The 72089-nt window shown below is 37.5% G+C and overlaps 2 protein-coding genes and 1 pseudogene across 2 annotated transcripts in view; 2 read left to right on the plus strand and 1 right to left on the minus strand.

Annotated features, from left to right (window-relative positions):
- LOC111897707 (uncharacterized) overlaps positions 1 to 440 on the minus strand; it is an 11505-nt gene extending 11065 nt beyond the window's left edge. The window contains exon 1 of the mRNA XM_023893656.1: positions 314 to 440. Coding sequence (XP_023749424.1) covers positions 314 to 440 — 127 coding nt within the window. The remainder of the gene's footprint in view (positions 1 to 313) is intronic.
- Positions 441 to 13642: 13202 nt separating this feature from the next.
- LOC111897772 (probable CoA ligase CCL7) lies at positions 13643 to 17525 on the plus strand. Its single transcript, XM_023893725.3, has 6 exons — positions 13643 to 14973; positions 15164 to 15499; positions 15615 to 15682; positions 15768 to 15870; positions 15939 to 16700; positions 17139 to 17525. The coding sequence occupies exons 1-5, from the start codon at positions 13840 to 13842 to the stop codon at positions 16050 to 16052; spliced, it is 1755 nt and encodes a 584-aa protein (XP_023749493.2). The 5' UTR covers positions 13643 to 13839; the 3' UTR covers positions 16053 to 16700; positions 17139 to 17525.
- Positions 17526 to 38023: 20498 nt separating this feature from the next.
- LOC111897794 (probable CoA ligase CCL7) lies at positions 38024 to 40344 on the plus strand (annotated as a pseudogene).
- Positions 40345 to 72089: the final 31745 nt, after the last annotated feature.

Here is a 72089-nt window from a genome sequence, read left to right on the forward strand (position 1 = left end):
AAGAGATTTAAAGAGATGTAGATCACTAGTGTAAATAATTGTAAGTTCTGTTTATGCTTATGTTTCTGTATTAACGATGACATCCCAAACGTTTTAAAATGAAATAAATACGTTTCTTCGAAAATGTTTTAATAACGTATTTACCATGTTTTTCTGGGAACAAATTCCGCAACATTTTTATAAAATGAAGTACTCTGATTTTTATAAAGCATAAACAAACCGGTCTTTTCTGGCCGTGATTTTGGGGATGTCACACATAAAAACTCATCTATGGAGATCTAGAAAGAAATGCATCAAGATATAAACTTTATACCTTCAAAAGATGCACAAAGTGAGGAAGTTTCTAGATCCATAAGCTTGAAAGCAACACCACTTTCTTCAATAGTCTTCTTCTTCAACAAGAGAGCACCAAAATCACTACTAAGCCTCAAAATCTTCATACAGAAGGCTTAGGCTCGAGATTAGGGTTTGCAAGGAGTGGAGGCAGATAAGAAATATCCAAGGGAGGCATTGTAATGACCCAATTTTCACGTCCAAAAATTTCATTTTTGATTAAGTGATTTGCAAAACATTTGTAACAAAATATCATCCGATCATATCATTTAATAAAAACATGTCTCGTCTCTGAAAATCAAATCGTAAAACATAATAATGTCAGAGTACAAATCCCAGAATAACTCATAGTGCGGAAAACAAAGAGTGTGTGTATGATGTGCCACTACCGCGCCAGCTCCTTCCCCTTCGCTGAAGAGGTACCTGGAACCAAAACTGTAAGCACGAAGCTTAGTGAGTTCCCCTATCGTACCACAACCCATACAATCACATAGCATACATACTGCCAGGCAATTCTGGGGTGCCCGACCTTACCCGGTACGACCATTATGGGGTGCCGACCTACCCATGCGGCCATTCTGGGGTGCCGTCCTACCCATGTCAAGCCATTCTGGGGTGCTGACCTACCCGTCGGTCCTAACAACCGACCCTCAGGGACTATTCCACCCCTTACTGCTACTATCACATATTTCATAACATAAACATACTATCAGACATATCTGGGGTGTCCGAACTACCCTTCGGTCCTAACAACCGAACTTGGGGACTATTCCCCTCCTACTATTGCTATCACATATAACATATCATGCCAACATATAAACATATCCTCACATATTATCAGACATATCTGGGTGTCTGATCTACCCTTCGGTCCTAACAACCGAACTCTACTACTATCATATATAACATATCATGCCAGCATATAACATATCAGGTAGTATCAAACCTAGATGATATCACAAAGACAATCATCCAACATACAACTCCTACTGGTGGGCCGACATTGTGGTCGTAGACCCACCGTTACTGAAAGGTAACTCACCTCGTAGTAGCTGCTGATCTGTACGGGAATCCTCTGACTGCTACCACTGCTGCTCCTGAAATCCTCCGGCTATAATTCCCACAAAACACTTAATCATACACTACTACCTGCTCTTAGGGTAAAATGACCATTTTACCCCTGACCAAATCAAAGTCAAAGTCAACTTCTATTTGACCTGACTCGCCGAGTTGGCTCGCTAACTCGTCGAGTCCCTATCCTTCCATTTGTCCTTATACGCGTCTCTACTCGTCGAGTTAGGCGATGACTTAACGAGTTTTCCTTCTAAATGAACATCGACTGAATCTTTATCCGACTCGCCGAGTTGTATGAACAACTCGTCGAGTTCATCTTCAACTGATACACAGGTCCTGTCCTTGACTCGCCGAGTTGTATGAACAACTCGTCGAGTTCATCTTCATCCTTAAGAAGATTGCCTTGGACTCGCCGAGTCTGCTCATGCACTCGCCAAGTCCCATGAACTTCCAGAATAATGGCTTAGTCTAGAACGTTGGGTCACTCCCGGGAGTCTGCTTATGACCCTCAACTGATATGGGACAGAAGCCTAGGACTCGCCTAGTCCAAGAATGGACTCGTCGAGTTGGTCACATCCACTCACTAAATCTTCGATTTCTGATGTACAACCCTCGATCAAAAGATAGATCTATGCTTCTACAATCGATCTAGCACGTAAAGTTACAACCTTTACGTGTTTGCATGGGACTTTGAGCTCAAAAGGTCCTTAAACAAGCTCTTTCAATGCATAGGGCCTTCTTTGAGTGCAAGAGCCACTCCTTTCTGCCTGGTAACCCCTCTAAGGATCTAGATCCGAAACATCAACTCCAAACCATGCTTGCAATCATGGTTGGTGACCAAAATGGCTTAGAAAAGCCCTAAAACTCCAAAAAATGGGATCTAACAAATGAACTAACAAGGTATAGAGTTTATACCTTCTGAAGACTACAAATGATGCCCAAAATCGGATCCTTCTAGCCTCCTCTTGATCCTTCAAGCTTTTCCTTCCTTCCTTGGTTCACAAAAGCACCAAAATCACTCCAAATGCCTTAGATTGCTTTAATAACGGCTAGGGTTTGCTATGGGGGTCTTATGGGAGCAAATGGGACGAAGGAGGCCGAGTTAAGGTGTTTAAATAGGGTGCAAACCCTCGGATTAGGGTTTTTGTCCAAACAGGGCCTACTCGCCGAGTCCGGGACCCGACTCGTCGAGTCCACAGCTTAAACCCCGCGTCTCATCCCGCTTCTACTCGGCGAGTTGGTCCTTCAACTCGTCGAGTCCAAGGCCAAAAATGAAAAAATATTAATAAAAGAATATGTACTAAGAACCAGATGCTATAGGAATAACGTGGATTAAATAGGGAGAAAAACCTTAAATTTAAGGTTTAGGAGCTGAGCTAGTATGTCGTGCGTACCATATGTACGACCCACGTACTAGCATGAGTCCCGCGTTTCCATGTCTTGAACATGTACGCTGCGAGTACCTCACGTACGCCCAACGTACGGTCTGAAGTTTAAGATTTTTAACATAAAGGGCCAAATATGAAAACTTTAATTAGGCGAAGGGCTAAAATGAAAATACCTAAAAATCGGACATTACAAGAAGGTAGTGCAAAAATATGTAGCCTGTATTTTGCTCTTCAAAATATCATTTAGCATGCAATGCTGAGTTAAATTTCTTACCTTTTCATCAAATTGTTTTCCAAAGAAATTTAGTTGAACATTAATCACCATACAAAGCAGTTCAACTTTATAGGGATCCATATGTTCCAAAAAACAAGGGATGGATTCGGACTTGAAGGAGTATTTTCTAGAAAATATCTGAAAGACTTTACTGGAAAAACATAAGTTGGATCTGTCAATCACTTCTATGTATTTGAGGCTTCTGAAATGGGATTGTAATCTTCCAAAACTAGTTTTAGATCGGTGAATTCGTGCTTAACACCTCTACATATTCTATTTTTTCGTTTCCACGTCCAATTCATGCTTCAATTACATGAGTATCGAAAACCAAGCAATTTTCAACCACTCTAACAAGATAAAGTCTTGAAAATTTTTTCTTAAAAGAAGGTTCCCTAAGCCACACATCTTTCCTAACCATAGTTCTCTCTACATATCTTGTTTTTCTTGTGAATAAGTTTTTGAGATCGACCCTAAATTCCTCCATGTCATCGGCAATTTTAAAAATTTTAAGCAAAACACGGGGATTGAATTTTTAGTCATTAAGCAATTATAATGACCATTAAATGTTTGGAAGTTTGATACCAAAAAATAAATGTTTTTCCAACATTGATTTCATGACCACGTGTAATCCTTCCATTACGATAATAAACATGAAAATAGATAATGCACATTAGGAGACCTAATTACAAGGGCCAAAGCACCCATTGATTTGAGAATACCACTAATCCAAACTCTTAATTTAGACCGGAAGCCCATTTCAAGTAATATATTAGACCAAAAAAATACCCCATAACAATGAATTAAAAGCTTTATAGATAATTGGAAAATGTCATGAAAAACTTAACTTTATAAGTTTTCGTCGGTTTTATCCAAAAGTCATATTTTAATTCCATTAATGCCTAAGATTTGTATTTTTTTTTCTTTTCAATTTACACTTTTTGTAAATTTATCAGGTAACACCGGAAATTTCTACCAACTTAAAGACTTTATTGAACTATAAAATCAAACTTAAGGCTTTTATATATTTTTACCAAACGTAATGGTATTAATAACCATACGGTAATATTGAAAAATAAAAGTTGCAAACATCCGGTTTTAATGAACCTAAAATCCGCAAAAGAATAAAATCGACAAAAACTTGCAAACTTAAGATTTTTATGTCATTATCTCCAACTTTAAACAACACTATTTTTTCATTGGCGTTTTGGCCCAAAAGTATATTTCATTGATTACAGACGACCTGTCTAAAATATTCGGCCCTTCTACATAAGCCGTTTGTTCATGAAAACCATGAATGATATCGTTTTTAAGACGAACTGAGAGAAGTTTCAAGAGTACCTTGGTGAAACATAAAATCAAAACTAATTGGATGAAAATCCGAGATTTAAGTTTATACAAAAAGTTAAGATTCATTAATTTCCAATGTTTTAAGTTTAAGACCAAACCGACCCGACCTGAACCTGAATAAATCGAAAAACGAATAAGGATAATTGCATGAACCGAAAACCGAACCGATTAACCAATACGGGTTCGGTTCTGTTCGGGTATTAATCAGTTTGGTTCGGTTATTACCTGAATAACATGTACACGATCATTAAAGACCTAGTATAACTGAAAAAAAAAAACCAAATAAACTGTATTAGGATTCTATAATCCGAATAACAGAATAAAAATATGCTTTAATACATCAACATAAAACATTCAAAGACTAATATAACACAATAACATATTGAAAGAATAGCGTTTACATAATAGATTAACATAATGAGAATTAATTTCTTATTTGAGTTTCTTGAGTTGGAGTTTAATTTTCCAAGAGGAATATATATACACTTATTCTATATATATATATATATATATATATATATATATATATATATATATGTGTGTGTGTGTGTGTGTGTGTGTGTGTGAATATAACCTATTCTGTTGGTCCGGTACACTAAAGCGTTTAAACGACAGATCCGAAATAAGTACCCAGATTCATTCCCTTATTTTCGACATTTTTTCTTCTTGATTGAACCCTCATATATATATATATATATATATATATATATATATATATATATTGGTAGGTTCAAATGTTTTTCACATCTATTGTGTGCTAGAATGCACTAATAAGAATTTAGTAAAAATTATATGTATATTAAATGATATCCATACTTATAATTCATTTCTATGGAAACTAATTAAATCCATCATTAATGTTAACAATAATATTCTTTCATAATGAATTCGTATCTATAAGATTGAGAGTGTATTCTAGTAGAATATACTCTTCTTCTTCATATTCTATACAACTTTATTGTACTTTAAGAAAGTGAGTAGTGAAACAGAAAATGAAAGCATACATAAAAACCTAAATGTCAATTAATTCTGAAAAAATATTATTGTTGACATTATTGACAGATTTAATTAGTTTGTATAAAAAGAAAATTATAATTATGGATATCATTTAATATACATACAATTATGGAAATAATTTAATATCTATCTTAGTTTAATTAAATAATTATTTAATTTTACTAAATTCCTATTGGTGTATTCTAGCACATAATAAATATAAGAAACATATTAACCTAGCCCTATATATATATATATATATATATATATAGGTGGGTTCAATTGAGAAAATAAAAAAGGTTGAGAATGGGGGAATCATTCTCAGCCACTCATTTAATCTAAGCATAAAAAGACACGGTGGCAAACTTATAAATATGTTAATAACCTTCAATCTCAAATACGTAACTATAGAGAATTCGATAACAGTTCGTTCATCATCAAAATTTCTCCTCCAACCTTCAACAATCATCCAGATTTCTTCAACTAAACCATCATTAATGTCATCCAGTGTTAATCAATCATCGATATTCGTGGCTGGGAGGTTCACCGTTCAAGACAGATTCGCAACCCAAATTCATCAATTTCATCGATTCTTTGTTGAATACTTCGAATGTTCGTAGATTGCAATCATTTGTTAAAGTTCTTAACAGATTTGGAACTGGAATTTCCTAGATTCGCAAACGAAATCAGTTGGAATCGTAATTTCTTTGCTGTTCATGAAATTGGAATCGGAGTTCTGGACTCACAATCACAGTCGACATTGAAGGACTCAGAATCGGTACTTACAGGTTCCCAATCGGATTTTCGGAAATCAAAATCAAAATGAGAAATCGATCAGACATAGGATGTCGCATCTGAAGTCGAAATCGGAAGTATATGATGATTTGGAATTGATAACTTGATGTTTTTAACATTTTTAAAATAGTTAACTTATATGCACTCTAACTGTTTGATGAAATGCATAAACTAAATTACCACGTTATATTCACATATGAATATGTTTTCTCACCTGAATCAGTATATGATTATTAAAAACACAAAACAAATATGTAAGTCTGTATGTTATTCATATGTGAATAACATATAAAAATTATATATATTTTACAAAATACCTTCTAATATTCATAAGTGAATATATTCACAAGTGAATATACCTTGTAATATTCATATGTGATATACTATGTAAAACTACGTAATATTCACATATGAAATATCATTTAATATTCATAAGTGAATATACCATTTAATATTCACAAGTAAATATACTATACTAATATTCACAAGTGAATACATTGTCCAATATTTAAATATGAATATACTTTGTTTATTATATGCTATATTCATATATGAATGATACTTAAATTGTAAAAAAAAAATCATACTTTTTATTCATAAGTGAATAACGAATGTACTGTAATAAACCTGATGCATTTTTATTCACTTAAGAATAACGATAGCTGAAAATATAAAAAAATAATTTTTTTATTTTAACTTAAAACTATATCAATATGGATGTCTATTTGTAGAGAATAAAAAATCATGAATTTTCATATATTTAAAATCATTTTTTTGATAAAAATAGCTTCTAAAAATTAAAAAAAAAAAACAAAAAAAACTATGTTTTTGTATATTAAAGTAATGATTAGCATAGTTTAAGTAAATATGTTTTGTTGGAAAACAAATGTCTATTCATTTCCCATTTCCGCTGGTACGACGAAGACTTTTGCGGCAAAAATAAATGAGTGGCTAAGAATAATTCCCCGATTCTCAACCTTTTTTTTTTTCAATTGAACCCTCTCTCTCTCTCTCTCTCTATATATATATATATATATATATATATATATATATATATATATATATATATATATATATATATATATATATATATATAATGAAAGCATATATATACCTAAAGAAAAACAAAGAACTAGTTATATATGTGAAGTGTATGTAATGGTTGGTTAAAAAAAAGAAATTGAGTAATCTAACCCTTATAAATGATCTATTTTATAAAAATGATCCCAAGATTTTTTTTAGGTAACAAAATATTCCAGAACACATTGTTCTACAGAGGTCTCCGGAATTCCGGAGTACGATTCCGGACCATGGTGTTGGAATACATTTTACTTGTTTTTTTTCATGTAACATTTGGTTTTTCTTTTACTATAAGTTTTGGTTTTATATAATGTATAAGTTTTGTATTTATAAAATATATAAGTTTTGGTTATATAAAATGTAAAATGAAATTAAAATCAACAAACAACTAATAAATCATAAACTAAATAAAGGGATGTGTCTGTAGGTCATATTATAAGTACAATGTTTGAATTATCTTTGTCCTTGTAACCTAAAATTTGCTGCTAGTCATTTTCTATAACCCATACCCATGAACCGGTTTTACTCTCTATATAAATCGATTTTCCGGTGATCAACGCCTCCAGGAACCAACACAAAAACACCCCACAATCTTTTTGTCGTCAATCTATTATGGTACGTGTAGGGCCTTTTTGAGGGTCATCATAAAGCTCTCAAGTTGGATTAAATAAAATGGTTCGGTACCCCAGTATTTAACTCCTAGTAGCAGTCTGTAGATGCAGTCTCTCATACCTATAAACCAATCCTCATTTTCCGAACAACAGCCGCTCTTTCGATGACTTGTCGTATATAGTCATTTTAAATGTATTCAAATCCAAAGAACTTAAAAACCAATGAGCACGTGGTATATTGATTGGGATGTAATGCTTCAAAAAAGGTTACAAATAATTAATTAGTATATAAATACTCAGGTAATGTAATCCAAACAAAATTATACTGTATCACAGTCTTCCCAAGCTGGGTAAACGGATCCGTCAACCATGTCACTCTAGTCAAATGTATTAGTGTTGAAATCTGACAGCACAACCATCCACCGAGCATCATCCGCTCTATGCTTTAGCAGCAATGAAATCTACATCATGATGTGTTGGAAATATTTTTTTTTGTAGTAAAGTAAGTATTGTTATTAGAAGCGCAGTATGTAATGAGCATATAATTATATTACTTACATCACATAACAACCATCCTCCATTACTATCCGCATATAACCGTGTCCAAAACTCAACCGTAGCGAAACCGGTCAAATAACGGTGACTAAGCAACAACAAACCATCACGTTCTTTATATACACTATGTACTGTAGGCTTTAAAAGATTGTCCAACGGTGCTGGTTGTTGTCGTATAACACTTTTCCGCTTCGTTTGTATCCAAGAGGACATATACCATATGGACATAACTTTTTGGCTCTTAGAACGCCTAAGAGGTGTTGGCAACAGTGTTTTGTATTCATCCCGCATAATCTCTTTTACATCTGGGCGATTGAATACATGAAGACGGCTGCTCAGGGTCGTTATTCAGCGGTTGTTCGATAATATGTACTTTTAAACGATGCAAAAACATAACGACCATTAACGATAAAATAATTAATAATCTACCTCCACCACCTTGGAGGTAACAACATCATCTCTGAGAGCCTTATTGTTAAGTTTTAGAACCATGGATAAAGTAGTGTCATGCTCTACTAAACGCTCATCATATGACATCAACTGCTCACGACATTCACCAAGCTCATTTTTCAATTGATGGACCTCATTTTGCATAGGGTTGTTCACTATTTGGATAAAACTGAATTGTTCAATTAGACAATTTGGATTGAACTATTTGGTTTCAGATATGTGGATTTTTGGATTGGTTCTCAACAAAACCGAATTATCATTTTGGATTTCAGATTAGTTTTGGATTCTAAAATAAGAACCAAATAGTCCAAAAAACTGAATAACAATTTATTATTTATTTATTTATTTATTTATTTTTAATATATATCTATATCTATTTATTAATTTGTATTTTCAAATAGATTAACAACGTTTCACCTAATAATAAAATATTAATATCATTTTCTCTCGAAAGTTTTGTACCTATAAAATATTAAACTATAGTATATTTTTTTAGTTGTTTATAAATTTTAGACCATAATTAAATGATTTGTTTTTGTTTACGTTATAAAGTTGACTAATATTCTAATTATATGTGGTTTTCAAATGTTCCAGTTTTTGAAAACCGAGTTATAAAAACCAATCCAACCGAATTGTAATTTGGTTAGATCAAATCGGATTTGAATTTGGTTTGGACTATTTGGATCAATGTTTTGAAAATTGTAATCAATTTGGATTCAGTTGATTGGATTGGATCGAACCGATCCATCCACACGAACACCCATAATTTTGCAAGTCACTAATAATTCAGTCATTATCAGTTGATGGGTCAGTGGTCGGGGGTGATAGTGGTGACGGGTGAGATGGATCATCTATCTAAGCCTTCTTATGTTGAGGCTTGTGGGTAGGAGAGTTTTTGTATGATGGTGTTAGGGAAGGTGCCATGTGAACTTTAGTGTCGGGAAAAACAGGGCGATCAATCCAAGCCAAGGTAACTATCCACCATTTAGCACGCATCTCAGCTTCTGTCGGCTCCAACTTTTGTACGAGTCTATTATCCTTCCAACAAAATTATAAAATTATAAATAAACATACATTATAAAAAAATTAATAACTAAGTAACCATATGTGCCGATTTGTAAAAACTAGTTGCAGTGATCACATTCTGCTGTCGGGTACCTAACAAACTGCTCACCGAAAAAGTCTCAAGAATCCATATCTGAATGTTAGCAAACAAATAAAGAATTATTTGAATGTTAGCAAACAAAAATAAATAATAAAATTTTCATCATATACTTACCTTAAAAGCATATAAAAACCCGTAGGGTGTATGTCATTTTTTGAGGTTGTTTCTCTTTCGGTTCGTCTGAATGTGTAATGTTTGTCAACCTTATTGAATACAGTAACTAGCTGTTTGTCCAATTGATCCCAAATTATCATCCCCCATGGATATCTACCATATAAAAAATTAATTAACAATTAAATTTCTAAAAAAAATGTTAGTAACAATAAGTAACTATAATCAGTAATTATAAAAAGAACGACCTTATACTTGTTGAATTCATCAATGTTAGATAGCAAAACAAAATATTCTTCTATAACAGGTTGTTTAGGCAACCGCCCATTGAAACATTTCTCTAACAGGAATAGGTATAGAAGACATACATGAACTGTATCCTCGTCCGATAACTCATTAAGTGAATGTTTAAACATCGTCATAACATTGTCTAATTTGACCAAGACATTCCTCGAGACCATAGGAAAGGCACAGGAACGAAAGGCGGCGTCAGATGTAGAAGCAGAAAAATAGTCACCACACCGGAAACCGATGATGAGACAAAATTCTTTGTTCCCAAAAGACAACTTGTTACTCCCAATTTGAAAACCCATTTTTTCTACTTGGCTTCGGGGGTCGGTGAAAACTTCATGGAAAAAGATGTAATGTAGAATCAAAGGATCCCCATCTACATTAGGAATGTCTAACCACCTCCCAAGACATATATTTTGGATATTTCTCGCATTTGAGTATGTGTCAGAATGCCACAAGAATTTCCCTGCTAATTTTGGGTTTACAAGAGAGTGTAATGAATGCATCAAAAACCATATCGTGCTACACCAAATGAAAATGGTGTTACACTTCATTTCAAAACAAAAACTGACCAATATTCTGGAGCAGTTCATCGTGTTCAAGATGAGTTCGTCATGTTTTGGAACAGTTCCTCGCATTCCGGAGGCTTCCAGAATGAATTTTTAAGATCCGGAATACTACCTTTCGATGTAAATTAATAATACCCAAACATTTAAACTACTTTTTAGTTGAGTATATAATAATGACATCTTTAATTTAAACTCCAAAACATTTTCAGTTCATTCCGGATGTGTTCTACGCATTCCAGAACAATAATTGTAGATGGTTAAGGATCTTATACAAACAAGAAAACTAGGTTTTTGAAGTGAAGGATGTACCTGTAAAATAACGGGGTCATAGTGCCCTTCTTCCATGTCGGAGTTGTATAACGAAGATCGGAGTTGCGTGTCGGAGATCTAAATCATGATCGGGGTCGTGTGTCGGAGTCGAATTGGAAAGTTGGAGCAATATCCGAAATGAAGGCGAGGGTCCAGATTTTTTCAATTTGTATTCCGAAATGTGAATTTCAAATTCCCGATCCGGAACATGGTCAGATAGTCCGGAATGAGAATTTCGGAAGAACTGTAATGGGCTGGCTCACCCAAAAATTAGTTCGAAACATGTTTTGGAGTGCTCCATTTCGGAATAAATGGTCATTTTTTTAATCTTAATTTTAATAAATGGGTTATATTAATAAAAAAAAACACCCAAAAAATATTAGATTACTCAATTTACCTAAACAAAATTATTTGTTTGGAACCCTAGCGACAGTCATGATCAGTGGGGTCGAAATTAATGGTCTATCTTTCTATTCTAATTTAAATAAAGACATCCATAATTACTATTATACTATACAAGCAAAAAGAAAAACGTTCAATTACAAGCTAAAATTGTGTTTTGAAAGAATCTTTATACTCTCGCTAGAATCACAAAAGAATTACAAATTTAACATACCATAACCTACCGAATTCATGTTCATCACATAACTTATTTTCAAACGATTCATAAATTCACAAACTTAACAAAGTTATAAACAATTCAATAAAAAAATCACATAATCTATGATAAACGAATATACAATTACAAATATCACAAATTAACAATTTAAAATTTAAATAATTGACAACATCCCTTTATTTAATTATATATTAACATTATCAGCTAATGTGAAGAATAGCCACTAGTAGAGGCTGCTAATGTAAAGAATAGCCAGAGGCTTTGACTCTTATAAATTGGATGTCCCGAATTTTATTTCGTACATAAAGGAATACTATTAACTTGATAATATAAATTTCTAACTAACTGACCGTTTAAAAAAAAGATTAAAATTATCAACCACTATTCGGATAAAAAATTAATCTGACATTATAGAAAATTAAAATTACATTAGAGGATGCGGTATGGGCAAAAAACGAGAAGCAACCGGGTGATGTGGCACCCTCAACGGCATCGTGGCGGGGGGAACACCATTTCATCCTTGGTGTTATGATGGTGTTACAGATGAGGTGACACTAATTTGGTGTTATATCCGGTTGCCCACACCCAATACTTTTATAGATTCGTTGTCACTAATTTTGTTTTGCCAGAGAAGGAAAAGATGAGAGGGATATATAAATATATGCCTAAACATCAATTGCATGCATGTTAAATTTTAGATGGAAACGAAAAAGGAGACTTAGGGCGTATATGACAAACTAGTTGGTATGGAATTTGGAAACCGAAGAACCTTAAGTTGGATATTGTAGTTTAGTTTTAAAATTACATAAACCCAAAAAGCTAAAAGTAGGGATGGCAAAAAAACCCGAACCCGACGGGGAAACCCGAAACCGGATCATTTCGGGTCGGGTAACGGGTCGTTATCGGGTTTTTTATCGGGTTCGGGGCAGGGAGTGGGTTATCCTCGCCCCGACCCGCCCCGCCCCGATTATATATATATATATATATAATATGTTCAAAAATTTTTGCTGTTAATTGTACGTGTTAAAATATAAAATACTTATCGTGGACAAATTTTTTAGTTATTAACAATCTGGTGTTAATGATCATTTTTATGTGTTTTGAGGTATTAAAAAAAACTTAAATCAAATAATTTTTAATATAACGTCCAATTTATTTTATTAAAGTGATGCATCATGTTTTTAATTTAAAAGAGTTGCTAGAACATATATATTTTATAAGACATTGGGGTACCCTAAAAGTGAATAAAGATTTCGTTATCAATTGTTTTAAACCCGATAAGATACCCGAAACCCGACGGGGAAACCCGAAACCCAATGGGGCGCCCCGATAAGAAGCCCGAAAGTTATCGGGGCGGGTTTGGGAATCCATGCCCTACCCCGAACCCGCCCCGTTGCCGTTCCTAGCTAAAAGCTGTTATAATTAAGCAACTTGAGTAGTTGTGGATTAGAATTTTTTTTTTTAATAAAATCTAAAAACTTAATTATATCATCGAACGATATGTTTTTCGATTTTTTTTTTCTTAAAACTAAAAGTTAAAATCACTTAAGTATTTAACCAAAATTTTTAAATAGAATTCTTACGGTACATAAAGCATTGAGGTCCAGTACTGTAGGACTAGAACATAGTAAAACCGGAGATAATTTGATTAAAAAAAATAAAAAATATAACCATATTATTAAATGGACTCCAATTTTTTGGTATAAACTAGAGTTTGAAACTGGTTTGGCACGAGACACGATTTACCTAAGATAAATTAATATCGTAGTGGTGCACGATTTATCTCAACATTGGGGAATATATGAATAATTGAATATATGTGTTTATAATAAAAAGATCAAGAACGAAGCTATTGACTACAAGTAATACTGTATGAGCAAAACAAAAACCTCAATAAATGATCAAGATGTCGCGTATTTGGAGCCATCTGGGGGAAGTTCCTTATACGTTTTAACCTCTAACACTTGCGCAGTTATAGAGATCATTAGAGAGAAGAGACACACAGAGTCGATGGAGAAATCCGGTTATGGCAACGACGGAATATTCCGTTCCCTCCGGCAACCGCTAGTCAGCCCAGCGGACCCCAACACAACAATGATTCCCTTTCTCTTCCGCAACGTTTCATCTTACCCAAACAAACCTGCCTTATACGACGCCGACTCCGGTGACACCCTCACTTTCACCCAGTTCAAAACCACCGTCGCCAAGCTCTCTCACGCCTTAAACAACCACCTTGGTATCACCAAGAACGATGTCGTTCTCATATTTGCCCCCAGTTCAATCCAATACCCTATCTGCTCATACTCAATCATCGCTCTTGGCGCCATTGTCACCACCGTCAATCCTGAATATACCATCAGAGAGTTATCCAAACAAGTTGAAGACTCTAAACCCAAACTCATCATCACCGTTCAAGAACTGTACCAAAAAGTTGAAAACTTCGGACTCCCGGTTGTGTTTTTAGGATCAAAAAGTTCAAGAAACGGGTGTTTTTCATATAAAGATTTGATTTCAAAATATGGGTCAGTCTCAGAACTACCTAAAGTTTCGATTCGTGGAGATGATACTGCGGCCTTATTGTACTCTTCTGGGACAACCGGTGTTAGTAAGGGTGTATTTTTGAGCCACAAGAACTTCATCGCAACTTCACAGATGATGACTTCGGATCAAAGATCAATGGGGGAGAAAGATTATGTACACTTATGTTTCTTGCCCATGTTTCATATTTTTGGATTTGCGGTTATACTATATGCTCAATTACAAGAAGGGAATACGGTTGTATCAATAGGAAAGTTTAGTTTTGAAGCGGTTTTAAAGAACATACAGAAATATAGAGTTACACATTTATGGGCTGTTCCACCAGTTATACTTGCTTTAACTAAACAAGATGTAGTTAAGAAGTTTGACTTGTCGTCATTGAAGCTAATCATTTCGGGTGCTGCACCATTGGGTAAAGAACTGATAGACGAGTGTGCCAAAAAGTTCCCACATGTTTTGGTTCTTCAGGTAAACTTCAATTGCATTTGAGATAATAAATTGAATACGAAGTTACAGTTATGGTCCCTGTTGTTTCTATTCTTATCATGTTTAGAAAAAAATTAATTCATTCTTGTATAAATTTCTCTAAATATAATTGTCTTTTTTATAGTTTTTGTCGATTTCAGTGAAGTTCTAATTACAACATTCCATGCAACAGGGATATGGTATGACTGAAACGACAGCATCCACCTCACTCGGTAGTCCAATTATGGGCCATCAACACTCTGGTTCAACTGGGACGCTTTTACCTGGAATCGAAGCTCAAATAGTTTGTGTAGATACCAATAAACCTCTTCCTCCGAATCAAACTGGTGAAATATGGGTTCGAGGAGCTTGCATGATGCGAGGCTATCTCAATAAACCTGACGCCACGAAGCTTACGATCGATAAAAATGGTTTCGTACATACTGGTGATCTCGGATATTTTGATGATGAAGGTCAATTATTCGTGGTTGATAGACTTAAGGAACTCATTAAATATAAAGGGTTTCAGGTAAAACATGTTTTAACCATGCATATCTTGTAAAGATCCTGTTTTGATATATTCTTTATAATATTTTCTTGCATGCATGGCCAAAATAGTCTTTAATCTTTACGTGCATGCTCAGGTTGCACCAGCAGAGCTTGAAGCACTTTTGCTTTCGCATTCTGAAATACTAGATGCTGCAGTAATCCCGTAAGTCAAAAAGGCAATATTTCACGAATCTTGATATTCATTTAGGGTATGTATGATTGTATGAACACTTTATCGTCTTTATTAGGTTTCCAGATGCTGAAGCTGGTGAAATCCCTATTGCGTTTGTGGTGCAGTCATCAAACAGCTGTTTGTCCGAAGAAGATGTCAAGAGATTCATCAATGAGCAGGTAAAGATTTGTATTTTCACGTGGGGTTTTTCAAGAAAAGATAAAACTCATCGGAATATAATTGATAGGTTGCACCTTATAAACGGTTGAGGCGAGTGATATTTGTGAACAACATTCCCAAATCGGCTTCCGGGAAATTACTCAGGCGTTTACTTGTTGAACAATTTCGATCCAGGATGTAACAGATTTCATATATATGAATTTGGAAGTTCTTGTGATATTGTTTTCAATTTAAAAAAACTGTTGATGTGGTGTAAAAAGAAGACTTGTACTATTTTATTTAGATATTGTCGAAATGAATCGTTAATAAAACATATTGGATTAAAAATTCTACCAATAAGAGTTCTTAGTAGTTTACTCAATCACTTTGTAAAAAGTTTTATGTAATAGACAAAGGGTGTGCTACTATATGTAGTTATGTATTTCCATAAATAGTCAAATAATGGGAATATATTCTACTAGCTCATATATAAAGCAATTAGGGAACATATAAAATTAAATTGTTTGATTAGATGCCGATTGGGTCCGGTCAAAGGTTTTTGTCTGACTCGGTCCAGTCAGATTGTTTGTTTTGCATTTGATCCGGTCCATATCTCTGACTTGGTCCGCTAATAGTTGCTGATTAAGTCCGTAAAAAAAAAGAGCTGACCGAGTAAAATCATTTGTTTGCCCTTCTCCTCCCAAAATATGCGTAATCCTTCGCAGCTCTTCTTCCCCGTCGCCAAAGAACGAACGCAAGGACAGCTAGCTCCACCGCTTCCTCCTCAAACTCCGGCCTCCTCCTCCAGCATCGTCCTCCATCGCAATCGTCGTCTCCGGCCTCCTTCACCGTTAGTTTCTTCTCTAATCCCCTCTCTATCTCTGCAACACGATTTTTGATTCACAATAGATTTCCAGTTATGGGATACCTTGTATTGCTTCTGTAAAGAACTTCATTTTGGTTGATTCTAGAAAATAATAATCAAATCGATTAGCTTGATTTTGGAAATTAATTTGAAGATTTAATTGTGTTTCTGTGTCGTTCTGGAAAAAAAAATCAAATCGACTAGTTTGATTTTGATCAAGAAGCAATATATTAAAGATATAATAACCTTTTGGATTGAAATAATCGAATTTGTGGTGTGACTCTTTGACATTGAAAATTATTTGATTGATGATTGACGAGTTGTTTAGTAAAGAATTAAAGGAAATTATGAAGCATTTATTTTCAGGTGTTCCAAAGTTAATGATATTTTTTATTCTAAATAGCTCTAAATGTTTGAAATCAGATGCAAGACGATGTGGTTATGATTTACAATAGTAAATGGAAGCATTAATTGAGTTTAAAGTCAAAGAAGTTTGGATGGTCAAAATTGGAGTTCCATCCTTAACAATCAATCGGGAAGTTAGTAAAGGAAATTCAAAGGCGTTCAAAATCGATATGTTTTATTGTATATGGATTATGAGCTTTATTGTATATGGATTATGAAGTATGGGGTTGATGATAATAGCTTGAGAAAGAATGGGAAGAAGGAAAAAAGAACAATTTTGTACATACGGAATATGTGTGTAGATTTTCAAATTTATACCTTAAAATGTTGTGTATTATATCGATACTTTTGGATTTTATATGCTATTTTATTTAAGGGTAATATAGTTAATTTTTTTTTACTGTAGGTTGAATGTTTTTATGAAGAAATGTTGTTTGAGGGTAATATAGTCATTTTGCACAATCAGTCAAATGTAAAATCAAACAACAAGTTTCAGTCAGAACTTCTAACTCAGTCAGCGTCTAACTCAGTCAGTTCTTACCCAGTTAGCAGCTATCAAACGACCCCTTAAACAAATTAAGCCTTACCAAGCAAGACCGGTTTGGACAACATTGATAGGTTTTATAGTAGTGTGCTATTTACCAATATTTGAGATTTAAAGTGAAGCTTAAAATCAATTAAGGGCACATATAAAATTAACTTAAACAAAGCCTTACCAAGCAAAACCGGTTTGAACAACATTGATAGCTTTTATAGTTGTGTGCTATTTACCAATAATTGAGATTTAAAGTCAAGCTTAAAATTAAATAATCCAACGCTTTTACCCATTCGGCCATTCTCCAAAACACCAACAAATCCCAGAGGACATGTAATTTTTTCAATCCAAAACCAAACTTTATTTCATTTAACAAAATGACCATCAAATCCAAAAATTGAATTTTGGAACTTATATGATATATAATTTGCATTTCTTATTTCATTTGCAACTTTTTAAGAGTTTTATCTATCTCTTAAATATGATATGTTTAGTAAGACATGGTTTGGTACATGAGACTGAAAAAAACAAAACAAAATTGTTTTGGATAGCATTTTGGCATGGACGAGACTAGAATAAGATTAGACTTTGATTAAGTTAAATGTGACTACTTTGTTGGATTTTAGTCGGGAAAATGACTCTGGAGGGTAATTAACTTTTGCGTTTGTACTCATTTGGTCCTTTTTTTGTATTCAATATATCATCGAACTTGTTGTTGGTGTTTACCATAGCCTTTTTGACTGACTTTTGACCTGTGATAGCCGGTCAAAGGGTTATGGTGAACACAAACAACAAGTTTGATGGTATATTTAATACAAAAAAGGGACCAAATGAGAACAAACGCAACAGTTGGTTACCCTCCTGATTCATTTTCTCTTTACTCATTTACAGCAAATCCCACGTCATCTCCTACTGAAATTAATGACTATGAGATTCATTATTGCTTCTCTTCAAAACATAACTCATGAAAGGACATTATTCATGCATGTACAACTTTGTAAATGCACTTGAATATTTATTAGGGGAATCTTGACTAAGCAGACGCATTTCATGACTGCATTTACATTTGCAATCAAATGCTTTATCGTATCATGGATTCTAGACAAATCTACAAACGAGTGGAATCACAAGTGCTGTGATTTTTGAGTTTACTTAGTTTTAAGATCGAACTCATGAGATAAGATACAACATCAATATGTACAATATCATGCTGCTTTTGTAGACACATCACCATAATATTGTACATATTGATGTTGTATCTTATCCCATGAGTTTGATCTTAAAGCTAAGTAAACTCAAAAATCACAGCACTTGTGAATCCACTCGTTTGTAGACTTGTCTAGAATCCATGATACAATAAATCATTTGATTGAAAATGTAACTAAATCATTACCCTCAAAAGTCATTTTCCCATTTTAGTCCCGTACAAAATGGTGGAACAAAATGGAACTAAATATATTTCAGAAAAAAAAAATAACCTTCTTCTCTCTTGCCCTTGCCCTCTCATTAACATCTTTCATCTCCATTCTTTTTTCTAATGGAAGCATAACTTTGAATTCCTAATACACTTTTCTTCCGTTCATTTTATCTTCCCCAACCATGTTTTTTTCTCTTTTTATTTATTTATTTATTATTATTTTTTTGTGTTCCAAAACCACATTTGTCTCACTTTTTATAATGACGATAGCAATCCCATCTAATTACCTTCCATTTCTATTATTGTGCTGAACAACCAATTTTACCTTTCTTATTCTCAACTTGTTCCACACTTTTATTTGCCGTCAACACCATTATTATTACTACAATTAAGTTTTTTCGATTTCACATATTAGCTATTTACTTTTTTCTTTACACAATATCTAACAACAACCAACATAGAAAATATATATTTTATAAACTATGTTTTGTTATAATTCCATCGATTTTCCATTTAGCTTTTCTATAACTTTATAACTCAAATATTATGAATCATGTACTTGAATTTATTTATGAAGACACCTTAATAATTTAATGGATCAATATTTTGTGCTTATGAATTGCGATGTTGACACACACACACACATATATATATATATATATATATATATATATATATATATATATATATATATATATATATATATATATATATATATTACAGAAGAAATGTATATATCCTTTAGGCGGTATGGTCATGTTAACATCATGTTCTATACCGTTCCACTGCTACCAAACACTTTACAAATAACCAATCTAGTCCAGTCCATTTGAGTTCCATCCAGTTAAGTCCAACATTGTTCCGTCCAATCCCAGTCCAACATTGTTTTGAACCCAGATCTTCAGGCCAAGGAGGATATGACATGATGGGTTTTCAATATTACTTCAATGGACTTGTATAATTTCACATAACTAACTTATGGGCATATGAAATCATAGAAAATTCTATGTTTTATCTCATAATAGCAACATACTTTGAAACTTCTAAATAACCTTAGCTAAAATCGAAATTCACAAATGTTTAAACCACATACCGTATTGCTATTATCACAAATACTAATGTACTTTGAAGAACGCTTCTTTGAATGCTAGCTCCAATAATGTGGAAGCCTCTAATGAATCACACCAAAACCTTAGGAGAACCGTAGGATCGAAATAAAAGAGGGGAGAAAGTGTAACATCCCCATCTGGCACGTATAACAATATTGTCCGCTTTGGGCCACTCGGCACGAGGACTTCCCAAGGGGTCACCCATCCTGGTACTACTCCCGCCCGAGCACGCTTAACTACAGAGTTCTTATGGGATCTGCTACCCTCACGACTTTAAAACGCGTTGTGATAGGGAAGGTATCCAGACCCCTTATAAGGAATGCTTAGTTCGCCTTCCCAGCCGATGTGAGATCAGAGCTAACCCACTTTCACCCCCCATTATAGGGTTCGGCGTCCCCGTCGAACACATCGACCCATGCCCTGACTCTGATACCATTTAAAACACCCCCCTCTGGCACGTATCACAATATTTTCCGCTTTGGGCCACTCGGCACGAGGGCTTCCCAGGGGGTCACCCATCCTGGTACTACTCCCGCCCGAGCACGCTTAACTGCAAAGTTCTTATGGGATCTGCTACCCTCACGGCTTTAAAACGCATTGTGATAGGGAAGGTATCCAGACCCCTTATAAGGAATGCTTAGTTCTCCTTCCTAGCCGACGTGGGATCAGATCTAACCCACTTTCACCCCTCATTATATCTGAAAGTGGGTTAGATCTGATCCCACATCGGCTGGGAAGGAGAACTAAGAATTTCTTATAAGGGGTGTAGATACCTTCCCTATCACAAAGCGTTTTAAAGCCGTGAGGGCAGCAGATCCCATAAGAACTCTGCAGTTAAACGTGCTCAGGCGGGAGTAGTACCAGGATGGGTGACCCCCTGGGAAGTCCTCGTGCCAAGTGGCCCAAAGCGGAAAATATTGTGATACGTGCCAGAGGGGGATGTTACAAATGGTATCAAAGCCAGGGCACGGGTCGATGTGTTCGACGGGGACGTCGAACCCTATAATGGGGGGTGAAAGTGGGTTAGATATGATCCCACATTGGCTGGGAAGGAGAACTAAGCATTTCTTATAAGGGGTGTGGATACCTTCCCTATCACAAAGGGATTTTGAAATTTTTTATGTTTGTGCTTGGTTCTTGGGTCTTATGGAGGCTGCACTGCCTTCTATTTATAGGCACGAAATTTGGATTCGCGCGACACAAGGATCTTCCCATTTTCGACATTCTTTGGATGCTTATTTTTTAGCCTAACAATCAATCTAACTATAAATGTAACGACATATTTGATTCTTATTATCGCATAAATCAAATGTTACAATATTAATCTGTTACATTTATTTTCCTACTATCTCCTAACTGTGGTAAGTGACGGATTCCTCTCGGTTGTCACATTCTCCCCCATTTAGGAAATTCCGTCCTGAAATTTTATCTTATCGTTAGGCTTCCTTCGAACAAGTGAGAGTACTTGTCCTTCATTTGGTCCTCTGGTTCCCATGTGTAATATGGTCCTCGGTTAGAGTTCTATCATACCTTAATAATGGGAATCGAACTCTGCTTGAGTCATTTGATCTCTTTGTCCATGATTTCGACTGGATCTTCGACGAAGTTCAGTTTAGGGTTAATTTGAATTTAATCAAGTGGAATGGTAAGCGCATCGTCGAAAAGGAAATTTTTAAGATTAGACACATGGAAGACATCATGCACGTTATTCAACTCTGGGGTAACTTAAGTTGATAGGTAACTGGACCTCTCATGTCGAGGATTTCGAATGGTCCTATGTACCTCGGATTCAGATTACCCTACTTTCTGAATCTTATAACTCCTTTCCTAGGAGATACCTTGAGCATCACCCTATCTCCCACTTGGAACTCTAGGGGTTTGCGCCTTATATCAATGTAGCTCTTCTGATGGTCACGCGTTATCTTCTTGCGCTCTCGTATCTGCACTATCTTTTCAGTCGTCTCATGGATAATCTCTAGGCTTATTTGTAAAGTACCCCGTACGAATTTATTATCTATTTAGGTATCGCCAACTTCTGTCAAACAAATAGGAGATCGACATTTTGGCCATATAAAGCCTCAAACGGTGTTGCTTTAATGCTCGTGTGATAGCTATTATTGTGTCAGAACTCAACTAGAGGAAGGCAAGTATCTCATGCACTTCCGAAATCTTTTATACATGCCCTAAGCATGTCTTCCATTATTTGAGTGGTCCTCTCACTTTCGCCATCGGTTTGAGGATTGTAGATTGTACTCATATCCAGGCGAGTACCAAAGGACTTTTGCAAAATTTTCCAGAAACGGGAGGTAAACTTTCTATCTCTGTTAAATATAATAAATGGGGTTACCCCCATGCAATCTGGAGATATCTCTAAGGTACGTCTTGGCCAGCTTCTCCATCTTATCCATCTCTTTTATTGGTATGAAGTGAGCAGACTTTGTTAATATATCGACAACTACCCAAATTATGTCGTACCCTGTAGTAGTCTTTGGCAATTTGGTAACAAAGTGCATTGCAATCAGCTCCCACTTCCACTCAGGAATCTCTGGTTGTTGCAACAATCCTAAGGGTCGTTGATGTTCTGCCTTGACCTTAGAACATCTTAGGCATTTATCTACATAGGTTGCTATTTCAACATTCATGTTTGGTGACCAATAAAGAGCTTTTAGATCTAGATGCCTCTTATCTGCTCAAGGATGGATGGAATATCTAGTCCTATAGGCCTCATTTAAAACTAGTTCTTTGACCTCTCGAAATTTCGGAACCTATATTCGGTTCATGAAATATCTCATTCCATCATCCTTTATCTGTAGTTGTCTTTCCATTCCTCTGAGGCCTTCTTCTTTAACGTTTTCTTCTGTTAAAGCCTTGAGTTGAGCACTTCTAATATGCGAGATTGGGTTAGACTGAATATTCATCGCAAGTGCTTTGACTCTACGAGGTTTAACTCGTTTTTTTATGGCTCAAGGCGTTATCTACAATGTTAGCCTTGCCTAGATGATAACAAATCTCACAATCATAGTCTTTTAGCAACTTTAACCATCTCCTTTGTGTCTTGTTGAGCTCTTTCTGATCAAAGTTGTGCTGCAGACTCTTGTGGTCCGTGTAAACTATACATTTTTTTCCGTAAAGGTAATGATACCAAATATTTAGGGAAAAAACTACCACTCCCAACTTTAAGTCGTATAGTTGTTCGCATGCACCTTGAGTTGTCATGAGGCGTAGGCTATGAGCTTTTCCTTTTGCATTAATAAACAACCCAACCCGTGATTCGAAGCATCACAATATACTATGAAGTCATCAGTACCTTTTAGAAGGGATAGTATCGGTGCGCTACACAACATTTCCTTTGGACATTGGAAAGTTGTTTCCTATTGGTCTTCCCAAATGAATTTTACTTCTTTTTTGGATAATGTTGTGAGTGGTTTGGCTATACGAGAAAAAATTTCTATGAATCTTTGATAATAGCGTGCTAGTCATAAGAATTGACAAACCTCTGTTGGGGTTGTGGGTAGTTCCCAATTCTTTACTGCTTCAATCTTGGAAGGGTCGACATGAATACCACTGTTGCTTACCACATGTCTTAGAAAGTGCACTTCTCTTATCCAAAATTTTCACTTAGATATTTTTTCATACAAATTTTCTTTTCTAAAAAGCACTAGGATCACCCGGAGATGTTGCCCATACTCTTCCTTGGTTTGTGAGTATAACATAATATCTTTGATGAATACAATCATGAATTTGTCTAAGTAGGGCATGCACACTCAATTCATGAGATCCATAAAAACAGATGGGGCATTGGTCAATCTGAAGGGCATGACCAAAAAATCATAATTTTCCTATCGTGTTCTTAAAGTATTCTTCGTAATGTCCTCCTCCATTACTCGAAGTTGATGATATCCAGATATCAGAACGATCTTAGAGAAATAAATAGACCCTTGCAGTTGATTAAAGAGATCGTCTATTCGGGGAAGTAGATACATGTTCTTAATGGTCAACTTATTTAGCTCTCTATAGTCCATGTGCATCCAGAAAGATCCGTCCTTCTTCTTGACAAATAAAACGGGTGCTCCCCAATACGAGAAGCTTGGTCTAATAAAACCCTTATTAAGAATTTATTGTAGTTGGTCGGACAGTTCCTGCATCTCCGATGGTGCAAATCTATAAAGAGACATTGATACTGGGGTGACTCCTGGAACTAGATATCTCCTAAACTCTACTTGTCGAGCTGGCGGCAGACCTGGTAGATCTTCAAGAAATACATCAGGGTAATCATACACCTGAGGTACTTCGTCGATCTTTTTGATCTTATTGTCTTTCCTATCAACAATATGAGCTAAGAAGGCATAATACTTTTTCTGCAAGTATTTCCTGGCCTTCATGCAAGAAATTATCCTAAGATTTTTATGGGGTTTATCACCGTAAACGATTAAGGGTTCTCCATTTGGTAGGGGTAGACGTAATGCTTTCAGAAAGTGTAAGACTTCGATTTGGTTAGGGGAGAACCAAACCATACCGATGATGGTGTTGAAACTTCCAATGACCATAGGCATGAGGTCAACGAGAAAAGCATGATTATCTAATGTTAAGTTACAGTTCCTAAATATTTCTTGGGTACTACTGACTTGGTCGTTAGCCATTTCTACTCTATGGGCTACCCTAAGTTTACTAGATGAGTGGGTTAATAATTTCCTAAATTCGAGAGTAATATAGATTCTATCGACGCCGGTATCAAAAAGTATATTTTCATATAAATTATTGATTAGGAACATACCCATAACTACAGTCGGATCTTGGATTAATTCTTTGGCTCCTATCACAAATACTCTACTCCTAGAATTACCTCCTTGTCCCTTCAGTTTTGGACAATCCTTCCTGATGTGTACAACTTCCTTACACTCATAGAATGCTCAACCTTCTATTGTTGTGGTTCCTCGATTGGTTGGGGTTTTGCATATGTTTGCAAGATGACCTTTCTTGCTGCAGTTGGTGAAAATCCAACATGCTCCATTGTAAGGAAACCCATGCTCATTGCATCTTGGGCTACTTTTAGCGGTAGTCCCTGCCGAGGTTGTCGTAAACATCGATTCCCGTTTTTTTATTTTGGTTGCCTAGCCTTCCCTTTGGATTCATTTCTAAACTTCCTATTTCTACTCTCCGCCTTCATAAATTTAGCCTTCCGTACCATCGTACCACGAAGAATCTCTTGATTTGTCAGATTAAAGGCTAGTCTCTTAGTGTCGTCGAAGGTGATTGGATTTGAGGCAGAGACTAAACCTTGGATAGGTTGAGGAAAACCCCAAATATACCTCTCTATCTTCTTATATTACAAGGTGACCATCCTAGGATATAAGGTAGCAAGGTCATTCAAAACAGCTTATATAAGTGGCAATGTCAAGAGATCATCGTGTCTCCATCCTGGGTTCTGCACTACCTTCTACTTATAGGCACGGAATTTGGGTGCGTATGTCGCAAGGATCTTGCACATCATGCATGATCACCTTGTCTCCATCCTGAGAAGTCCACGTGTCACTTCCCCAATTGGCCACGTCACTCGCAATTTACTCGAATCCGGTGTTAGGTGCACGATGGGCAGAGGGACACACATCGCGCACATGAAATGATTTTGTAAAAATCATAACTTCTGAGTGTGAGCTTTGATCTAAGACCACTTTATATCTATGTGACAATCTCAAAGAGTACTACAACTCTCCTTTAGGTTGCTTTAGCTAGTTATGACTTTCATTTTTGTGCCTAATGGGGGTAAAAATAAATGATTTTACAAAAATCATATCTCCCTTATACGGATCCCGTTTTCGGTATTCTTTGTCCTAAATTTTTTATCTTAAGGAGTACCACGAATCTCTTCTTTTTACTTTTAGTCAAAACTCAACCAATCTCTAAGTACTACTTCGACATAATTAATTTTAATTACGCGGTTGATTTTTATTTTTATAAAATATATAACTCTCATTTCCAGTCGGATTTTTAGGAATCTTATATCCTTGGGATCACATTAACGAATACTTTCCAAATACATTAAGCAACTTAGAAGATGATACATTTTTTTGGAAACTTACTTTTGAGCCTAGTAGTCGATTTAACTATAAATGTAACAACATATTTGATTCTTATTATCTCATAAATCAAATTTTACAATATTAAGCTATTACATTTATTTTCCTACTCTCTCCTAACAGTGGTTGGTGACAGACTCTTCTCATTTGTCACATAATTAAAATGGGAACACACTAGTGGGGCAAAGGGTAACAACCTAGATATAGGTGTGTATCCTATCCACATTATATGATGACCTAGTGGGTTGGAAGATAGCTATAGGATAAGAGCTTAAGCTAGAACCGACGCTGAGTGAGTTTTCTAGACAACCACTTGGGGCATGGTCCATGGTTTCCAGGACTGGAGTAGTGTCTACGATTGATGGAATGTCTGCCCGAACACCACATGTGAATGCAACAACAATTGGGGACAATGTTACGGGTGAGAGTCGTGCCTCACTTAGTGCATTAGGTCATATTGGTCATGTTAGTAGCGAACGAGATACTTACCTTAGGGTTATTGATGAACATAGAGTCCTATTAATAGGAAATATTTTAATAAAAATTACAATGGTGATTAAGAGGAGAGTAATTGTTAATGATGAAAATGATGATTAATATTATCTTATAATATTATAGCGGTGTACGAAGTAATAACTAGTTACAAAGATGAATAATGAAGTGTAACTAAAAGTAAAGGCTCTAAACAAGAATAACAATTTAACATTATTATGATGATTATATGATGTATCTGATGCCATACTGTGTGAGTGTTTGCATGTATGTTTATATGATGCTTTCTTTGACCCATTTGGGATATGTGTGTTCCATAACACTATACTTATGATTAGCTCACTTAGCATTTGCTGATATTTGTTTCTTTGCTTGTTGTTTGTCTTGCATTGGTACATGTAGCATAGTATGATGGCTTGGTGAGGATGGGGACTCTTGGATAGTTATGGTTATTCTGTTTTTAGTAATGATACCATTTTGGTCATGTCGTGGAGCTTCATTACACTTGATTTTTGAGAACTTGTTTTGAGTTGGTTTTTGAACTTTTATTTTGATAGATTTGTTTTGATAGTAAACTAATGTTGGTGATGTTTTCATAATATTTAAACAAGACTTCCGCTAACGGATTATGTAAAATGATGTTTTAAAAAAAAATAGGGTGAAAAATCACGGTGTTGCAGTAAAATATTGAAGGATTAGAAGTAGTTTTTAATGGTGTTGAGAATTTATATATCCAATTGTAAACTAAAAATTCGTGAGAACGAGTTGTCATTTGATTCTATGGATAGTAACATGGGCTCGTAATCCATGATCAAATTATCTTCTTCATGTTTCAGTCTTATCCATTAGACATATTTAGACATGAATGATTTCTAAGTCCTTTTCTTATTTTGGAAACAAATAGGTTATCAAAACAAGTCTCAGAATAAGCCTTCTTATTCTCGTTGGCATTTGGGGATGGATTAGGTGTATCACCACTAATCTCCTTTCACACATAGATAATTGGTTATCTTCTTTATGATACTTCTATTTAGGATAGTGAATATAGGAGCATTTGAAGTTGAAGGTGAAGTTTCTATGATTTGCCATGTTAGTCCCACAAGGCCTTGTTAAATGCCATTTTTTGCATCTTATAGGGTAGTTTTATAATCATTTTAGCATCGTATTTTGTACATTTGCATTTTATTTATTTAAATAATGTTCAGCTCATGTATTTTGTTAGAATTCTCATACTTCTCATGTTTTTATGTCAATTCCAGATAGTTCGAGTGGAGCAGTGCTTTGGGAGCAGTTAGATGCGCGTTTGGAGCTTAAAATGGAGCTTGGGACTTATGAAGGATTATGAGGAATGTTTGGAAGATGATTTAGTCAAGAAACATTCGATTGAATTGATCACATGAAGATAGAATCTGCAATCTAAAGTTAAAGGATGTTGCTGGCAGCTTTGACCCCCTGTCAGTATTTTGACCATATCTCGAGAACCGTAACTCCGATTGACGCGATTCAAAATGATCTGAAAAGTAGACGGAATTTTGGATGTTTAAGGAACAACATGCAATCACAGGTTGCCTTCATGCGATCGCATGGGGTCCTTTTGCGATCGTAGGTTGGGTCGCAACTTGTCTTCGAGGTTCTTTTGTGCCCAAAATTCATCCGTGAGTGAAAACTCAATACCTGCAATTGCAGGTTATGTACATGCGATCGCAGGATGGCCAAAAATTGTCAAAATAGCATCCTACTTCATTAAAAAGGCATGAGACGCGTTTTCTTCAAAACCTGCGATCGCAGGTGCGCCGTTTTTGCTGCTGGACGTATAAATAGACCATGATAGCATCCATGTAACCTAAGTTGGTGATTCAAGAGGTACCAGACGACGAAAATACGATTTTGGGGTTGTTTCTTCTCTGATTTCATCAAGTTCTAAAGATATGAAGACTGTGGATCATCTTCTTCAAGTAGATTAGTAAGATTAGTTGTTTGATGTCTCTTTTCATCTATTGTCATCAGATTTTAGCCATGTCTAGGTAAACCCTAGTGTTCTGTTTTGCAAAGACGACTACTTTTCATGTGATTGATCATTAGATCTGGTTTTTGATTTGTGTTTCTATCTAGATTCTTCAGTTTTGTTCTTAATGAATGTTTGATTTTAATTCTTGTTAGCCTGATCATCTAGCTAGGGTTTTATCATTCCATTTAATCAGTTAATAGAATCCGTAATTGTTGTTGTCAACTGGTAATAAGTAGCAAGTAATAAATTGGTTCCATGTTTGGCATTTGACTTTATTATAAACTGTAAAAATCATATCTTTACGCTTCCGAGCCTGTGAGAAGTATTGGATGTTGCTGGGAATTTTACATAGATTATAATGCAACTTTTCTGATTTAATTAAGAGCTTATTTAATTGAACAGTAAAAAGTTAGGGTTAATTGAAGAGCTTGTTTTGATTAACTAATTTAGGTAAAAGAGAATTTACTAGAGCTTGTTAGTTTTTTTCTCAGTACCAGCTTAGATAGAACGCATCTTAAAGAACCAGATTTGGGTTAGTTACATGATTAGGAAAGTCGCAGCAAAGTTGAAATCGTTTTTAATATTGATTTTCATTTGGTTTAATATCACTGCAGTTTTAGTTTTTAGTTTTTAGTTAGAACCCCCTTCTATAATTTCTGTTTTGACTAGATGTGCCTGATGCAAAAAGGCATTGACTTTTAGGCTGTGTCCCTGAGGATTCGACCCTGCTTTCCTGTGCTATATTTTTAGTGCAACCAGCAGTGATAAATTTATTTGTTTAATACGTGCGCGACAGAGTGTTAACAGTATCTACATGCCATGCAACTCCTTAACGGACATTTCCAAGTTATTCATATCAACCTTAGAATGAACTATTATATCGATAGAGTGTTAACAAATTGGCGCCGTTGCCGGTGACACGGTACTGCTAATTGTTTTGTGCCAAAAATTTACGTACAGATAATCTAGTCTTCAGGCATGGTCGAGCCAACGACCTTAAAAAAGGGAGGCTTTCCGGGAGGCAACCCGATAAGTAGTTTTTGGTTTTTATGATTTCAATAAAGAGATGGTCGCAGTTCCAAGCAAGCTTGGGGAAATCAGAGGATCTTCAAAGTCGCTGAAATTCAGATTTTTCGCCACATTGTTGTCAAAATCAGATTTCTACCAGCTTATCAGATACATTCTTTCCTAGCTGTAATCCTTTTGCTCTTATATTCTTTATTGAGCTGTTCATTCCTCTCTAAGCATTGAGGACAATGCATCGTTTTAAGCTTGGGTAGGGGATTAGTGTAAAAATTTGCATTTTTGTTTAAAATTTTAATTTTTCCGTTTTTTTAGTTAATTGTTTTCATAATTTTCTTTTTGGATTTTATTTTCTGCATTGCATTTGCATATAAAAAATTCAAAAATAAATCCAAAAAATCTTTCATTTTTCTGCATTAATAAATAAGAGAACAAAAAAAACCCAAAATATTTTTATTTCTAGTTAGTTTTTATTTTCTGCATATAAAAAATCAAATTAAAAAGATCTTTAAAATATTTTACATGAGATGAGGATATTTTTTACATTCAATAGCTCATTAATGATGAAGTGTGATAGTTACCGAAAATAACAGTCTCAGTACAATCAATTTAAGAATTATCTTTTCAAGTGCTTTAAATGTTTTCAATATGAACCAACATAAGAGTCAGATAATTTTTACAATGAAAGTGTGAGATGGTAAAACGAACAGTGTTTTAAAAATAATTTCCTTGAATGCCTTAAAAAGAACCTAGATTGGATAACTCTTATCATTCCTTGAGGTACTGAACACTATAGTTTTTGCGCCTTTTGAAGTTAGGAGGGAACTCTTGTTATACCAACAATTTATTATCATTTTTGAAGTATTGAAGATATGGTGGGCCTCAAAGTAAAATCCGCGCCCAGTCAATATATATATATATATATATATATATATATATATATATATGTATGTTAGAAATGGTATATCAAGCAACTTGAAGAAATCTTCAAATCAAAGTCAAATCCAAGATAAGTTCAAGTTGAAATCAAGAAGCAAGCAAGTTAAATCTAAAGAGTTGATCAAGACAAAGAAGATGTGTGGTATAATGAGATTGATCCCTCGATAGCAGAATCATAGGGGTAAGGTTGGATTTTCTGTCCATAATGGAGCTTACCACGTTTACTAGACGAGTTCGTAAAAAGGGAGGGGTTAGTCAAGCTAAGTTTTATAAACGAATTTTCGTGAAATGATTTTTAAAAACACACTGTTTTCACAAATTTAATTCGACGTAAAAATTATTTGCTCAAGCTTGGTTTGACCTAATTAAATATAATTATGAATCGTTAATATAACGTATTGAGACTGTTATCTAGGTAGTGATTTCATCGGAGCTTTCTCGTTGTGAAATCTGATCACGTGACAAAAAAGAGTGACGTAATTTAGTTTAAGTTTTCTTTTTTATTTTATTTTAAATTCTTTTTAGGTTATCTACATCTTTCCATTTGTTTATAATGTTTTATCTTTTTCTAACTTGAGGGCAAGTAAAGTTTAAGTTTAGGGCGATTTGTTAGATGCCAATTTTTGCATTTTATAGGGTAGTTTTTATTATCATTTTAGCATCATATTTTGTACATTTGCATTTTATTTATTTAAATAATGTTAAGCTCATGTATTTTGTTAGAATTCTCGTACTGCTCATGTTTTTATGTCAATTCCAAATAGTTCGAGTGAAGCAGTGTTTTGGGAGCAGTTGGATGCACGTTTGGAGCTTAAAATGGAGCTTTGGACTTATGAAGGATTATGAGGAATGCTTGGAAGATGCTTTGGACAAGAAACATTCGATTGAATTGATCACACGAAGATAGATTCTGCAATCTAAAGTTAAAGGATGTTGCTGGTAGCTTTGACCACCTGTCAGTATTTTGACCCTATCTCGAGAACCGTAACTACGACTGACGCGATTCAAAATGATCTGAAAAGTAGACACAATTTCGGACGTCTTAGGCACAACATGTGATCGAATGTGGCCTTCATGCGATCGCATGGGGACCTTTTGCGATCGCAGGTTGGGTCGCAACTTGTCTTCGAGGATCTTTTGTGCCCAAAATTCATCCGGGAGTGAAAACTCAATACCTGCGATCGCAGGTTGGCCAAAAACTATCAAAATAGCATCCTACTTTATTAAAAAGGCACGAGACGTGTTTTCTTCAAAACCTGCGATCGCAGGTTGTGACATGCGATCGCTGGTGTGCTGTTTTTGCTGTTGGACGTATACATAGACCGTGATAGCATCCTTGTAACCTAAGTTGGCGATTCCAGAGGTACCAGACGATGAAAATAAGATTTTGGAGGCGTTTCTTCTCTGATTTCATCAATTTCTGAGGATCTGAAGACGGTGGACCATCTCCTTCAAGTAGATTAGTAAGATTAGTTGTTTGATGTCTCTTTTCATCTGTTGTCATCAGATTTTAGCCATGTCTAGGTAAACCCTAGTGTTCTGTTTTGCAAAGACGACTACTTTTCATGTGATTGATCATTAGATCTGGTTTTTGATTTGTGTTTCTATCTAGATTCTTCAGTTTTGTTCTTAATGAATGTTTGATTTTAATTCTTGTTAGCCTGATCATCTAGCTAGGGTTTTATCATTCCATTTAATCAGTTAATAGAATCCGTAATTGTTGTTGTCAACTGGTAATAAGTAGCAAGTAATAAATTGGTTCCATGTTTGGCATTTGACTTTATTATAAACTGTAAAAATCATATCTTTACGCTTCCGAGCCTGTGAGAAGTATTGGATGTTGCTGGGAATTTTACATAGATTATAATGCAACTTTTCTGATTTAATTAAGAGCTTATTTAATTGAACAGTAAAAAGTTAGGGTTAATTGAAGAGCTTGTTTTGATTAACTAATTTAGGTAAAAGAGAATTTACTAGAGCTTGTTAGTTTTTTTCTCAGTACCAGCTTAGATAGAACGCATCTTAAAGAATCAGATTTGGGTTAGTTACATGATTAGGAAAGTCGTAGCAAAGTTGAAATCGTTTTTAATATTGATTTTCATTTGGTTTAATATCACTGCAGTTTTAGTTTTTAGTTTTTAGTTAGAACCCCCTTCTATAATTTCTGTTTTGACTAGATGTGCCTGATGCAAAAAGGCATTGACTTTTAGGCTGTGTCCCTGAGGATTCGACCCTGCTTTCCTGTGCTATATTTTTAGTGCAACCAGCAGTGATAAATTTATTTGTTTAATACGTGCGCGACAGAGTGTTAACAGTATCTACATGCCATGCAACTCCTTAACGGACATTTCCAAGTTATTCATATCAACCTTAGAATGAACTATTATATCAACACGTTAGCTAGTTGATATCTATATTCAACTCGTAACTAATTGAAATTTCATTTCACTTCAATATGTTTATTTGATAACTGTTCTTAACAGTTTTGGAATGCAGTGGTTAAAGGAGCTTTAAGAAGTGCTTTATCTAAGACATGAATTTTCTATTCGTAAATGATAACTATTCCCAAATTACGAATTTGGACTAGATTAATCATCATATCGGCTAATCCTATAAGAGGTTTTATAGCAGTATATTTTAGTTGATTATCATATAGACATTATTCAATAACAATTCCTTTCTTGTTTATTTTATTAATCTTTTAAATAATTTATTCAACCCTAATTTATTATTTACTAAGGCTAGGATCCATATATAGATTTTCGATGTGTACGATGTCGTAAACACACCACAAAGTTATTTAGGTAGATAATGCACTTTGTCGATTTGAATCTCCATGAAATTCCTAGACCGTTTGAGATTCATTAAACTATTTAATGACATGTTAATCTTATATTTTTACATCCTCTATTTGTGCATGGGATACCGAGGTCTCAGAAATATACGACATGATCTTTCTATTCGTAAATGATAAATATTCCCAAACTACGAGTTTTGACTATATTGATCATCATATCAGCTAATCCTTTAAGAGGTTTTATAGCAGTAGATTTTAGTTAATTATCATATAAACATTATTCAATATTAATTCATTTCTTGTTTGTTTTATTAATCTTTTAAATAAATTTTTGAACCCTAATATATTATTTATTAAGGCTAGGATCTATATTTGGATTTGCGATCTGTAAGATGTCGTAAACACCAAATACACCACAAAGTTATTTACATAGGCAACACACTTTGCCGATTTCAATCTCCATGAAACTCCTAGACCGTTTAAGATTCATTAAAACTATTTAATGGCATGTTAATGTCAGATTTGCACATCCTCTATTTGTGCATAGGATACCGAGGTCTCACAAATAAAATGGTGAACCAATCATTCAAACATATGTGACCCCTTGATTATGTTATGGTTCTCTAATTGACGTGCCGATTACTGACACACACCCCGCCACCAAACTACAATCGCAAGTGCCACATCATCTTCTTCTTATATCTCAAATTTATTTGCCGGTTAATCACACACGCTCCACAAATAGAAAATAAGAAATAATATACGTTTTTCATAGGTTAGAAAATATTCACATCCCTAATATAACTAAGATGAGAATTTTGTTTTAGTAATTTATACATTATACTTTTAACGAGACATTGTATTATCAAACCCTTTCGGCTAACGACAATCAACCATGCAAAGAAGCGGTGAGTAAAAATGACACTCATTCAATGATCATTTTATTGGTCGTTCCCATGTACCTTATTTATATCATGGTCTCATTAATGAGGCTTACTCTTGATTTGATTAACAATGTATTATCAAACACGTGAGGACACATGTTGTACGATTGTTATACATATAGTAATGGAATTATATATAAAAATTTAAACCCGTTTAAATTTATATTCCTTTTATTTAAATATTGTAATTTAATTATCTCATTAGATAATATTTGAAGATAAATATTCCAATTTTAAGTTTAAGTTTAAATAATATTCAAATTTTAATTAATTAAGTATTAAATTCAAAGCTTATTAAGTAATAATTCATATTAATCTAAAATGCAGATATTTAGATTTAAACAACTATTTTAAGCAAGAGGGAATTGTCCAAAATTCAAAAAAAATATTTAGATTTACGTTCCTTGTTGCAAAAGTTAGTAAACTTGTCAACCAACTTAGGGTTTCAAAACCAGTTGAGTCAAAATGTAGAAACATGTCACGCCCTAAAGGAGGCGCGATGCGCCTATCGACTCACATGTTTCTTTTCAGTTTCGATTTTAGCTTTAGTGTTATGTTTATTAAAGCCAAGCCTTGGGCATAAAGAATAAAAATAACCACATAAATGAAATTATAAAAACTTCTCACCCTTAAACTCTAAAATTGAAAACACCTAGATACATATAATATTTTCAATTCAAATCTTCCTAATCAAGCAGTGCATATAACAAAACATATAGGCTCTGATACCACTGATGAGTTTTCTATGCAACAATATACTCTATATAGATAACAGAAGCAATCAAAATTTACCAAAGTGTACATGCACCCTAGAATCTAGGTTTTACTAGTTATAGCAGTCTACTTTTAAAACTACTGATTAATACTACAAAGAGAGATATGATTACTAACCTTCAAGCAATATTGAATTTTCTTCTTGAATCCTTGTAGATCTTGAAAACCTTTGAAACTTCTGAAAGTCTAGCACCCAATGTAGAATGCCTCTAAAGGACCACACCCAAAAGTCTAAACATTGAAAATCAAGGAAAGAGAAGAAGTGACTTGCAAATTTTGAAATCCGAGAATAGAAGAGTGTTAGGGGAGAAATTAATGAAGGCCATGGGGGTTTATTTATACTTGAACAAACTTGAAGAAAAAACAGATATGAATTGATTAAATTATTAAATTTACTCCTAATTCAAATCTTTGCCTTATCAGCAATATGACTTCTTCCACAGTTAGTTGACTTGTAGAGTGAGCTTTTGTTTATTTGATCTTATATGGATATTTCCAAACTTTTCTTTGGCTTAGGGATGTACCAACTCGTATATATTAGGGAGGTAACACTGTTCTTTGCAAATGGTTCACGTGTGTGGGTCGGTTGAGGATATAGTGGTTGGTAGAGGTCATTTCTTTAGAAACATCAAGTGGAGACTTGCTTCTTTATCTATTCAATTTGGTGGTTTAGGGATATACTCAACAATAGATTCTTCCTTATATGCTTTAGTGGCCTTACGGGCCTTAGTGTTCTAAGACCACATCTTACAAATACAATGACATATGAGGTATTGATTATGATTATGTTTGTACGTTGGCGTGTCTTTATGATACATTTTTTGAGATTTAACTTTAGCAGTTTTGATAACAAGGACACAACCCCTAAAGCATAACGCACTTGGTGAGTGACTTTTTAGTAATATTGTTCATCACATGGAATTGCATGTCAACATGACTATTAGGCAGTAAGTAGTTTTTGAGTGTTTTTAGTAGTACATGCTCGTGATTTCTTTTGGAGATCCTTGTAGATAGTTTAGGAAAACATATGTCAAAAATAGAGTAATGTAAAAAATTAAGTATCTCATTATGATTATGTTATCTCTCGTTGATGAGATGACTTCTTTGTCGTAGTGCATGTTTTGGGCTCTTTTAGGGAGCATGCAGTATATTGTAGACATTTCATAGGTTTAGAGATGCACAAAACCCGAATCCGATCCGGTTTCACTTACGTCACCAAGAATCCAATCCGGTCAAAATCCGATCCGAATCCGGTCAAAATCCGATCCGATTCTAATCCGCTTTAAACCAATTTTAGTGGGTTTTAAGTGGATTTTGGAGCGGATTTGGATTCGATTTTTAGCAAATCCGGTTTACGATCCGGTATCAAATCCGATTTGAAATGTATGATTAGGATCCGACTGAAAATCCAGTTTTGAATCCGATCCGATCCGGTTTGGTCAAAACCGGTTTTGACCCAATCCGGTTTTGAATAGTGAAACCGATTTTTGTGTGCATCTCTACATAGGTTCCAAGTACCTACACAATATGCTTAGGGACGTTCTATTTAATATGTTTAGATATGTCGTGGTTTTCGCTAACAACGAAGCACTAATGAAGTTCTTGATTGACCCCTTGAAGGAAGATAAACACTTACATCCACATGTATTTTGGTTTTTTGATGATAAGACGTAAAAATATGTTTTGGATCTAACAAGGGTTTCCTACCATCATCGGCTTCAGCGGTGGGGGTTCCATTACGGGAAAAGTTGTTTTGAAAGCTATCTCATGCAAAAGTGACAAAATACATAAGAACATGTATGGATAATCAACATTTATTTATATCATTGGCATTTGATACTTTTGTTTTCTTTGTAGCAAATGTGTGAGTTCTTCTGTATAGTCTAAAGTGTCATGCATATTGATATTATGATCCCAAGATTTATGAATATAGATTAAAAAAAAATAGCAATCTAGAAGAATCTATTGCAAAATTTGTTGTTGCTTTGCCTTATGTCGTCTTCATGTTATTTTATCATATCTTTTAGTGCAAAATTATGTATACAAAGTAGTTGGAAATTAGGGTTTGTACTTTGTATGTCTCAAGTGAAAGGGTATTAAGAACATCTACAATGGTGTCATTCAATGGATGAAACTTTACCATTATGAGATGTCACATTAGTATACAATGGATTTGGAGTTCAATAGCCGTTAAACTTTTCAATGGAAAAAAAAAGTTTTTAATTCTTAAATATTTACTATAAATTACATTTTATAACATTCTATTATACTTTGTAGAATTTAATGTATTGTAGGAAAAAATAGAGTTGTATGAATTGTAGAAAGATGATGTGACAATCTATTAAACTCTATAGAGTTCAGAATGTCCGCTTGACTAAAATAGCATAAATTTTTTAAATTAATTTAGAAAGATACGTACATCAATAGAAATTACGTTTATAATTATAATTATAATATAACGTGATCTCTATGTTAGCAAACAGCGACAAGTCAATTATGATGACACACGATTTACCGGTCTAAAAACTAAAATTGAAAATACTATAAAAAAAAGTTTATAAAATATAACATATTAATATTTTGAATAATCGGTTGATTTATGTTTAACTTAATTAAAAAGTCACTAAAGTACATGAAATATATCAAATGTATACTATTATATAAAGAACAAAAAATATATACGGATTACAAGTTTGATCGTATAAGAGATCAAGAAATCTAGATACCGCGCATTTGGAAACCATTTGCTACCAGAACACTTTCGCAGTTACAGAGACGCAGAGAGTCGATGGAGAATTCTGGGTATGGAGGCGACGGTGTATTCCGATCACTCCGGCCACCACTAGTTATTCCCCCAGACCCCTACGCATCAATGATTCCTTTTCTCTTCCGCAACATTTCATCTTACCCGAACAAACCTGCCTTATTTGACTCCGACTCCGGCGAGACCCTCACTTTCTCTGAATTCAAAACCACCGTCGCCAAGCTCTCTTACGCCTTAAACAACAACCTGGGTATCACCAAGAACGACGTCGTTCTCATTTTCGCCCCCAATTCAATCCAATACCCCATCTGCTCATACTCAATCATCGCTCTTGGCGCCGTTGTCACCACTGTCAACCCTCAGTTGACCGTCGAAGAGCTATTAACACAAATTCAAGACTCTAAACCCAAAATCATCATAACCGTTCAAGAATTGTACCAAAAAGTTGAAAACTTTGGACTCCCGGTTGTGTTCTTAGGATCAAAAAGTTCAAGAAACGGGTGTTTTTCATATCAAGATTTGATTTCAAAATCTGGGTCAGTCTCAGAACTTCCTAATGTCTCGATTCGAGGAGATGATACTGCGGCCTTACTCTACTCTTCTGGGACAATAGGCGTTCGTCAGGGTGTAATTTTGAGCCACAAGAACTTCATCGCAGCTTCACAAATGGTGACTTCTGATCAAAGATTAATGGGGGAACAAGATTACGTACACTTGTGTTTCTTGCCGATGTTTCATATATATGCATTTGGGGTTATACTATATTCTCAATTACAGGAACGGAATACCATTGTATCAATGGGGAAGTTTAGTTTTCATGGGGTTTTAAAGAACATCGATACGTATAGAGTGACACATTTATGGGCTGTTCCACCTGTTATACTTTCTTTCACTAAGCAAAATGTGATCAAGAAGTTTCATATTTCGTCACTGAAAGTAATCATTTCCGGTGGTGCACCATTAGGGAAAGGGCTGTTAATGGAGTGCGCCAAGAGGTTCCCTCATGTTTTCGTTCTTCAGGTAAACTTCAATTGCATTTGAATTTGAGATAATAAATTTAAGAGAAAATTACCATAATGGTACCTGTTCTTTCACATTCTAACATGTTAACTTTCAAGAAAGAAACCTTAATCTGTTTTGGTCCTCATTACAAGGTTTTATTTCAATTATTTTTCCTTATTTCAAGATTTCAGACACGAAATTTGATATAAAACCTTGATATTTCATCCAAATTTGAAAAATGTATCATTTTTTTGAACTAAATATGATAAAAATCAGAAAGAAAAGGGACCATTCTTGTAATTTACTTTAAATGAAGTAATAATTGCAACGTTGTATACAACAGGGATATGGTATGACTGAAACAACAGCAGCCATCTCAATGGGGAGTCCAATTATTGAGCATGGAGTATTCTCCGGTTCAACCGGGAGGCTTTTACCAGGAATCGAGGCTCAAATAGTTAGTCTACATACCAATAACCACAAGTCTCTTCCTCCTAATCATATTGGCGAGATGTGGGTTCGAGGAGCTAGTATGATGCAAGGTTATCTCAATAATCCTCAGGCGACGATGCTTACTATAGATGAACATGGCTTCGTACATACTGGCGATCTTGGATATCTTGATGATGAAGGTTATTTGTTCGTGGTTGATAGAGTTAAAGATCTCATTAAGTCTAATGGGTTTCAGGTAAAAAATGTTTTGATCATGCATATATTATAAAGATCTTGTGTTGATAATCTCTAATCTTTGATGTACGTTCATGTTCTTCAGATTGCACCCGCAGAGCTTGAAGCACGTTTGCTTTCGCATTCTGAAATATTAGAGGCAGCAGTCATCCCGTAAGTCAAAAAGAAAATCTTTTTACAAACCTTAATATCCATTTGCTATTTAGCGTTGTATATAAACAGTTTATGATCGTTTCTATTAGGTATCCAGATACTGAAAGGGGTGAGGTCCCGATTGCATTTGTGGTTCGGTTTCCAAACTGTTTTTTGACTGAAGAAGATGTTAAGAGGTTCATTGCTAACCAGGTAAGGATTCATATTCTTTTTTGTGATAATTTTTTAGAAAAGATGATGCTCATTGGACTATAAATGATCATATAGGTGGCACCTTAATTTCAATTGAGGCGAGTGATATTTGTAGATCGCATTAAGAAGTCGGCTTCAGGGAAGATTCTCAAACGTGTACTTGTTGAAGAAGTCCGATCTAGGATATAAGATTTCATGTGTATTGAATTTGGTAGTTCGTGTAATGATTAGTGATGTGAAGTAAACAAATAGGTGATGCTCGAATTTTAGTAAGGATAATCATGTGAATACAAATTTTGGATAAAAAGAAAGCAATTTATGGATGTTATCTTCATTTCGCATACTTTGGGGGAAAATGAGTATGAAAAAGGAAAATAAAATGATACTTTATATTTTAATTTTTTATTTTTTGGAAACACAGAGATTTATTAAAAAACTAGCAAGACTTTAGAAATAAACCATTACATAGTAGCACAAGATAGAGAAGGGTTATGAAGCCAACCAACCCAAAGTAATTTAGATTTCTTATACCTATTAGAAATCAAAAAAACATAATCTATCAAATACATAATAAAAAATAAAAGATTTCCTAGGAGCACATGCACCAATAGCACATGCGCCAAAAAGAGTGGAATACCTATTATTCCAAATAACCCAAAAAGCAATAATAACAACAACATCAAACAACTTTAGAGGTCCGGAAAGAAGTATGACCGAGTCAGACCACCCAACGAGAGACTGCATAGAGAGATGTGTAGGAATCTGAACTGTTGAATGGATTTAAGAATGTCGCTCCAAGGATCATGAGGGGACCTGGAGTGGAGTAAAGAACTATAACACCCATCGTCACCATAGATAACTTTCACAACTTTAACCTATAAGGCATTCGTACTATAAAAGAACCTCCACCTTCATTTGAACAATAGAGTTCTATTGAAGGAAAACAGACTACCTACTCCCAAACCCTTTCCTTTCTACTAGCAATAACACGATCTCAACTAACCTAATGCATACGTCTTTCTCCCAAATATACACCCGAAAAGAACCAAGCTTGTAAGATCTCTAAAGATCTCAAAACTAAAAGAAGGACATGGAAAATAGACATAGAATAAGTCCCAATGGATCAAAGAATGGATTTCAATATTTTATGCCGACCACCATTAGAAATAGACTTTGCTTTCCAAGAAGAAGGTCGCTGAGGAAAACGATTCAACATAAATCAAGACAACATCATCAACATAAAACAAGTGAGAGATCTCTTCCTTCATCTTGTTTATTTTGATATCTCCAAAAGACTTTCTTGCTTGGCTCTAACAAAAGCTACATACAGACTTTCCATAGCCAGAATGAAAAGAAAAGGAGACAACGAATCTCCTTGGCTCAACACCCTCCTGATAAGAAACTCTAGCATAGGTGATCCATTAACTAGAACTAGGGGTGTAAATGAGACGAGACAGCTCACGAGAAACTCGAGCCCGGTTTGGAAATTACTCGAAATCAACTCGACTTTAATCGAGTCGAGCTCGAGCTCGAGCTACTCGAGTACTTATTGAGTCGAGCTCGAATAGTAAAATACCTGGCTCAGTAAGCTCGCGAGCTTAATTGAATATTTATATAATTAAATTTTTTATCTTTTATATACTTTTAAATTATTAAAATATTTCAACACTTTTAGCTTTTATACGCCGATTATGGAGTAAGGAATTAAATTGTACTTCAAAACTTTTGAGAATGTTTCTTTTCGTGTTTTGGGTGTTATGAAAAATTCAATCACATGGATGGTTGGTGCTATATTGATATTAGATGGTTTATTGTGAATTTTTTGTTCTTTTGAAGAAAGTAAAAACATGTGAAATGTTTTTAATTTGAGATGATTTTAACTTTTTTTTTTTTAATTTTTGTTGAACCGAACCGAGCTCGCGAGCCGAGCTCGAGAGTATCGAGTATTTCACGAGTCGAGTTTGAGCTTCAAATCTCGGCTCGAGGCAAGTTCGAGTTGAGCTTCGAGCTCGAGTATTGTAGGCGAGTCGAGCTTCAAGCTTAGCAGTACTCGGATCGAATCGACTCGTTTACACCCCTAACTAGAACCAAAGCTCTAGCTAAAGAAAGAATCGCCCTAATCCAATCGCACCAATTCGATCTAAACCCCGTAATATTCATGATTTCAAAAAGATAATCCCAAGAAAGTGAATCACATGCTTTCTCAAAATCAACTTTGAAAATCATGAGACGTTGAACAGAAGCTTTACTTCACGCAATAACCTCATCAAACAGAAATGGACCATCTAAGGGCAACTGCTCCTAACTAATCATATCGCCAATAATCTTACATTGACATCAAATCAAACAAATAGGTCGAAAATATTTAATGGACTTCGGATCTATGATCTTTGGGATGACCGTGAAGAATGACGAATTACATGACCCTTTTGGTATAGAAGGGTGATGTGATATTGGACCACCGGAGTGATTTGAGTTGTTTTATATAGTGGATTTTGGTGGAGATTCACAATCGTAAAAAATAACGAGGCTGTCAGCCGTTCTCTTAGCGCTCCGACGGTTAAGTCAGTTCCTGAGAGAAGGAAAGGTGTTCTTACAGGTATGCTCAGAGAGTTATGGTTCAGATCTCCTTACCGTTGAAGGTATGGGGTCTTTTATAGCGAGGTTATAGGCATGGATCCCGCTCATGGGGACAGGGATGTCAGACCCCGATCGGGACAGAGGTGCTGATTTGTAAGATTATACCTTTGTCCCCTGCCTAAGCCGTGATTAGCTTAGCCATGGTAGTGGTGCGTACACCTATACTGGAGTTAGCAAGTGACGATTTTTCACTTGTTGACTTTCCTATGTGTTCTAGGGCGGATTTTGATCATCGAGGGATGGCCCAATCCAGGTTGAAATGAGTGCTAGCTAGCAGAGGAGGCCACCGCGTTTGGCCATATCGCTCATTTCTTTGGTATTTCTGGCTTGCCTAGGAGGCATGCTATGAAGACTCCCTAGTCGTATCTGCAGGGATGTAGGGTTTCTTAGTTGTAATGGATGGGACTAGTCTCAAGTGACATATTCTGCTACGCTTGGTCGCTATGTTTTCGACTGTACATTGCAGCAGTTTACAGCCGTTCCATCAACCACCATCATTAGGTCTTTCGAATTTACCGCCCTTCTATGTTTTATAGACTTTGACTCTTCATCTTTCCTCATTCTTGCCCTTTCAACAGTTCTTTCTCTTGTTCTCTCTCTAGTCTACTCTTTGTTTTGTCATGGATTCTCTGATTAGCGTTGCTCTTGCCCCTGATTAGTTTGTTGCTCTCCAAGAGAAGTAATGTTTCAGCTAGAAGACGGTGTAACCTTTCCTGGGGAGCATGATAACATTATCAATCCACCGGAGAGCAAGGTTCCCATATATGTAAAACACTTCGACGCAGGGTACCGTATTTTGATGTCTAAATTCTTCCGAGAGGTTCTTTGTCATCATAAGGTTCACATCAATATGTTGGTTCCTAATGGACCAATCAAGGTGGATGCGTTCGAGATGCTTTGTCAGGATCACTGAATCGTCCCCAACATGTGGGTCTTCCGTTTTTTTTTCCATTTTGTCATTGCTTCTTCTAGTGATAGTTATACGTTCGCCATTTGGAAACACAATCATGCTATTGTGGTGGACCAAAAGAATACTTCGAAGAACCGGGTGAGTCGTTACTATTGGGTAAACGTTGAACGTGTGGGTTTCATGGATCGTCGGAATGCTCCGATTTCTGATTAGTTTTTTGGTCCTTACTCTAATATGGAACAAATGTCTAGGTTTTTGCGATCTTCTCTAGGGTGGCTGATGATTTCTCGGAGTATGTACTTATTGGTGTAGGGATGGCAAGATGTCAAAATTTTATGTCATGGCAAAATGTATTTGGATATTCTTATTTAGCGTTTTCATATCTCCTTCTTTTTCTCCTTTTCTCCTCGTCTTCCTCCTCTCCCCCTCCCATCCCCTTTTTTTTATAGACCTACTTCTTGTAGGTGTGGGGAAAAGGGTTGATTTCCTCAATGTGTTAACTAAGAAATGGGTTGGTAGTATCTCGTTTCGTGAGGTGGATGTTATTGACAGGATGCTACCATCTCTTACTTTTTGGAATGATGTGTTTATTTCCTGAGTTATGGCTATTCAGGATCCTAAGCGACGAAGGGTTGTGGTGTATCCTTCTTGATCTGCTTCGATTGATAATGTTGTTGTGGACGGAATCGTGGAATCTTCTAGGTAGAGAGTTGAGGAGGAGGAATTTGTAGAAGATAACAAAGGAGGGATTATTCATGTTGTAAACAAGCGTAGGACTGCTTAGCAAAGTGTGAGTAGTACTAATACTGAGGGGCTTGCACTTGTGCGGCATTTACCGTCGCTCCATATGGTTGGGAGTAGCTCTTGAGTCTCCACTATTCAGGCTGATGTGTAACACACATGTTTTTTTATTTGTTATGCCTTTTATCGTCAAGGACTAAAGATGGAATTTTTTTTAACAAAACTATGTACCATAACGTGGTGCAATGATGCCCACGATGTGGCGATATTGGAAAGGAACATATATTTTATGAGCCACCATGGCGTGGAAACTGTTCAGACCTAAGCCCACATTTTTTAAGGCTTCTCCTATATTTAAGCATCTTAACCTCCATATTAAGATAAAGTTGGAAACTTTATCCAGTAGGTCATTGAGAAAGAGTAGATTTGAAGTTTTAGATTTAGATCTGTAAGGATTAAGTGCTTAATGAAGAAATGGCACTTCCGATAGTTTCCTTCGACATGGAAAAGGTGACCACGGGATGGTGGAGTTTGAAACCTCAACTACTTTGTCCTGGCATGGCCAAGGAAGGACACGGCATGGCAATGGTCTGCATGTTGACTGTTTGACTTTGACTGTTGACCGTTGACTTTTGACCAATTTGACTTTTGGTCAAACTTGGTTAGAATTGAGTATTTGACTGAATATTTGTTTCGGTTTGGCATTACGAAGCATGGGTTGGGTGTTTGTTGTTGAGGTAGCTGGTGAGCTTCTGATGAGTAGTTCATGTGAGTCTCTTCACTATATTCGTGGGTGGAAGACACTAATGTCGGTCCACTGGATTATGTTGTAGGATGATAGTTGTCTTTGTGACACTTGCTGATATTCTTGTATCTGCTTTTTGTCTTTATCACTCTTGCTGATATGAATGTATGTTTTATGAATATGGGGTTGAGATGGACCCAACACAACTACATGCAGTTATATAGAGTCATTATGGACTCCGGTTTGATATAGAATCGGGGGTTGATTCAGACCCGATATAGCTACTTGCTGTCATATGGGATGATACGGACACAGGGGTTGATACGGACCTGAACAGGTACATATTGTCATATGGGGTTAATACGGACCTAACACAACCACGTGTTGTTATATGTATATTGTATTGTATGTTGTATTGTAGGGAACTCATTAAGATTTGTACATACGATGTTATGGTTAAAACATTTTTAGATACTTCTAGTTTTGAAAAGAAGATCCCGACTTGATCGCACTGCTTCCCCTCAAGATTTATTCCACAATGATTATTTATGTTTTTTACTCTGATATTTTGAGAATACTTTTACTCTAATCGTCTTTTAGGATAATGTGTAAATGGTTTTAACATATTTAAAATCACAATTTTACTCGATATTTTTGTAATGTTACATGATGTTATAGATATTTCGGACGATGCGAGTGTAGAAAAGGTGGATGCTCCTATTTCAAATGCGCCTGTTAATGCTATTTTCATGGGTCAAACTACTATTCATGGTAATTATCAGGGTAGGGGGCGCTATTGTTGGAGGTGATCAATTTCTTGGTTTTGGCCGTGGTCGCATTGTTTTAGGTGTTGAGAAAGAAGGTATAGGATCGAGTGTTGTGGAGGTCCGTCCTCATTGGTCTTTGACAGATGGTTCTCTCCTTTCTATGTTTAAAACAAATGTTGATTTTACCGAGAATGTGTTGCCTCCCGGTACAACTTCTGAGATGGCCGGATACTCTCTCCCTGATTTTGTAGGTTCCCTTCGATTTGTTGCATCCCAAAGTGCTTGGTTCTTTGCTGAGGGTGCAAATCGTTTGGAGTAGATTTTGGCTATTGATGAAGAGAGAAACCGACTATAGAGGGAGCTTCTCCAAGGTCCTTCATAGCGAAACACTTCCCAAGCCAGGACTTTACCTCCTGCAGAGTTGGGATGTCATTTCCAATGAGTAGTATGTCATCCACATACAATACCAAAAAGCTAACTATACTGTAACGACCCGTGTCCGGTATGGTAATTCCTTGGTATTTATTTTGTAGTTTTGCAAGAAGGACTCGGCGAGTTCATAGCCTGACTCGCCGAGTAGGGTCGCGACTTCGAGCACGGTTGAGCCGGGGACTCGGCGAGTCCATATCCCTGACTCGGCGAGTCCATCCGACAGGGTGAAACCCTAAATCCCCGGGTTGCCCACTATTTAAGTCACCTTATAGCCCCATTCTCGCCTCCCTCACCCTGAGAACACTGTGAGAAAGAACCCTAATCCTCCATTGTGTGAGCTAAGTGTTTTGTGACATTTTGTGAAGATTTGAAGAAGGAGAAGAAGCAAGGAGCAAGGAGAAGAGGTGTAGTGCAAAGATCCAAGGGCAAATCTGAGTTATTTGAGGTATTTTCGGATTTTCCCTCTTGTTATATGCTTTGAACCTCCATTAGAGCCCTCCTAGGATCTAGTTGATGCTTGTTCCAAGCCTTATGTTTGCATGGATGCTTTAATAAGTCGAGATATCTATAGATCTGAATGATTGGGTGTTGTAGAGCCCAGATCTACTGCCTTTTTGGAGTTACTTTGCATAATAACCATAGATCTACCCATTTTGTGCATCTTTTAGCCTTATTTCCCTTATTCATGAGGTTGTACACGTAAAGTTGGAAACTTTACGTGGTAAATCAGCTTATTGGACTCAGATCTATCAATTGTATGTGTTGGATTCAAACAAAATCGAGTAAAAATCAGTTGCATGGCGGCAACTCGGCGAGTCGGGAAGAACGACTCGGCGAGTTGGGTCGCGAGTCCCCGATTCCTTCGTTCTTATCAGTATCGAGTGGATCCAGTGAGTTAGAGAGTGGACTCAGCGAGTTGAGAGTAGACTCAGTGTTGGAGTGACTCGGCGAGTTGTTCATACAACTCGGCGAGTCCAAGGCAATCTTCGTAAAGCTCAAGAACAACTCGGCGAGTTGTTCATAGGACTCGGCGAGTAGGATGAAGATTTGTCTGAGTTCTTGGATCAGGAGAGTACTCGTCGAGTCGATGCCATACTCGACGAGTAGCAGCGAGTTGAGTCGAGGAGTGTGAGTAGGGACTCGGCGAGTTGGCGGCCCAACTCGGCGAGTCAAGTCAACTATGGGTTGACTTTGACCGAGAGTTGACTTTGACCTGGGGTAAAAGAGTCATTTTACCCAGTGCAGTGTTTAGTATTTGATTGAGTATGTTTATAGACTTGTAGCTGGGGAGATACCGGAGCAGCAGCAGTTAGCCCTCAGAGCTATTCACTCAGCAGCCAATTCACGAGGTGAGTTCCCTTTCAGTAGGAACGGGTCTAAGGCCACAATGCCGGCCCGTTTAGCTAGCAGTAGTATCCGGATTTTTATCCGATGCAGTAATTAGCATGTTTGATGCCTTCGTGGCTCAGACAGGATCATGTGTGTTCATGTTAAGTGATACGTTATGTTATGATCGGTCAGCTTCGGACTCTGGTTCGATGTCAGCTTCGGACTCAGGTTCGATGTAGGGGACAAGGTCCCGGTCAGCTTCGGACTCCGTTCGATGTCAGCTTCGGACTCAGGTTCGATGTAGGGGACAAGGTCCCGGTCAGCTTCGGACTCCGGTTCGATGTCAGCTTCGGACTCAGGTTCGATGTAGGGGACAAGGTCCCAGTCAGCTTCAGACTCGGTCTGATGGGAGCTTCGAATTGCGGTCCGATGTAGGGGACAAGGTCCCGGTCAGTCAGCTTCGGACTTTGGTCCGATGGAAGGGGGGGCAAGGCCCCAGTATGTGCTTGATACATATATATATTATTGTATGGTATGTGGTAACTTGGGGGAGCTCACTAAGCTTTGTGCTTACAGCTTCAGTTTTGGTTTCAGGTACTTCCGCTAGCAGAGGGAGGAGCTCGGGTTGATGGCATTGCACACACCACAGCTTCAGCTTTCATCCTGGGAGTTGATTTAGTTCCTGATTTTTTATGTCATGGATATGATACAGTTTTCCGTACCGTGGGTTATTATTATTTTGAGATGTATTATGTATGGTTTCATGATATGACACTCAAACTATGGTTTTTGGTTATGTTGAAAAACGAAATTTTTGGGTCGTATTTTTGGGACGTTACAAGTTGGTATCAGAGCCCTGGTTTGAGGGATTCGAATACACATCCGGGTGTATCCGAACTCAAACTAAGGGGAAATAAAAAGATTTTAAAAAGAAAATGTTTTCTAAAAGAATTTTGAAAGCACTTAGAAAGAAAGAAATTTTTTTGTTAAAACAAAATAAGGGTATGGTGCATGCGATCCGCCGAGCTCAAGTAAGTACTCCCAAATTACCCATACAAGTTATTTGTTCAGTTTCAGTTCAATAGAACAACATGCTAGTATAGGACTAAGGATCTAGGAGGATGCCTTATGTGCCTGCTTTAGGTGTTACATCTTTATGAGTATTGCATGCTAGTAATGAGTAGACAGCAGTAGGATAGCCTGTTTAGGTTATGCCTGATAGTATGAGCTTAGCATTGTATGCTAGATCAATTTCTCGTTTTGAGAATAGTTTTGCCTGAGTATGTTTCCTTATTCCGAATGCTGCTTGCTTCGTGCTTTGTGGGAGTTCTGAGTGATGGAAGTTAGCCATTAGGTGAACACGTTACACCACATGTGATCAGGGTTGAATAATCCCAGAGTGCTGGAACTGGCCCTATTGCGCAGCTCTTGTTTGAGTCCAACCGTTATAGGGACGGGTCCTTTACTTGAAGGATTATCTGATCTTCGTCACATGTGATGGTGTTCAGGTGATGGTTAATTAGCATTATAAGGAGACCTGCAGCAGCTGAGGACTAGTCGAGTGAGTTTGAGGTTTCCCTGGGGCAAGCCTAGGATGAGAGTAGCAGAGATCAGTAGTAGTAGTAGAAGTGACTTGGTGGAGTCAGGGCAGTTCTTGAAGAAAGTACGGATAGATGTGGAAGGTAGTATGGGCCCGTACTACTGGAAGCAAAGGATTCGTACTTGAATCAAGAAAGGCTGAGACAAGACCAGGAAGCTAGTTGTGGTATCAATGATCCCTCAAGATATTTCTGTTTTCTGATATAGTTGTGATGTGTTTCAGAATGGTGGTTCTGCGTTCGAGACCAGCAGCCGGCAGCGGAGGTGCCGGGGAGGGATCAGGTTCAGGTTCGGGGGGTGAGCGCATGGATGAGCAGACCTGAGAGTTTCTTTCTTCGGAGATTACGCGCATCATTATAGAGCAGACTCCTGTGATCTTCGGTTCGATCAAGGAGGGGATTCTAGAGCTGATGGATGAGAGATTGGGCACATTCCGTGCCGAGGTGGCGGCCATGATGGGGTCGCGCACCCTTACTTTCAGGGAGTTCAGGGCATGTGGAGCTCCGGACTATCATGGGGCGCGAGACCCCATAGCGAGCAGCAGATGGTTGGCGGATGTGGCCAACGCTTTCCGCACTAGCAGATGTCCCGAGGGGGACAAGGTCAGATTGGCGTCCTGTCTTCTGAAGGACAGGGCACGAGATTGGTGGGAGGAGGTCGGGCATGCCATTGGGGATGATGCAGCATTAGACGCCATGACCTGGGCTGATTTCTCTACCAGGTTCAGGGCGGAGTTTGCACCGGTCATTGAGGTGCAACAGCTAGCTAGGGAGTTTCAGGACCTCACCCAGACTACAGAGACAGTGGCGGAGATCACCGCCAAGTTCAGGGAGAGGGCTTTTCTCGTTCCTCAGTATGTAGCTGATGAGGAAATGAAGAAGGCCCGTTATCATGAGATGTTGCGGAGCGATATCCGCCAGTTTGTGAGCCGGTCCAGCTGTAAAACGCTGGAAGATATGATTGCTAGAGCTCGGGAGAGGGAGATTGATCTTGAGATGGAGAAGAAGAGGAAACCGGAAGCGGTTTCGGGTTCAGGCGGTTCGGGCAAAAAGCCCAGGGTTTCAGATCACAGGTCCAGGGGACAGCCGAGCCACGGTCGATGTGGTAGGTGTGGGAAGACGCACGAAGGAGCGTGCAAGGCAGGGAGTTCCGGCTGCTTCAAGTGCGGTCGGATTGGTCATGTGAGTAGGGATTGTACGGCTCCTGTTACTGTCGTTGCAGCATCAGATCTGATTTGCTTCCAATGTAATCAGAGGGGACATAAAAGGTCCCAGTGTCCGGGTTTAGCTGCAGCAGGGAAGGTGGTTGCACCTGCCCCTGCTACTTTGAGGATTACCGATGGCCGGCAGGGCCGAGCTGATGCGCCAGTGGCGAAGAGTAGGGCGTTTCAGATGACAGCAGAGGAGGCGCGAGCGACTCCTGATGTGGTGACGGGGTCGTTCTCGGTGAACGGCATCTCTGCTATGGTATTATTCGATTCGGAGGCTACCCGATCATTCGTATCACTTGCGCTCAGCAAGAGATTCAGTAGAGCTCCAGGGGAGCTGGATTGTCCATTAGAGGTTGAGATAGCGGATGATAGGACCGTGAGGGTCGGCAGAGTGCATAGAGGGTGTTCTCTTCAGTTATTTGATGAGCAGTTTTCAGTGGATCTGGTACCTATTCCCCTGCGAGGGAATAAGGTTATTGTGGGTATGGATTGGCTAAGCCCCAATGGGGCGGTGATTGATTGTGAGCTTCAGCTAGTGAGGGTTCGCACTCCCAGTGGGGGAGAGTTGGTGATTCAGGGCGAGAGGCCACAGCGAGGACCGACCTTTTGTTCTGCCGCAAGGGCGAGGCGCTATGTTCAGTAGGGTTGCGCCGGTTTTGTAGCTTACGTTTTGGATGCCCGGGAGAAGGGCAAGTCGACAATTGATGATGTTCCTATTGTTCGAGACTACCCGGACGTGTTTCCTGAGGATTTGCCGGGGATACCTCCTGAGAGGCAGGTTGAGTTCAGGATCGACCTCGTCCCTGGTGCGGCTCCGATAGCCAAGGCACCATATCGATTAGCTCCCCCTGAGATGCAGGAGTTGTCTACACAGCTGCAGGAGCTGGTAGACAAGGGTTTCATTCGACCGAGCAGTTCGCCTTGGGGAGCGCCGATCCTGTTTGTCAGGAAGAAGGATGGGTCACATCGTATGTGTATAGATTACCGGGAGTTGAATAAGGTAACGGTGAAGAACCGTTACCCACTCCTGAGGATAGATGATTTGTTTGATCAGCTTCAGGGAACGTCTTGGTTCTCCAAGATCGATCTACGCTCCGGATATCATCAGATGCGGGTTAGAGATGAGGATGTACCGAAGACTGCTTTCAGGACCAGGTATGGTCATTACGAGTTTGTGGTGATGCCGTTTGGGCTCACCAATGCTCCAGCCGCGTTCATGGATCTCATGAACCGCGTGTGTAGGCCGATGCTGGATCGGTCAGTGATAGTGTTCATAGATGACATCTTGGTATATTCCAAGACGCAGGAGCAGCACGAGGAGCACCTGCGGGAGGTACTGGAGGTTTTGAGTAGGGAGAGACTTTTCGCAAAGTTCTCCAAATGTGAGTTCTGGTTGCGCGAGGTGCAGTTCCTTGGTCACCTCGTCAACCAGAAGGGTATTCTGGTAGATCCGGCCAAGATAGAGGCCGTGATGCAGTGGGAGGTCCCGAAGTCTCCATCTGAGATTCGGAGCTTCCTAGGGTTGGCAGGGTATTATCGGAGATTTATTCAGGATTTCTCCAAGATAGCAGTGCCGCTCACCCGGCTGACCAAGAAGTCAGTGGTATTTCGTTGGGGTGCGGAGCAGCAGACAGCATTCGAGACCCTCAGGCAGAGATTGTGCGAGGCTCCGATCCTTACTTTGCCAGAGGGAGTAGAGGACTTTGTAGTCTATTGTGATGCCTCGATCACAGGTATGGGAGCAGTGCTGATGCAGCGAGGCCATGTGATAGCTTATGCCTCGAGACAGTTGAAGCCTCACGAGGCTAATTATCCTACCCATGATTTGGAGCTGGGGGCAGTTGTGTTTGCCCTCAAGATATGGAGGCATTACCTTTATGGGGTCCGTTGTACTATTTACACGGATCACAAGAGCTTGAGGTATCTTATGGATCAGCCGAATCTGAATATGAGGCAGAGGAGGTGGTTGGATGTGCTAAAGGATTACGACTATGAGATCCTATACCATCCAGGGAAGGCCAATGTGGTGGCCTATGCCCTGAGCCGCAAGGTGTCGGCGGCCCCTATCAGGGATCTATGTTTGAGGATGACAGTGATCACTCCGTTGTTGGAGCGGATCAAGGAGGCTCAGGTAGAGGGTCTCAAGGAGGAGAGACAGAAGTGTGAGAGGATCGTGGGCCGAGTAGCTTCATTTGATTACGACAGTCGGGGTTTGTTGACGCTTCATGGTAGAGTATGGGTACCGTACTGGGGTGGGGTACGGCAGGTATTGATGGACGAGGCTCATAAGTCTCGATTTTCTATCCACCTAGGAGCGACGAAGATGTATCGAGATCTTCGACCTGATTATTAGTGGCCCTGCATGAAGCGGGACGTCGCCTGGTACGTCGAGAGATGCCTGACCTGCCGGAAGGTCAAGGCGGAGCACCAGAGACCTCACGGCAGGATGCAGCCGTTAGACATTCCCGTGTGGAAATGGGAGGACATTACCATGGATTTTGTCACCAAGCTTCCCCGGACCGCACGTGGAGTGGATTCGATATGGGTAGTAGTGGATCGGTTGACGAAGAGTGCCCATTTTATCCCGATCCAGGAGAGTATATCGACGGAGAAGTTAGCCGATATCTATGTGCGTGAGATTGTGGCACGTCATGGAGTGCCGGTATCGGTGGTGTCAGACCGAGATGTCCGTTTCACATCCAGATTTTGGAAGCGATTCCACGACGAGATGGGTACTTGTCTCCTTTTCAGCACCGCTTTCCACCCTCAGACAGACGGGCAGAGCGAGAGGACGATTCAGACTCTTGAGGATATGCTTAGGGCATGTGTCCTAGATTTCGGTGGCAGTTGGGATACGTACCTTCCGTTAGCGGAATTCTCGTATAACAACAGTTATCATGCGAGCATTGACCGACCTCCCTTTGAGATGCTGTATGGGAGGAAGTGTAGGACCCCGATTTGTTGGGGCGAGGTCGGTCAGCGGGTCATCGGGAGCACGAAGGTGGTGCTCAAGACGACTGAGTTGATCCAGCAGGTCCGTAGTAGACTGCAGACTGCTCAGAGTCGGCAGAAGAGCTACGCCGATGGGAGGCGTTCGGACTTGGAGTTCCAGGTGGGGGATATGGTCCTTCTGAAAGTCTCACCTTGGAAGGGTGTCATCAGGTTCCGGAAGAGGGGCAAGCTGGGCCCCAGATTTATTGGTCCTTTCAGGGTGTTGGCCCGGGTGGGTCGGGTTGCTTATCGGTTAGATCTTCCTGAGGAGCTTAGCCAGATCCACAACACTTTCCATGTGTCTCAGTTGAGAAAGTGTCTGGTGGATGAGTCAGCAGTCGTTCCCCTAGAGGATATTCAGGTTGATAGCAGCCTGAATTATATTGAGAGACCGGTCGCAATTCGGGACCGGAAGACCAAGACCTTGAGGAACAAGGAAATTCAGTTGGTAAAGGTGCAGTGGCAGCACCGGAAGGGGTCTGAGTGGACGTGGGAGGCTGAGGAGGAGATGAGGGAGCACTACCCAGAGTTATTTGCAGATTCAGCCGTAGCAGACTTCGAGGACGAAGTCTGAGATAAGTGGGGGAGATTTGTAACGACCCGTGTCCGGTATGGTAATTCCTTGGTATTTATTTTGTAGTTTTGCAAGAAGGACTCGGCGAGTTCATAGCCTGACTCGCCGAGTAGGGTCACGACTTCGAGCACAGGTGAGCCGGGGACTCGGCGAGTCCATATCCCTGACTCGGCGAGTCCATCCGACTGGGTGAAACCCTAAATCCCCGGGTTGCCCACTATTTAAGTCACCTTATAGCCCCATTCTCGCCTCCCTCACCCTGAGAACACTGTGAGAAAGAACCCTAATCCTCCATTGTGTGAGCTAAGTGTTTTGTGCCATTTTGTGAAGATTTGAAGAAGGAGAAGAAGCAAGGAGCAAGGAGAAGAGGTGTAGTGCAAAGATCCAAGGGCAAATCTGAGTTATTTGAGGTATTTTCGGATTTTCCCTCTTGTTATATGCTTTGAACCTCCATTAGAGCCCTCCTAGGATCTAGTTGATGCTTGTTCCAAGCCTTATGTTTGCATGGATGCTTTAATAAGTCGAGATATCTATAGATCTGAATGATTGGGTGTTGTAGAGCCCAGATCTACTGCCTTTTTGGAGTTACTTTGCATAATAACCATAGATCTACCCATTTTGTGCATCTTTTAGCCTTATTTCCCTTATTCATGAGGTTGTACACGTAAAGTTGGAAACTTTACGTGGTAAATCAGCTTATTGGACTCAGATCTATCAATTGTATGTGTTGGATTCAAACAAAATCGAGTAAAAATCAGTTGCATGGCGGCAACTCGGCGAGTCGGGAAGAACGACTCGGCGAGTTGGGTCGCGAGTCCCCGATTCCTTCGTTCTTATCAGTATCGAGTGGATCCAGTGAGTTAGAGAGTGGACTCAGCGAGTTGAGAGTAGACTCAGTGTTGGAGTGACTCGGTGAGTTGTTCATACAACTCGGCGAGTCCAAGGCAATCTTCGTAAAGCTCAAGAACAACTCGTCGAGTTGTTCATAGGACTCGGCGAGTAGGATGAAGATTTGTCTGAGTTCTTGGATCAGGAGAGTACTCGTCGAGTCGATGCCATACTCGACGAGTAGCAGCGAGTTGAGTCGAGGAGTGTGAGTAGGGACTCGGCGAGTTGGCGGCCCAACTCGGCGAGTCAAGTCAACTATGGGTTGACTTTGACCGAGAGTTGACTTTGACCTGGGGTAAAAGAGTCATTTTACCCAGTGCAGTGTTTAGTATTTGATTGAGTATGTTTATGGACTTGTAGCCGGGGAGATACCGGAGCAGCAGCAGTTAGCCCTCAGAGCTATTCACTCAGCAGCCAATTCACGAGGTGAGTTCCCTTTCAGTAGGAACGGGTCTAAGGCCACAATGCCGGCCCGTTTAGCTAGCAGTAGTATCCGGATTTTTATCCGATGCAGTAATTAGCATGTTTGATGCCTTCGTGGCTCAGACAGGATCATGTGTGTTCATGTTAAGTGATACGTTATGTTATGATCGGTCAGCTTCGGACTCCGGTTCGATGTCAGCTTCGGACTCAGGTTCGATGTAGGGGACAAGGTCCCGGTCAGCTTCGGACTCCGGTTCGATGTCAGCTTCGGACTCAGGTTCGATGTAGGGGACAAGGTCCCGGTCAGTTTCGGACTCCGGTTCGATGTCAGCTTCGGACTCAGGTTCGATGTAGGGGACAAGGTCCCAGTCAGCTTCAGACTCGGTCTGATGGGAGCTTCGGATTGCGGTCCGATGTAGGGGACAAGGTCCCGGTCAGTCAGCTTCGGACTTTGGTCCGATGGAAGGGGGGGCAAGGCCCCAGTATGTGCTTGATACATATATATATATATATATATATATATATATATATATATATATATATATTATTGTATGGTATGTGGTAACTTGGGGGAGCTCACTAAGCTTTGTGCTTACAGTTTCAGTTTTGGTTTCAGGTACTTCCGCTAGCAGAGGGAGGAGCTCGGGTTGATGGCATTGCACACACCACAGCTTCAGTTTTCATCCTGGGAGTTGATTTAGTTCCTGATTTTTTATGTCATGGATATGATACAGTTTTCCGTATCGTGGGTTATTATTATTTTGAGATGTATTATGTATGGTTTCATGATATGACACTCAAACTATGGTTTTTGGTTATGTTGAAAAACGAAATTTTTGGGACGTTACATATACTCCTACTAGCCTTGACATATACACATGACTCATCTTTGCTCCTTGAAAAACCAAACTTTTTGACTTTCTCATTGAAACAAAGATTCCATCTGCGAGGTGCTTGTTTTAATCCTTAGATGGATTTCTCAAGCGTACACATTCTATTAGGGTACTATGTACTGACAAAAACCCTCTGGCTAACTCATGTAAACATCCTCAGCCGACTTTCCATTAAGGAAAGCAGTTTTGACATCCATTTGCCATATTTCATAATCATGAAAGCAGCAATGGCTAGCGTAACCCTAGTAGACTTAATCTTCGCTACTGGTGAAAAGGTCTCATCATAGTCAACTCTTGGAGTTTGAGAGAAGCCCTTTGCAATCAGTCGCGCCTTATAAGTGTGTACATTCCCATCCATGTCGGTCTTCTTCTTGAATATCCATTTGCACCCGACTGTCTTACGACCTGGTACATTGTCAACCAAGTTCCAAACTTGATTGTCATACATGGACTGTATCTTGCTATCCATAGCCTGTTTCCATTTAGCAGACTCGGGGCTTACCATGGCTTTCGTGTAGCTCTTAGGTTCATCCAAACTTACCAGTGTACTATCACTGATAAGTGTGTCACCTTCCGTAGTAACATGGAAACCATAGTAATGCTCAGGTGCATTCCTAACTCTTATGGAACGCCTCAGATGTACAAACTCGTTAGTTGGATCAAAAAGAGATTCCTCCACAGGTTGACTGCTAGGGTTTGAGGTTCCTTCAGCACTTGACTCTTGAATTTCTTCAAGGTCAATTTGCCTCCCACTTTCCTTGGCTTATGAACTCTCTCTCTCTCGCGAAAGACTCCTCTCCTTTCCACAAAGACCACATTATCACTAGGTCTATAGAAGAGGTAACCAAAGGATTTTTGTGGGTAGCCGATGAAGATACACCGCTCACTCCAAGGTTCGAGCTTATCGTGAGTCTCGCGCCTCACGAAAGCCTCGAAACCCCAAATCTTGATGTGGTCCAAATTGGGAACTTTCCCAGTCCACATTTCACGAATTGTTTTGGCAACCTTTTTGGTAGGGACTAGATTAAGGATATAGCTGGCAGTCTATAAGGCATACCCCCCAAAATGAGATTGGTAGCGAAGCTCGACTCATCATGGAACGAACCATGTCCAACAAGGTTCGATTACGCCTCTCAGCCACACCATTCAGCCGTGGTGTTCTGGGAGGTGTCAATTGTGAGACGATCCCACATTACTTAAGATAATCACGAAACTATGTACTAAGATACTCACCACCTCAATCGGATCGAATCTTCTTAATGTTCCTGCCCAGCTTATTCTTGAGTTCTTGTTTAAACTCTTTGAACTTTTCAAAGGTTTCTGACTTATGCTTGATTAAGTAGACATAACTATATCTACTGTAATCATCAGTAAAAGTCACATAGAAGCGGTTAGCATCCCTTGTGGCAGTTCTGAAGGGTCGACACACATCTGTGTGTACAAGATCCAACAAACTTTCACCCCTAACACAGGTACTAGTGAAGGGTGACTTTGTCATTTTTCCAAGTAAACAAGATTCACAACTATCATCTGACTTTAGGTCAAATGACTCCAAGACTCCATACTTTTGGAGTTGGCCTATGCATTTCTTTCTCACATGTCCAAGATGACAATGCCATAATGATGCTTTATCCAAGCTAGTGGAAGAATCAATACACAACATATTATTTCCTAGGTTATCTACAACCGACACAGTTTCATATACACCATCACAAGGTAATGTTTTAAAATAAAGAACATTATTATAAAAAGCATTAATACCACCACATTCATTATCAAATGAAAAAGTAAATCCTTGTTTGTACAAACCGTGATAGGAAATAATATTTCTCACCATTTCAGACGAGTAACAACATTTATTGACATCTAATCTTAACCCACTACTTAGCAATAAAGAATAAACTCCAATCTTGGTGACAGGTGAAGCTTTCCTATTCCCCATGATCAAGTTTATCTTCTCGTGCTCCACATTCTCACTTCTTCTTAGTCTCTACAAATCAGAACATATGTGAATACCACAACCTGTATCAAGGACCCAAGAATTAGAATATGGTGAGTTATTAGACAATATAGTGTAAATACTTGCATGGTTGGGTTTCACTTTCCCATCCTTAACATCTTGCAAGTACTTTGGGCACTTTCGCTTCCAGTGCGCCTTTTCATGGAAATAGAAGCATTCAGCCTCTTTAGGGTTGGTAGAAGGAGTGACAGAACCACCTTTGGTTCTACTTGAAGAGGAGCCATCAAGAGACTTTCCCTTGGTACCCTTTGAAGGGATCTTCCTCTTCTTCCCTTTACCTTGCCCGATAGCCAGAACAGGGGCGGTGGTAGGAGCAGGAGTGGTAACAACCGATTTACCTTTAAGACCACTTTTGACGGTCTTCAAAAGTCCTTGAAGTTTTTTGAGTTTGACCTCCTCCTTGTGCATATGATAGGTCATTCGGAATTGATCATAACAAGAAGGTAACGAGTGCAATATGATGTCAATTGCCAACTCCTCGGGGAAGTTCACATTCAACTTCATCAGACGGTCCATAAACCTTTGCATTTTCTGCATGTGGCCCATGATGGATTCACCATCCTTCATTTGGGTTGTTACCATGGAGGAGATTATTTTATATTGCTCTTAATGAGCACTCTGATGGTATCTTTCGATCAAATCCTAGTGCATCTCAAAAGGATAAAAGTCCTGATAGGACTTTTGGAGCTCGGCTGTCATCGTGGCCAGCATGATATATGCCACTTTAGTGGCATCTCTCTCATGAGTCCTGAAGTCAGCGATCTCCTCTAGAGTAACAGAAGACTCATCAAGTTCCTTTAGCTCCTTGTCGAGGACATATTCCTTGTCCTCATAGCGAGTGACCATCCTTATGCTCCTAATCCAATCATTAAAATTAGTCTCATCAAAGATCACTCTCCCACAAAGGTTCATGAGAGAGAAGGAGCCGATAGGGTTTGAGCTAGAAGCAAAATTTTTAGAAGACATCTGAAAAGGAAGAAAGATAAGTTTAGATTAGATCCTTAATAAGTCACCCAAATTTAATATTAAGGCTAGAACCCAACACAATATTTTATAACTTAGAAGAGGGATGTCGTAATCCAAGCTATAAAATATTTGAAGGTAGGTGAATGACGATTCACCAAATTCCACCATGAAAACGAAATGTATTACTAGGTTTTAATTGGTTTTGAAACTCCTAGATTCTTTTGAGATTCATTGAACTTTTCAATGACATGTTTCAATCTCGATTGTGCCCTTCAAGTTTTGTGACTGGGATGCCGAGGATCACAAAACAAGGTGTGAATAACCATGCAAATTAACTTGGTACTCTTAATGTTTATCACCTAATCGATGTGCCGGTTAACCACACGTGGTCCACCAATCTATGATAAACCTTAAGCTACCCTTTGTCAACCTTGTTAAATCCAAGTTAGTGTGCCGGTTAACCACACACGCTCCACTAACGACTTAAACAAGGTGCACAGTGTAATTTCATAGATTAGCACCAAATTCACATTTTCCTAAAGTAACTAAGATTGGGAATTAAATTTATTGTCCTACCCGTTCGGCTAATGACCCTCCACCAGTCGAGGAAGCAGTGGGTGAGAGTGGACACCCATTAAGCTCCCATTTTATAGGCAACAACCTTATACCCCCTTATAGACCGGCTTCGTGAATGAGGCCTACTAATGGTAAAACGACTTGATCTTATACATATATATATATATATATATATATATATATATATATATATATATATATATATATAAACTTATAATAATACTATAAAGTATAAAGGTTGAATTTTAACTTTTAAAGTTCTAGGGGATGGAACTAAAGTTTTCTAAAGTGACTTTACATGTTCCAAAACTTGAGGGCAAGTTTTGTAACTATTCAAAACTTTTCAACTTCATAACTATTGAGTTAATAGTCTATTAAAATGAGGACTCTTCATTTTTTTATGCAACATATGAGTTCTTTAATGGACTTTAAAAGAAAAGACTTTTGGTAATCCATAACTTGAGGACAAATTATGGACTCCATTAAAAACATTTAGATCCAGAATTAAACTAACAAACAATTTGCAAATAATTCTTATGATCTACCAAACTCATAAGTGTATGAACATTTATATCAACAATTTCAAGAATCATATAAACACATATAAAACTTGAAATTTTGATAATTACCATTAAAAATGGATTAGCATAATCTTTACCTCACCAAAAACAGGTTTTACAAGTGCAAAATAGTTTAGGGTAATGATTCTAGTCCATTTCCAGCATCCAAACTCGAAATTCTCCACACAGGGGCTCCTACTCGCCGAGTGCAAGAACCTACTCGACGAGTAGGATGCATTTACACTTGGACTTGTCGATTCCCACCATGGACTCAGCGAGTCCACTGCACAATGAACAGAAAAATTGATTTTTTTTTCAAGTAGTTTGCATCAAATATCAAGAAAACAAGCTTAGGCTCTGATTCCACTGATGGGTTTTGAGCATTCTAACACTCCTATGGTGTACATGCAACCCTAGAAACCTTGGATCTATGTTTTACTAAGATACATGTAAATTTGATTTTTCCAAGGTTCTTATGCTAACTAGCATGGCATGGGGTACTGGTAATATAAAAGGTAGTATAATAACATATCTTTGTTGTTGCTTAGATTCCATAAGAACTTTGTGAGCCTAGCACCCCAAATGTGATTCCTCAAATGCTTCACACAACACAACAACTCGTGGAATAACTTTGAGAAAAGCACACTTTCACTCAAAATCGGCTAGCCCTCCTTGTTCTAGTCTTAGTGCCGATTTTGCTATCCTATGGGGTCTTTATATAGTGTGTCACAAGTAGGGTTACACTATGTAAATCCTAATTGACATAGCTTTTCATTTCCTCCATGATCCATGGGTTTTAACCTCCATGGAGCATCCATGGAGCACCCTATGGGTTTTAGCACAATTCAATAAACCATGGATCATTAGCACACTATATAAGAATGGATGATTTACACAATTTATCCACATATATTTAATTAGTCTCTTTTTTATCACAAAATTAATTCCAAATTAATTCTTGACCAATACTAATTAAATAATATGATTTCATATTAATATATTATAACTTATAATATATTAACAAATCATAAGTGTCCTTCTTCTCGTTTTGTCTATCCAATTATCATGATGTCATGCAACCTAAATGGACCATGTCAAATCGGGTCAAGTACATACTAGAAATAGTTATGGACTTAGACACCTTATCCAACAAAAGGTGCCATGATCCGTGTAGAATGTCGTTTTCTCTTTGTCCTCTTTCCGCATCCATATCTGATGGTACCCTTTGTATGCGTCAAGGAAGCATCTCCACTTCAAACCTTTGAGTGATTCTACCTTCTGATCTATCTCGAGGAGCGGGTAGCAGTACTTCGGGAAGGATTTGTTGAGTTCCGTGTAGTCTATGCATTCTCTCCAGCTATCGTCATGTCTTCGAACCACTACCGAGTTGGCTATCCAGGAAGGAACAATGTCTTCCCTAAGAATTCTTGCTCAGACAAGCCTATCTACTTCCATGTTTATCGCTTTCTATCTATCTCCGACATGCCCTATCGTCTTTTTTTTGTTATAACCGTGCTACCCGACTTGGTGTTCAGATTGTGCTCTATCATCTTTCAGTTTATTACAACCATATCCGTTCATTCCCATGCAAAAATATTTTTGTAATTTTGTAATAGATTGAGTAGCTTTCCTTATGTCTGAGTGGGTATTGTGGATCCTATGCTGACTTTCAGATCCGGGTATTTTTCGTGTATCACTTCTTTCGCCTTCGATTCTTCTTCCCTTTTTTCATTTTGCTCCTCTTGTAATTTCCTCTGGTGCCATGACTTGGTTGCATTCGATTACTTTCTTTTTAATGGCTCTGATGGCTGCTACAACCATTTCCGTGGGGAATTTAATTAGTCCGTGAATGGGTGATGTGATGGCCCGAAATTTGAGTATTGTTATTCTTCTGAGGATTATGTTGTGCTCGGATGTTGCTCGGACAATTATGAAGTGTAGTAGTATTGTCTTCCTCCTGGCTTTGCCTTCATCTTCTAATGTGAGAGGCATGAAAATCGCGTCTAGTGGTGTTACACTTTGCCACGCAAATCCTGCTAATCTACCTAGTGATGGTTCCAACCCTTCTCTCTATTAGGGAGGGGGGGGGGGAGTTATCGGAAACAATGTTCTAACATGATATCTGCCATGCTCCCTTCGTCGAAATAAACTCAATGGATTGTGGTGTTCTTTATCATGGCTTGTATTATCAAGGGGTCATCGCCTCCCCAATTTGGGGGACCACAGTCATGCGAAGAGAACTCTAGCTTCGCACCCTTTAAGGTTGGTTAAATTGTTTTTGGTTTCACGGTTCGATGCATGGCGTGAATGGTGAGTATCTCTGGAGATTTTTCAGTGTTTTTCGGCTCTTCTTTTACTGGCTTGACTTTTTGCTCATTTGCGTTGTTTTGTTCCCTTAGAGTTCTGTCTATCTCTTTGAGCATCTCTTGGCAAATGCATTCATCTAGTTCTTTCTTTAATATGCTGCAGGCAATGGTATCGTGGCTTGGTCGCTTGTCGAATTCACGATATTTTGATTTGTCAGGTGATCTATATAGGAATTTCCAAGTGGTTTTTCACTTATCGGTGGTAGCAAATATGTTCGGGCATATGTTTTGCTTGTCATCCCTCTGGTATGGTCGATAGAATCTGTGGAGGCGATCCTGCCTATTTTTGTATCCCCTCTCGAATTGGTTACTAATCTAGTTGTCTCTTGGCTTTCCTTTTTGGGGGGTTGTTGCTTCTAGGTATGCTTCCTTTGTTGCGGTCCATTCTTCTTATTGTAAATATTTTAGGACTCTCTCGTTTATCTCCTACCTTATGGTCGGCATTTTCCCAAGATCGTTGATGTCGTGTCCCAGGCAAGAGCCCATGTGTGAAGGCTCTATGACAAGGTGGTCACTCTTTCCTGGAACATCTAGCAAGGCTTCATTAAAGCATTTGAAATAATCACTTATTGATTCTCCTTCGTGTTGCTTGAAACCAATAATTTCACGCACATCTCCTATATAATTTTCTTAGCTGCATGAAGTTAGTAAGAAATAACTCTTTCATCTCCGCAAAATTTCGAATGTTTTTGGTAGACTTTTGAACCAGGCTCGCACGTTTCAATCTAGCTTGGTTGGGAAGTGTGTGTACCATAATTGCTTGTCTAGTTTTAACGATTTCATGTGACATTCATATGCATCTATATGACTATTTGGGTAGGCTGGTTCATCATATATCTTTAGGAGTAGCAGTTTGACGGTGGTGGGTGTGACATCCCCAAATTTCTCGGCCAGAAAAACCGATTTATTTATGCTTTTAAAATAAAATAAGAGTAATCTTTTAAAAGATGTTGCGGAATTTGTCCCCAAAACAAAACATGATAAAAACAATCAAAACATTTCTTTAAGAAATATGTATTTTCATTATATATCAAAACCTTGGGATATCATGTTCCGATACAGACCAAAAGCATAAACAGTAAATCATAAGCCTTACAACAGTTATTTACAACTACTGGCCTATAATCCAAAAATCTCTCTTCATCATCCAAACTATGCTCTGGGTTCACTACCTGCAATATAAAAAGTTGAGTAGGTCAGGCTTGGGAGCCTGGTGAGCATATAGGGTTTTCAACCCCAAAATAATAAATTTATTAATTTCATTAACCAACAATAAATTTATTAATTTCATCAACCAATAATAACCCTGATTACCCTGTTCCCATTATCCTCATTTTACATCCCTAAACACCTATCACAAGGGACCTAGCCTAAGGATCATCATCGCGATGGACACTACTGCTAAGGGGATTCCTCATCCATACATGTCCTTAAGGCAACCATGAAGGGGATGGAGTACACCACCGAACATATAGTTCACCAGCACCTACAGGTTGTGAACCTGCTAGCGTTCCACTGGACTGTCTAGAAAGGTTTGTGTTCGTCATCTATACAACGCTAGATGACTGCAACATGAACAACAACAACAACAACAACATCGAGGCCTCTTATCATTTTAACAAACATCAACTGTTTCATCTACTCATGTTTTACCCAACATATTTATAGATAAAAATAAATATACAGTTTAAAACTTGTATAAAATATCTATTCAACACCCATCTCAAATAAACAAACATTATGATTACACATAGCACGTATTTTATAGAAAATACTTCATATTTATGTGTAAGATGAAAGTGAGAATTGTTAGAATAGTGTCCAAGGTCATTAACTATCGGTAATATTTCTAATAATAGCAGGGTCCTTTTGGGTTGCCCTCAAGACCAAAATTGAGTAGAATAAATAAAGGAGAAATTCGTTTATTAATTATTATGTTTAATAATTAATTAGAAACTAATTAGAAATATATTTGGGAATTAATTAACAATTTAATTAATTAAAGGGTTGAATGTTCATTAATCGATAGTTGGTTAATGAGGGATGTTCCAAAACCCTTATGGAATTAGGGTTGGATGAAAATCACTCCATCCCACATGCGAAAGGAGTGAAATTCCGTGGTTAGGCCTCCATCCCACATGGGAAGGAGTACTAAACCCTAGGAAGGATCCAAGGCTATAAATAGGGCCTTAGGGATTTCATTCCTCCTTGCACCTTGGCTTGAAGTATTCGCCAACCCTTCTTCCTCCCCCTCTTAGGGATGATTTCTAACCCCTTTGGGTTTGTCAAATTGACCCTTCTTCTAGTTATTTTTCTTCCACTCTTTGGTGTCATTAGGTGTGATACCATAAGAGGGATTCTGGTTTGGGTCCTTTCATCCAAGAAACTTAATGGAGGTTCGAGATCTCAAGCATGGAGATCAAGGGATACATAAGAGGTATGTTTTCTTCTTTGTTTTTATGTTTTCTAGGGTTGATGTAATTAGCATGAAGCCATAGATCCATAGGATGCATGTACACTTAGGTATATCGTTGTTTCGATTTTTCCGCTTCCTAGTTTAGAGTGCATTTGATGCATAGAAAGCACAACAGTGGTATCAAAGCCATTGGTTCATGGTTACATTCACCCTAGATCCATGTTTTCTGTAAAAACTTGTTTGAAATTGAATGATAGAAGATTAATAGAAAATTTCGTAATGGTTAAAACCCTAGTCGCAGCTTACGACGTGAGAGCTAGGAGTTCACGACGTGAGCTCAGCAGAATTAGGGTTTCAGATTTTTTTGCCATTTTTCAAATATGAAGGTTTATTAAATATAGATAAATACCAAATTTAAAATGTTTTAAATCTGAAAAATTGATAAATATTATTTAAATGTGTTTATTTAAATGAAGGCATTTGATGGTTTCTATAGTTTCTTTACTCTCCATCTGTTTCTTTCTTGAAATTCTCCTAATGAAACTCTGTTGGATCCTCGTTGATTATTTTGTTGGTTATTGTGGTGAGGTGGTTACATTTATCTAAACTTTTAACACGAGAATGGTAATGTCTAAAGAATCTATGAGATTAATAAAAATTGAATTTTTATGAAGATGATCCTTTCTGCTCTTTCAATAATCACAAAGTGTGTACAGATTATATATAACTCAGATCAAATTGACCTTCGAATAAGTGATTCTACTCTAAAACCACAACCAAACAAGGAACAGAAAGTAGAGTGAAAATCACCTATTCTAAGTCTATAAAATCTCAACTATATATGACCTTAAAGTATACACTTAGTAATTATAGACCTACCACAAAGGTGTTTTAAATATTTTCCAAAAGTTATTTATGGTACCTAAAATACTTCAATGGTATTTTAATTATATGTTTGATTCTTGGACTTCTAGACATATGAAGTTGATAAGTTTTCAGTTTTATTGTTATAACATCCTAAAATACTCTTATAGTATTTTAACCTTTATGTTTGGTTGTAGAATTCTTCTGGTACCTAAGTAAGTTTTAGACTTGTTGAAACACTACCATCACTCCCAAACACATGTTGGTCATATCTCAAATGAATAGAGTTGATCAGGCTATATTGATCCCAAATATAATTACATAACTGTCCAGGTTTAACCACAATGCCCAACGTTAAAATACATTTGTTTGGTTCTTCTTGTGATGCTCATTCTAGTATATATATATATATATATATATATATATATATATATATATATATATATATATATATATATATATATATATATATATTCTGCATGTACTTGTACTTTTATAAAATATTGTTATATTTTAAAGTATAATTCTTGGTAAGAGTGTTTTTATCCCAATGTGTTTATAGTTGTATATCTTTTATGACTGATATATTGAGTTCACTATAAACAATTCTCTAATACCAATCTGTCACACCCCCAAACCAGAATGGCGGAAACGTTCGGGGGAGGAGGACGTCATGTAAGTATCACAACACAGGAATTATAGTAATAAAAGTACAAAAAACCATTGCATTAATAAGTATAAGTTTGACATAAGTGTTTAAACATTACATATTCAAACAACAAAGTAAATATGGTAAAAGACAAACGATGCAGCACGGTACTAAGCTGTCTTCTCAAAAGCTTCGGGAGTGAACCTATATAATGGATTCTTGAGAAAACAAGTTATTTTGAAAGATTAGATCAGCATTTAAGCTGGTGAGTTCATAAGTATTTTGTTATCGTTATATAAAGTATATGATAAAATGATAACCACAATAGTTCCTTCTGCAATTACTTAGTTTATACTAGTTATATATAACCTAATATCAAACGGACAGTTAAATGTGTGTATATGCCCTAAGCCCACAACCAAACAAGGAACATGAAGTAAGGCTTAAGTCACACATTCCACTGCCAATCGGATATTACTTTTATATAACTCTGATGTATAAACTAAGGAATTATAGAATCAACCATTAAAGGTCCTTTAGGTTATACTACTTTTAAGAAAACGGATTTCATTCCAGAAAATCCTATATTTTCCGCTTTACAACTGATAAGTAGTTTTAATCCCATAAAACCATTCTGATATGTAGTTTTAAATCCCTATAAAACCGTTCTGATAAGTAGTTTTAAATCCCATATAACTGTTCTATAAGTAGTTTTAAATCCCCATAAAACCGTTTTGTTTTGTTTATGGAAAGTGACTAATACAATAGTATTTCTTAAAAAAACTACTGATGAATAACTACCCTAATATTAACCTGGTTAATTAGGGTTAAAATGTGATAAAGTTGTAACCATGTTGGACTAGAATGAACACGACGACCTACTGGCATCGAAACTGAATATGTAACATTTGTTACACCATGGCTGGTCTGTCGGATTGTAGCTAGCAGTTGGGATGTGGGATTGTCAGTCTCATATAGATCTATACACACAATGCCCGCTCTCCCTCCAGGAGACTCTGGTTAGAAAAATGTAACATAGCAAGTATATTGCTATGTACTGAATACGTACCATCACATTTTAGTGTGAGTAAAGATCGAATTATATCCTTTTCTTGAAAAAGTAGTTTAGACCTCGTATAATTATCTAGAAAATAGATTTCTCGTTGGTTTCATAAATTATACCTATTATAATTAATACGTTCTATCTGATTAGCATGATTTCTCATGAGTGTACCCCTTTGCTCAACGTGTTACAAAGGTAATGATACTGATTGAAGTAACCTTTTATATTCTCATATGTAAAATGTATATAATTAAGAAGGAAACGGCCTTCGGAAAACTAACCCCTCCTAAAGCCCACATCCAAACAAGGAAAAGTAAATAAGGCAACTCATTAGTCCTAAGCCCTTTAAGTCTTATTTATATACTTATACATATATGAACATGATTTTTACAATAAGTTTAAAGAGTTATAAAAACATTTAAAAGAGTTTAACGGTATTCTAAGAGTTTATGTGACCTTTTAAAAGAGTTTACATGACTTTAAGTCATTATGGAAGTATTTGGTAATCCTTAAAAGCATAAGGCAATATTTTATGTGATTGATATCTCATGCAATTATTAACACAATTAAATTGCGTTCAACTTGTATTACCCCCCTCCCCCTAAAAAGCATTTAAAAGGTAGATTATAGGGGTATGAACTCACCTTATGTTGGAGATTTTGATTGAAGATATAATATAGGATGGTTGATATGCCAAGTGAAGTCCTGAGCACAAATGGATCCTATTTGGAATATATTGACATATATAAACGTATAATCAGTGTTTATAACTACTAATATGTAAGGGAAACAACTCTAGGAAGTAGGAAACACTTTCAATAAAGTGTTTGGACCACAAATGGAAGGTTGAATGATGATCACGGCCACATAAGAGGAGTTCACGGCCCAAGAACATGAAGAACACTTGAAGTGTTCACGGCCAAGATTAAGGGTTTACGACCCAACAGGAAGGGTGTACGGTCTTAGAATGGTTCACGACCCAAGATCTTATGAAGGGTTCACGGACCTATGAAGGGTTCACAGCCGTGAACTCTTGAAGATCTTGAAGATGGTGATGAAAAGTGATGAATCAAGGCTAAAATCAAGTGTTTCAAAGGGACTACAAGAAGAGGGATGAGATACTTATGTTTTTGGAGTGAAAAGAGGGCTTTCACTTGATGATACTTGAGAGAGAATAGGGTGGTTCACGGCTGGAAGATGTGAAAATGAGAAGAAAATGGCTAACACCCTATTATATATATACATATATGTATATATATATATATATATATATATATATATATATATATATATATATATATATATATATATATAAAATAGGGTGTGAGGGTTCACGACCGTGAACCTCGTTTACGGTCCGAAGGCGGTGCTGGCCGAGAACATGATTACGGCTGCGAGGGTTCACGGTCTGAGGAGTTCACGGTCGTAAACCTTTTGCGGCCTGAAGTGTATGGTCCGAAGTTTACTTGTTCTCAGTTGCGAAGTTGGTGTTCGAAGGGAAAGAAAGAATGGATTTCGGACTTCAAGTTTTCACCTCTTAAACATATAACACCTTGAATACGAGGTGTACACATTTATAAAACATTAATCTAATCCATTTAAAATAGAAAAAGATTTAAGTTGGCTTTAGTTGACCCAAGTTTTAACCTTGACTGAATTAGGTTGACTTTTCAAGAAGAAAATAACGGGTTGTCACAAATAGAACCTACCAAAGACAAAAACTTGACCAAGATTACCCCTCACACTCGTCTCACACCAATCCAATCAATTAAAATAGAAATAGAAATAGAAACCGGGAAAACACTCCAAACTTGCAATTTGGCACAATTCAATGCAATGTAATCCAATCAATTCAAAGCATGTCAATTCTAAGCAATCTAATAGATAACATAAGTCTAGCAAAATTATAAGTTGAATGCAATAATGTTGATAAATAAAAGTGACCCTCTTAAACTTAAAAGATATCCGGAGTTGCTTTCAGCAACCGCGATCAATCTCAACACCGCAATCAAGATCAGCAACCGCAGTCATCAACTCTTAGTTTTAGTCTTTTATCTGTTTTTCTGTAAGTACTTTTCTTTATCTAATGTGCCCTGCGTGGCAACTCTTAACAAATTAGACTGTTTGTAATCTTCGAGACTCTATAAATAGAGTTCTCTCTTTCTCAATGACATTACACCTCTTACGCATCTTGAATCTTATCACTCATCTTACTCTCTTCTTACTTATCACGTGAACATAATCATAGCTGTTTGAAATCTCTCTTCGGAGCAAGTCTTTCTAGACTTAATCACTAAGTTTGATCTCACTTACTAACTTGGTTTGATTGCATTACTTGTTAAGAATCAACTTAAGTGTATACTTGATATACTACTTGTTGTCTTTTATATTTCCTTATATTTCCGCATCTAACCTTCTAACTTTCTAACTCTAACTTATTATTATTGTTGAGATGTAATGATCCTTTGAGTTAAACTTTATTCCGCATTATCACTTGTTCTAACGTTTTTTCAAGAGTGAATCAAATTTTTCTCTCAACAATTGGTATTAGAGCCAAAGTGGTTGCTTTTTGAAGCAAAACTCTGATTTTCAAAAGGCTTTATATACCACTGAAGCTCATTTCTTTAAAAAAATAAAAAAACAAAATTTTTCAAAACAAGGAAATATGGCACAAGCATTATCTCTCAATGTTTCGAACAGTGTTGGTGGTTCTAATAGAGCCCCAATATTGGTGGCAAACGAATATCATCATTGGTCTCAGAGGATGGAAAGATACTTAAGGAGACTTGGAAGAGATGTATGGCGATCCGTAGAGGAAGGGCCACATGTCCCTGTTCTTACACCAGTTCAAACTGAAGGTGCCACAGCCAGACTAGGAGGATGTCAACCAGCCATGAATTGTCCCACCAAAGACGATCTCGATAAAATGGAAAACGATGTTGTTGCTTTTTATGAAATCTCTTGTGGAGTTGCTCCTGAAAAATTTGACATTATCATAAACTACAAATCAGCAAAAGAGATATGGGATGTTCTCAAAAACTTATATGAGGGCACATAACAAAATCAAGATAAGAAGTTAACAACCGCATTCATTGAGTTCAAAATTTTCAAAGCTCATATTGGCGAAAGTTTGGAAGACTCCTTCAAAAGGTTCAACCTGATTGTCACTAAGTTATTTAATGATGGCATGGTCCGAAGTAAACATGAGACAAATCTTCAGTTTCTCAATGGTTTGGGAAGACACTGGACGATTGCTAAGATGATAGTCCAAGGAGATAGAAAGATCCATTCTTTATCTCTCTATAAGCTCTACGATGAACTACAAGCACAAGAATCCACTATACTAAAAGAATGTGATGACTTCGGAGGACCGCTGGCTCTTATAGCAGAAGCTCCACATACTCAATCTTACTCTCTCTCGTATGACAATCCTCCGCATTCATACAAAGCTAACTCATAGTATGATGACGAAGGTGAATTTTAGAACACTATAGCTCTTGTTAGCGAACAGTTCAAACGGCTACCACCTCCCTCTTTTCGTAAGAACCCACAGTTCAACAAACCTCCATTCAACGACAACTTCAATAATCACTCTTGATATCCCAAAAATCCTCACCCACCACTGCAATCTCAAACCACTCAACCCAAAGAGGCATCGAAGCCCATCAATCCAACTGACTCCGGTACCTCTTCAGAATATAAAAGTGATGTCGTAATATGTCACAAGTGTAACAAGGAGAATCACTTTGCAAAGGACTGCAAAGCCAATGTAGTGAAAGATAGAGCATTTTACCTTACAATGGCTCAAGAAATGTAAGAAAAGGAAAAAGCAAGGGCATATGTAGCCCATGTAAAGAGGGACCATCAAGTTTGGTCATCCGCAGATGAATATGAAAACATCATCGAACATGTAAAACTCATGATCCAAACTCTAAATTATAGCATGCATGACTATCAAACATTCATAGATAATCTTATTGACACATGTGTTGTCCTTACAAACTATAACAAAGCTCTAGATGAGAAGAACATAGCATCCTAAGAGATTTTTCACGTAAGAGGACGACTGGATAACAAAAGAATCAAAGTAGCTATGTTAGAAAAGGAATTAGAGTTAGAGAAAGATGCAAGAATGTTAAGTGAAACACAATTAGAAATAGCTTTGAACCAAAGAGATTTAGCTCAGAGTGAGAATGTACGATTAAATCTTTTAATAGAAAAACTGTTCAATGAAAGGGAAGCTATTGAAAATTTTTTGAACAATGGAACCATAGATAACACCTATAATTGGGGTTGGTCCAATGGGTACAATTCCGCAAAGGACTGATCACCTCGATTTAACAAGGACCGTCCCTATCTCCCTCCGGACCGAGAGTTCCATTATCCTGTCAATAGAAAAACCTTCCCTGAGGACATCAAAGCGCACTTCGATCG

The sequence above is a fragment of the Lactuca sativa genome, chromosome 6 (assembly GCF_002870075.4).
Source record: "Lactuca sativa cultivar Salinas chromosome 6, Lsat_Salinas_v11, whole genome shotgun sequence".
Taxonomy (NCBI): domain Eukaryota; kingdom Viridiplantae; phylum Streptophyta; class Magnoliopsida; order Asterales; family Asteraceae; genus Lactuca; species Lactuca sativa.

What these genes read in the sequence shown, in the direction of transcription:
- LOC111897772 (XM_023893725.3), top strand. Translation starts at nt 13,840, where the DNA reads ATGAGCAAAACAAAAACCTCAATAAATGATCAAGATGTCGCGTATTTG. An exon ending in CTAGATGCTGCAGTAATCCC is followed by an intron (nt 15,683 to 15,767) that starts GTAAGTCAAAAA and finishes CGTCTTTATTAG; the next exon opens with GTTTCCAGATGCTGAAGCTG. An exon ending in AGAGATTCATCAATGAGCAG is followed by an intron (nt 15,871 to 15,938) that starts GTAAAGATTTGT and finishes TATAATTGATAG; the next exon opens with GTTGCACCTTATAAACGGTT.